Here is a 60,948-nt window from a genome sequence, read left to right as displayed (position 1 = left end):
TAGAACTGGGCATGGCAGCGATGTTTGCCCCTTCAATTTCGCTGGGAGCAGATGCAACCTTCTTCAAAATCTAGAGCTTGTTCACTAATGGAAGGGTGCAGAACGCTTCATTTTCAACCAAAATGCAGAGAAAGTTAACATCAGCATTTTAGCCCAACAGCTTTTCTCACATCCCATTGTAGATTATATTCTTAAAACACTCGGGAAAGAAAAGGAAATAAAAAAACAATTTGGGATAATTTAACCAACAATATTTCACACGTTACATTGTATCTTCACAAATTCTGGATAATTACTGTGGATAGCAACAAATGGCTGACCGACTTACCATATATTCCACACATTTTAATGTGTTGCATTCTGCGACAGATTCTTCTCTACAACGAAGAGGCATAGTGGCAGCGACCCGGGTTTTGATTCCTGGCTTGGCTCACTGTCTGTGTGGAGTTTGTACGTTCTCCGTGTGTTCCCCCCGGGGGCTCCCGTTTCCCCCCTCAGTCCGAAAGATGTGTATGTTAGTCGTGTATTGGCCATGCTAAATTCCCCTTCAGTGTACCCGAACAGGCGTTGGAGTGTGTGAACTAGAGGGATTTTCACAGTAACTTCATTGCAGTGTTAATGTAAGCCGACTTGCGTCACTAATAAATAAATATAAGCTTAAGAAACTAGTTGGTTTCGATAGAAAATGGTAAACTACCAATGGCAGGGGAAAGGGCTGAACCTCAAAACCAAACTAATGTTCTTTCAGTACATCAAGATAGCCCTTCAAAGGAAATTTCAATTAATCAATCTAAAGCCATATAATTTATGAAGGAGATTTATTGCAATATATTATCCTTTAAAATACATCGTAAAAGAGCACAGAGAACAGAGACTGTTATATAGAATCAGAGAACAAGCTTCTGAAAGTTTAAATTAGCAGAACATTCCCGTTAATCAGTCCTTTTTAATCTCAAAAAGCATTTGCTTTGTAAAAGTTTGCAAATTCAAACTGTAGGATGTTAAATGCATTAAAAAAATGAAGACCTAAAACTTTTAAGTATGAAATTGTTTTTGTATCGGAAAACATACCTTCTAATAACCTCTCCTTATAAAAGTAGTTTGAATACATTAATCGTTCAGTATGTACAAAGGACAGAGAAATTATTTGTACTGCAAAATAACAGAGCTGATGTAGGCTATGTTCAGTACATCAAACTTTGTTGACCATTAATCAGATCATGCTACACAATTTTTTCAGTGATACAGATGAGGAATGCTGTGCAGGTAGTGATCCATGGCAAGAATCAACAGAAGCTTGAAGCACCGCTATGCGAATGAATCCTACCCCCCCCCCCCCCCCTCCCATCCCGCCTAATCCTCTATATTCTTTTATATTCAACCAACAACTTTGGATTGGATATAGGCAGCAGTGACCTCTGTTGTTTCTCAGCTGAAGAACAAAAGGAACGTAACGTACGGAGCTAAAACTGCCACAGTGCTGCATTACCTTGCGATAACTGAGGTTCGGCAAGTTTTTCCCGTATGCATCCGGCACAATTGAAAGCATTTGTAGCTGTGTTTTACCAAACTTTAAAACAAAAATGGTTGGGAGCTTTTTAACCGTGTTTCTCTTTAATATCCCCCCCACCCCCTTCTAGCAATAAAAACTAGGTAAGAGTTTTACACATTTCAAGAACAGTGAATGCCACCTGTGGAAATCAAAGTACAGAATAAAAGGGTGATTTATTTATGCCAGATGTGACAAAAAGATACTGCCCCTACGTGGATGGGTGAGGAGAGAAATTTGTCTCCTAGCCAAATTCAGAAGACTTATTGAATGGTAATATTTAATTCTTGTAGAATGCATTGTAGTTCTTTCACTGAATGAGATTATAAAGCAAAACCCTTTACAAATTCCTAATGTCCTCCGCAAGATTGTGATTCTTATAAATTTTTAGCAAAACGTAAAACACCCATTTTAATGTTTAAACAAAAATGTCTTCAATATGCCAGACTGTACGGACACTATTTGTTCTGCAGAATATGGAATCAGAGTCTCATTAATGCTAGACCAACATGTTATCAAGGGCCTCTTTAACAAAACATTTGAGTGTGTAAATAAAAATTAGCTTAATTCACATCTAGCAGGTTATTTGTTTTATTAAACGGCTCTGCTTATTCCTTGCAATTAATGTCAAAAAAGAGAAAAGAAATAATTGAGCCTTCTCGTACAATGGAGGATTAGAATGTAGGCACTTCAGCAGGAACTAGAGTTCAGTGTTACTTCAGTGTTCCAATTTAAATTCTGCAATGGTGTCCAACATTTCAGTTTTTAAAAAATTACACACTTTACATCTCATTTCCACAGGAAGAAAATGCAAGGAATGACATGAATCTGCTACGTACCAAACCTGGAACCAGGTCTGCGCAGAACTGGCACCAGGGAGCAAACCCTACAAATCTCTATAAGGCAGCATGTAACTACAAGAGCGACATATTGTAAATTGTTCTGAAATTCACTCAACTTGAGTATGCCTCAAAAGGTACTTACCGGCTTCTAATATATAGCTGAAGCTCAATGAAAAAGAGTAACCGTGGTGTATAAATTAGCTGCCAGCTCATCTCAGAAAACATTATAACACCATTGTTTCATGAGAGAAGACACAAACTGGAAAGAAACTACAAAAAATGCTTCAACAAACCACCCACAAGAGCCAAAATAAATTCTGCAGCAGAACTTTGTAAACTCCTGTTGCAGCTCTAGTCATTGAGATTTCCTGCTGTTCTTTGGTCTTTTTTTAAATATAAACCTGTTCCCTTTTATCCTTTTCAGCAATTAAATGGCTTTTGAACAAGCACACAAAAATATGTACAGAACATTCATTTTAGCTTCTGAAGAACTGTATTAAATAGCTGTACACCTCAAAGCATTTAAATCAAATCAGGGAAAATAAACTAAAACAAAGTGAAACATTTTGACAGGGAACAGACACTCTGACCCCAGCGTTAAAAAAAATGTTGACAATAAAGGCAATGCCAATGAACTCAGTGTTAAACGGTTGTCCAAATATGCAAGATTCGTATTTAGTAGATGTACCATATTCAGTGAAAAGTAGTTAATAAAGGTTGCCTAGTGTTTTCAGTGTATAATAGACTTATCAAGAAGTTTCAGACTGAAGTTCTGCATGATCATTATAGCCACTATGTCCAGGACAGCACACTGGCTTTAAAAGGTGTCCTAAAAGTGGCTTAATGTTGGTGGATAGCGTAGCATAACAATATCATGCAATTGTGTCTCTTACTCCAACAGACTAATATCTTCACATTCATCTTGCACGGGGTTTTCAGCTGACTCACTCAGCACATCGCCACCTCCAAAATGCTCACTCTCAGTCCCAAAGTACATCTCATCCGCTCTGTACGGAGTTCCACCTTCCTCCTCTATCCCATGATAAAATTCTTCAATATCACTCTCTTCTTCTCCGTCACCAACACTTCTGCTGCTGCAGGACTCATTGTCGCTAACACTATTGCCAGAAGAGGAGGCATCATCTTCCTCAGAATCGGAGTAAACTTCGGCACCGTGGAAAATGTAGCGATTGGGCGCCAGGAACAGATACTGGGAATCTGAAAAAGGCGCAATTTACATACTTTAAAGCCATTGTAGTAAGTTAGAAACATACAATAGTCAGTCAATCCCCTCCCCAATACCTCTACCTATAATGAAAAATCTGCAGTTTAGAACTGAGTGTGTGGGCTCCACAAGCATAACTGGGTTCTGTAGTTGAGTGGGCAGTAGACTACCATCTTTGGAATTCCCTACCCATAGGACAGCATGGTGACACAGTGGTTAACACTGCTGCTGCACAGTGTCAGGGACCCGGGTTCAATTCCAGCCATGGGTCACTGTCTGTGTGGAGTTTGTACATTCTCCCCGTATCTGCGTGGGTTTCCTCCCATACTCCAAAGATGTGCAGGTTAGGTGGATTGGCCATGGTAAATTGACCCTAGTGTCAGGGGGATTAGCAGGGTAAATAAGTGGGGTTATGGGGATAGGGGCTGGGTGGAATTGTTGTCGGTGCAGACTCGATGGGCCAAATGGCCTCCTTCTGCATTGTTGGGATTCTACGCTCTTTATTACTTATTATTCATTACATTGACCAAACTGCAAGAATTCATACCTGTTTCCTGTACTCAGAAAATTTCTAGAACATCAAACTTTCAGACAAAATGTAAAATTCTATCATATTGTGGTCACTCGTCTTGAAAGGTTCTTTTACAACCAGATTTTAAATTAGCTCTTTTATATTGATACGGGTTCATTAATAGCCTGCAAAAGAACCTGGAGGGAGGAGTGACCACAATGTGATAGATCTGAAGACAAAGGTGTTAAAGTTGAATAAAGGAAATTATGAAGTTATGAGGGACAAATTGGCTGGTGTGGATTGGGAAAACACATTAAATGGTATGGCTGTGTATGGGCATCAAAGAACTATTCCATAGCGTACAGCACCTATACAGCCCTTCAGGGTGCAGAAACAGAAAAAAGCCAGTCAACCGTGGCAGACAAAACAAGTTGAGGGTTGTATAAGATTAAAAGAAAAGGCTTATAAAGCTGCCAGTAATAGTCAAACTTGTGGATTGGGAGGTTTTTAGAATAGAACAAAGGAAGGCGAAGAAACCGATAAAGAAAGGGAGAACAGAATATTAATGCTACCGAGCAAAAAAACAGACTGTAAAAGCATTTACTGGTATGTAAAAAGGAATCATTTGGCTCAGATAAATGTCCATTACAGGCAGAATTGGAAGAATTCGTAATGGGGAATAGAGAAATGGCAGAGAAACTAAAATATGTCCATTTTCAGTCATGAAGATTCAGGAAATCTCACATGATGTAGAGATTCAAGGGACTAAGGAAAATGCAGAGTTGAAGAAATTTATATGAGGTTGTATTGGAGAAATGGGACTGGAAGTTGGGACCTGATATTATGCACCCCAGAGGAGGCTGAAAGACATTGCAATACAGATAGTGGATGCATTGATCATCTTCCAAAATTCTATAGATTCTGGGATGGTTCCTGAAAATTGGAAGCAAATGGCGCCCCACTATTTAAGAAGGGAGGGAGAGAGAAAACAGGGAACTACAGACCTGCTAGCTGTACATCAGTGGTAGGAAACATGCTGGAATCTATTATAAAGGATGTGATTAATAGACATTTGGAGAATCAGTGGACAATTGGGCATTGTCAGCAGGATTAACCAATGGAAAATCATGATTGACGAACTTGGGAGATTTTTGAAGATGTTACTAACAAAATTGATAAAGGAGAGTCGATGGGTGCGGTATATTTAAAGAAAGCTTTTGATAAAGTCCCCCACAGGAGGTTAATTAGCAAGATAAAAGCACATGGGATAGGAGGCTACATACTGTCACGGATTAAGGATTGCCTAACAGGCAGACAGCAGAGAGTAGCATTGGCAGGCTGTGACTAGTCAGGAACTGCAAGGATCACTACTTGGGCCCCAGCTGTTCACAATATATACCAAGGATTTGGGTGTGGGAACCAAATGTTATATTTCCAAGTTCGCGAATGATACAAAGCTAGGCAGGAATGTGTGTTGTGAGGAAGATATAAAGCAGCTAGAGGAGGATTTGCACAAACAGTGAATGGGCAAGAACATGGCAGATGGTATGTAATGTGTACAAATGTGAGGGAATCCACTTTGGCAGAAGGAACAGATATACTGAGTATTTCCTAAATGATGAGAAATTAGAAAGTGTAGATGTACAAAGGGATCTGGGTGTTCTTGTCCATAAGTCACTGAAGGCTAACATGCAGGAGCAGCAAGCCATTAGGGAGGCTAATGGAATGTTAGCCTTTATCGCAAGAGGATTTGAGTACAGGAGTAGTGGAGTCTTGCATCAATTGTATAGGAGCTTGGTTAGACCTTTCCTGGAGTACTGTGTGCAGTTCTGGTCCCCTTACTTCAGAAAGGATATTATTGCCATAGAGACAAGTGCAACAAAGGTACACCAGGCTTGTTCCGGGCATGGCGGGACTGTCTTATGAAGAGAGATTGGGCAAACTGGGCCTGTATTCGCTAGAATGAGAAGTGATCTCATTGAAACCTACAAAATACTCAAAGGAGTAGACAGGGTAGATGCAGGTAAGATGTTTCCCTCGGTTGGGGAATCTTGAACCAGGCGGCACAATTTCAAAACATGGGTGATGTCACTAGGCCCGAGAAGAGGAGAAATTTCTTTCCACGGAGCTTTGTGAATCTTTGGAATTCCCAATCCCAGGAGGCTGTGGAAGGTCAGTCATTGGGATGTTTAAAACAGAGATGGATAGATTTCTGATTAACACCAATGTTAAAGGGTTATGGGGACAGAGTGTGTAAAAGACATTGAAGTGTCCGCTCAGCCACGATTGTATTGAATGGCGGAGCAGGCTCGCAGGCTGAATGGCCTACTCCTGTCCTAGGTTCCTATTTTACACAAAAACATTTCAACTCATTGTTAAAATAACCTTCATCTTTGAATCCGAGTGTCCCTTTGGAAAGATTCCCCTTCGTTTCCAAATGTTTATTTTGAGGCTCAGTGATTTAATAGACGGAGTGGAAATAAACAATTTGCTATACAGCTTCAGCTGTGGCTCAGTGGATTGGACTCATCTTCTGAGTCACAAATTTGTACATTGAAGACCAACAGCACAGACTCGAGCAGACTAACAATTCGCTGCTGTAATGAGGGAACGCTGCATTAAATCCAGCCGGCCCACCTTGCTGCAAGCCAGCGAGGCAAGCCGCAACACCTTGAGTATGGCAGAGAGGGAGTCCGTGCAGTGGAGCAAGTCTGCACTGGCTCGTTCAAAGAGGAGATGGGTCGGTCCCTCGCCACTGCTCTTTCCCTATAATTCTACAATTTTTGCTGCTTCAAGCACTTAGCAAATTACATTTACACAGTTGGGCAGTGTCACTGTCCACTTGTAAACTGGAAACAACATTTTTAAAAAAATTCATCGGCTGAAAGGCTAGATATTGAAGAATGGTACGGTTCCATCATGATGCGAGCTCAATCTTCAGCATAGTTACATGGAACACAAGGTTGGTCAATGAAAACACAACTCAAGTGCACAAAGGCTGGCACTTGACGGGTTAGTTAGAGCTGGAAACTTAAATTAAGCCGAGTGAATAGAAGGCAGCGAGCCCACACTGAGGAAAACCAGCGAGTCCACAACTCATTCTCAACTCTCAGACACTGAAACAGTCCGTGCCCATATATAGCAAGACCTGGACAACATTCAGGCCGGGGTTGGTAAGGGGCAAGTAACATCCACACCACACAAGTGCCAGGCAGTGATCAACTCCAACAGGAGAGAATCTAACCATCTCCCCATGACATTCAACAGCATTACCATCGGTGAGACTTCACTGTCACCGGGTCTAAATCCAGGAACTTCTTCCCTAACTACACTGTGGGTATATATATAATCTCTACATTGCAGAAGGGGGCCACTTGGCCCATCGAGTCTGCACCAACTCTCCAAAAGAGTATCTTACCCAGGGCCCTATTCCCGCAACCTCACATCTTTACCCCACTAATCTCCCTAACCTACACATCTTGGGACACTAAGGAGCAACTTTCCATGGCCAATCCACCTTACCTGCACATCTTTGGAGTGTGAGAGGAAACCAGAGCACCCAGAGGAAACTCACGCAGTCACCCCAGGGCTGAACTGAACCCGGGTCTCTGGCGCTGTAAGGTAACAATACTAAGCACTGTGCCACCATTGCCGCCCATTTGTACCTACACCACAGACTTCAGTGGTTCAATAAGGTGACTCACCACCCAATGGGCAATAAGTACTGGCCTTGCCAGCGATGCCCAAAGAACCAAATCCAAGAAAAAGAAACAAGCTCTGGCTAAGGCCACAGGCAACACAAACAGCCAACGAACCCAGAGCCCTGCATCAATAGACTGTGGTTTTAGCTGCTTCAGCACTCATTCTGATAAGGTCTAAATTCTGTCAAGCTACAGCTACTATCTCTGACATTCGTGAAGTGTGAGGTGTCACTATGGGAAAATCCATGTTCCACATGTGTGGATCCCTCAATAGTTTTGTTTAGAGACACAACAATGGAAAAGCTTTTCCATGAGTGCCAGATATCCACTTACCATAAACTCTGCAGCAAAAGGACCCACGCAGCTTTACAAAAAACCTAATTCGAGTCAATGGCCGCAGGCCTTCTCTCTATTAGCAGCAAGTTATTTTTTTAACTCCTAAGTCAAGGCAGTTTGCAATCATCACTTATTGTTCATCCCATCTGGCAGTTCCTGTTTTGCTGCGAGAGTTCTTTCACCAGCTTCGTGGTGGCAGGTTAGGAATGAGGGCATATAACCGGGCCACACACACACCAGCCAACAGTGTTAGTAAGATTGGCACCAGCTAGCTTAAGAGTGGGACAGGAGGGGATAACAAACGATGATTTCCACTCCTAATTGTTAGCTAGCTAGTGCTGGAGGTGAGGCAGGACTGGACTTGGTTGTCATGACCCCAGTTCAAATAGCCTATCAAGTTAATGTATAAATGGACATGGGCATTATGAGAAACTTGGACAAGAAATCAGAGAGTAATCGCAAGCAAGGAGCAACACAGGGGCAAACAACTGCATACTATGCACTGGTTCACTGATCTCCACTGGTGGGTTGCCGGTCAGCCCAACCGAGGACATGAGCCATTGTTGGCTGTGAGATGGAATACATTAACACTCAAAATCTATAGAGGAGCTGGTTAAACTGGGGCTGTTTTCCTTAGAGCAGAGAAGGATGGAAGGGGGAGGAGGAGCAGGAGGAAACGGGACCGGACTGACTTGCACACAGTTATGATCAATTATGAGGGACGTAGATAGGGTAGATAATAGACATTTCCCCTTAGCAGAGGGATTTATAACTAGGGGGCATAAATTTAAGGAAAAACCTTTTCACCCAGAGGGTGCTGGGAATCCTAAAAGGGTGATAGAGGTGGGAACCCTCACAACATTTAAGACGCATTTAGATGAGCATTTGAAACATCACAGCATACAAGGCTACGGACCAAGTGCTGGATGGGGAGTGCAGACACGATGGGCCAAAGGGCCTCTCTCTGTGCTGTACAACTCTATGACTCTATAACATGGTAAATCATCTTCCAGCATGACTTACCAACCAATCGTTTGCTGATTTGTTCTTTTGGACATTTACTGCTCCAGCCTTTTTTCAGGGTTTCTTTAGCATGTTTTATATCATTTGGAACATGATGCTCAGTGTTTGGACAATTATCCTCAATAGGTTGGGTGACATGTAAATCACTGGTACAATTTCCGGAACTTTCCGCCAAAGAGGTCTTGCTGTCCAGTTCCTTCTCGTATAAAATTCTTTCCATCTCAGATTCCTCTGGATTTTCTTTCGCACAACTTGTAGTGGATTCTGCAACGGGTTCGTAACTTTTAACTGCAGACCCTTTTCTGCTCATCAACTTGTGAGACTCCATTTCTTGCTCACATGAACTGGAATCTTCTGTTAAAACAGGAGGAGTAGGAGGGAGATCAAATGATGGGCATTTCAATTCTTTTTGCAATCGTGGAGGTTTTTCTGTGATTTCTGTCAGTTTTACCGGATTGCTACAAAGCTCTTCAAACTCTCCGCCCAAACGATGAAACAGCTCATTGATGACAACATCACAATCGCCCAGCAGCTCCACATCAAAGTTCAGGTGGTTCAAGGGCTCCCTGTTAATCAGCACCTGAGGCACATGATGTGGTATAGAGCCTGCATAAAAATCAAAGGAGTTAGGATTGTATTACAAGCAAAGTGGACAACGACAGCAGTTGCTGCTAACTCTCTGACGAGCAAACTGATATTTCAAGGTGTGAAATTGGGTTCTGATGAAGGGTCCACACCTGAAGTTTCAATTTCCCTCTGCTTTCCACAAATGCTGACTGACTTGCCAGATGTTTCCAGAGTTGGTTATAGGCCACCAAACAGTGACAGTAATATAGGACACAGTGTAAATCATGAAATTAGAGGTGCATACAACAAGGGTAACACATTAATCATGAGGAACCTCAATCTGCATATATGCTGGGTACACCTAATTGACACAGACTGTGGAGGACAAACTCCTGGAATGTATATGAGATAGTTTCCTAGAATGTTGAAGAACCAATTTGGGAATGGACTTTTTCCAGATCTAGTATTGTGCAATGAGAAAGGGCTAATTAATAACTACTGTAAAGGAGCCTCTAGGGAAGAGGGACCATAATTTTACATTACGATTCAAGGTAATGCAACTCAATCCGACACAGTCCCAAATTTAAACCAAGGAGATTACATGGTTTACAGCAAATTTACATTCCTTGAGACACAATATCCTAGCAGGAAACATGATCCAACCGTGGCTTAACAAGTTAAAGATTGTATTAGATTAAAGGAAGAGGCTCATCGAGTTGCCCAAATAGTAGTATGCCAGAGGGTTGGGAGCATTTTAGAATTCAGCAAAGGAAAACCAAAAAACGGATAAAGAGAAAATAGAACAAACAGCAAGAAACATAGTGTGTAAAATGGAAAATATTAGCAAAGACAAATGTGGGCCCACTGAGGCAGGGAGAAGGGAATTTATAATGGGGAATGAGGAAATGACAGAAAAAGTCAACAAATACTGTGTGTTTGACTTCACGGAGGGAGATACAAAAAGCCTCCCAGGAATACTAGACAACCAAGGGACCAGCAAGATTGAGGAACTAAAGGAATGAACAAGAGTAAAGCTTAATGGGGCTGAAAATTAATAAATTCCCTGGTCAGATGATCTCCATCCTAGAGTGTTCAAAGTGGTGCGTGTCAATGTGGTAAATGTGTTGATTATCTTACAAAATCCTCTAAATTCTGGGATAGTTCCTGCAGATTGGAAGGTGGCAAATGTAACCCCACTGTTGTAGAAAGGAGGGAGTGAGAAAACAGAGAACTAGAGGAGACCTGTTAGCCCGATATCAACAGTAGGAAATCAACAGTAGGAAAAATACCAGAATCTATTTTCAAGAAAGTGATAAGTGGGCACATGGAAAATAATGGTAGGATTGAGCATAATCAACATGGTTTTATGAAAAGAAAATCATGTTTAACAAACCTGTTAAGTTTTTTTGATGATGTAGTAGAATAGATAAAGGGCTACAAGTGGATGCAGGCAGCCAAATCCATACATGCAGAAGGAGGCCATTTGGCCCACTGCGTCCACACCGACTCTCTGAAAGAATATCCCAGCCCACCACCTTAACCCTGTAACTCTGTGCATTTCCCATGGCTAATCCACCTAACCTACATAGCTTTGAAGTGTGAGAGGAAACTGGAGCACCCGGAGGAAACCCACCCAGACACGGCAAGAATGTACAAACTCCACTGTGACGTTAGTGTACCTTTAGGGGACATGGTGGCACAGTAGTTAGCACTGCTGCCTCACAGCACCAGGGACCCGGGTTCGATTCCCAGCTTGGGTCACTGTCGGTGTGGAGTTTGCATATCCTCCGTGTCTGCGTGGGTTTCCTCCGGGTTCCCTCCCACAATCCAAAGATGTGCTGGTTAGGTGCATTGGCTATGCTATAAGAATATACTCAGTGTACCCGAACAGGTGCCGGAGTGTGGCGACCAGGGGATTTTCACAGTAACTTCATTGCAGTGTGAATGTAAGCCTACTTGTGGCTAAGAAAGGTTTTTTTAAAATCAGGGTTTCTGCAGCTCTCACAGCTTTGGTGTTTTCGTAGCTTACAGCCCGAGCTGATCTCAGTGCTGCCGGGTTAATTACCAGATGTATTTTTATTGCTCCTTAAGTGGCTTGGACGGGAGTTGTTTGTTTTTACTTTGGGATTTTTTTTTAAGAAGTTGGCAGGTCAGGTGACAGATGTTCTTTCATTTTCAGTTCTGAGCTACAGTTTAGTTTTTAGAAGGGACAGCAAGCTAAAAAGAAGTGTTTTCCCTCTCACACCCCGTTGTTTTGGAAATTCTGCTGGTGAACCGAAAGGTCTCACCTTCCTGCAGTAAAAATTCTGCGGTTGGTGGTTTGACCAGAGTCTCCCCCTGGGGTTCTGAGAAGCTGTTTTGACTTCAACTTGTTCTGAGTGAATCCAGAGGACTACAGACTTCAACCAAAGGGCTCAATTTCCAGTATCACTCGAGCGTAAGCTTTTGCTGTGTTGTACTTGTTTAAAGGGTTTTGTCTATGGAAGGTTTTGGTTGGAACATCTTAGATATATCCATACGTTATAGCGGTTGTTTTGTTTCTTGTTTGCAATTGATAAAGGTTCTGGCTAATTTTCTTACTATACATGTTAATTATATTCTTAAATAACCTTTGTTTGATAAAATCTCCCTAGTGGGTCACTTGAATCATACCTGAAGTGAAACATATCATGCTTATCCGAGCCCAATTCAAGATGCAAAAAATGATGATCCAGGCTGGCTCCATAAGACACGGTGGAGTTTCTGACCTGAACCATAACTCCACACAGTCACCCAAGGCTAGAATTGAACCCGGGTCCCTGATGCTGTGACACAGCAATTGTAAGCACCGAGTCGCCCTGCACAGCCTATTCCTTTCCTATTTCCGAACCCCAGCTTGAAGTACAAGCTTAACTAAGAACCAAAAGCTAAACTTTCTACAGGAAACAGTGGAGAGTTCCAAGTTGGAAATATAGAGGGTTAGTTCCATGTCAAATCTACACAGCCCATTATTTACTTGTTACACTGTTAGAACTGTTTTGAATATAGACCCTCAAACATTTCAAATAAACACAGAAAATAATAGAAACACTCAGCAGGTCAGGCGGTATCTGTGGAAAAAGGAATGTGGAATTAATGTTTCAGCTCAATGACCTTTGGCTTTCAGGATGTCAAGCTGTGCTTCCCTTTTCCATTTCTATCAAACCCTGTCCCTGTGATAGACTCTGAGCAGTGCAGCCAGTGTGGGCATTATTAAAGGGTTGGATTTCTTACTTGGTATGAGCGCCACTGGCCGCACTTTTAAGGAAGATCCAATCACGATTAGGAGATCAACTTCATCTTTGTCATATTTCATACTCCTGTGAAATTGCTCTGGTAGGTTTTCTCCGAAGAACACGATATCTGGCTTCATAATGGCAAGAGGAACATCAGGAGGACACCTCGGGCACTGGGGAACCACCTGATCAGGAACAGGATACACAAATTAATTCCATGCTACGAGCTATTCTGTTCATCTAGACACACGTTTCTCAACAAGCATATATTGGTCTACCATTGGTCCTGATGCAAAAGATTCAGACAATCCAGTAATACAGCATACTAGTGCCAGGGAGAGTAGGATGTGGCTTATCATGCGGACAGTGGCAGAATTCGATGATCAGCCATGATCAAGATGAATGGCGGGTCAGGCTCGAAGAGCCGAATGGTCTACTCCTGCTTCTAGTTTTTATGTTTCTGTCAGGTCTCCAAACAATTCCTCAGGTAGAGGAAAAACTGCATTGACTTATCAACCAAAACACAGGCATGCATGCCTCCCATTGGCTAACACAGTGGCTTGAAAACAGGCAATCAGCCCAGAGAAACTTGGTGCCAATGCACCACTTCCTCATCAGCAGAGCAAAAAAAAGGCAGGCCTTTACATAACCAAGAGTAGTCTGCTCATTTCCATAATTTCACTTCAAAGACCAAATCTAACAAATCTTCAACAAGAACAATCTCAGCTTCCTTCTTACCTGATTGAAAACATCTTTCCTAATTGCTTCACAATCAACTTTATACTTGCACATCAGACAAGAAGCCATCGCAAATGAGCCTGGAGAGGAATTTCAGAAAACAAAGCAACAGTTTGTCTACAATTCAACAGCAAAACATTTTTACACAAGTATTTTAGTAGCTAGAATAGTGCATGGACCTTCAGCCTGGTAATTAGAGCAAATCCAAAGGTAAAAACAGATCCAAGGTAATGGCTGCCCAACATGATATTAGGGCGAGGGCGGGGGTGACCTGCAGCCCGGGGGCAACATGCGGCCCATCTGGGTTCTAAGTGCGGCACACTTCGTTCATAGTTGTCCATGCGGAGGGTTGCCCCATTCTGCTGATTTATGTCCGTGCAGTTTTTTTCCTACTGGTAAAACTGAAGTGATATACGCACAAAGCAAGGGCAAGTGAAGTGAGGTGCGTGCTGGCTGCTCTCAACATTGACTGCGAGAGCCGTGCACTCCCTCTCTGTAAATATTTATTTTATTTTTACCATTTGAAGTTGACAGTTCTAGTATACGATTAGGCATTTTCTATAACTCATTAAACATTCAGCGTATTTAATCTTATTCCTGGGGTCATGGTTAGCGAACAAGCTCGATTTCAATCTTGTGGCCCACTGAGATGAAGGAGGGTTACTCATGCAGCCCATTACTGTGTAACAAAAAGGAGTCCAACATTTTATATATAGAATTTACATTATTACTGTCGCAATATACAACAAAATTACAGGTTTGGATTTTTAAAAATCACAAATATCAATTGTCTCATAGTTTAGTCTTGGTCTCTGGCTCCCCTCCAGTGAGCTAAACGCCATTGTGTTTATCTTGGTCGATGCCAGATAAGGCCAGTGTTTCCTGTCCCATTCCCCAAAATCAAACAAAGAACATGGTCCCACACATGATCCTATCATCTGCCAGGCCAAGTGAGAAGTGGCAGAATGTAGATGGCATGATGCCAACGTGATATGGAATGCGAGGCTTCAAATTCTAGCCACACAAGGAGCTGTGCAACCTTGTACTTGAAATGCAAGGTCACAGAGACCGCGTGTTTAACAGGAGCTTGACACGGTCGCCAATTTATTTTTCAGATTGATTTCGGAGCTGCTTTTACCATTGCATTTGGCTCTCGAGGCAAATACAAACTAAAATGCTTTCTGCTCTTGGAAGTGTGCAGAGGCTGGGGTGGGAGAGGCAGGGGATAGTGGTGGAAGACTCATTCAGTAATTTTAGTACCTAGTTAAGAGATTATCCTCAACTAACCATGACACTCGACAATCCTGCGAATGCCAGCAACCTGTTCCAGGGTATCTATGTTCTGGGTGTAATTCCGCAGCAGCCTCTCTTGCTTATCCAGCAAGGCTATAAATTTATGACAAAGAGATGGCTGGAACTGACCAGGATAAATCTCCTGTGTAATAAAAACACATGAAAACATACAGAATTAATCTCAACTTTAAGAAGTTCTGATATTAATCTCTATGTGAACTTACAAATATCTGCACAGTTTCATCAGCAGTAAATTGTTCATCTTTACAGGCTTCTGAAAAGTCGGATTCTATTCGGAAGCAATTAGTTTCCTCCTCTAATTTATTTTTCACACATCATTTTTGCAGTAAATTTCCCTTCCATTTAATAAGGACACTGCTTTGGTGCAAAATTACTTTTAAAAGCCACTAAAACAGCAATGAAACTACCACAAGATCATGGTGAGCCTTTCGGTTCCAGCTCAACATACGGTAGCCCATGGAATGAGGTGTAACAGTAACGGGGCTGGATCACACCATTCTTCAACAAATCAAACAGTCAAAGTAGCTAACGTGAGACAGCTTGTATTTCAATAGCAGTTATTATATACAAAGCGTTGGTGCAGAATGCTTCATAGAGTGGTGGAGCAATTAAGAGGAAAGTGAAAGAGGGTCAACAGATGGCTAAAGGATGTCAGAAATGCAGGACTTTTGAGGGTTTTAAAAGGAACAGAGGTAAGAGTCAAGGCACAGATGTCAATGGAATTCCGAAGCTGAGGAGAAAATAGTATCTCCGATTGCTGAAAGAAGACAGCAGGGTCAGTATTGGAAATCCGCAGCAGATAAAACTGGAAGTGATGACAGAATTCGGGATAGGCACCTGAGTCAACCAGGGTGAGAGTGGGTGAAGGCAGAAAGAGCCAATTTTTCTTTGACTCGGAAACATATACACAAGATAGTGCAAAGCAGCATTCATTGCAGCATGAGGGGCTGGAAAATGATAGCATCAGTGACCAGCAGCGAAATGCAAATACTATACACGGCCATACCAAACGGGAGAAATTATTAGACACTAAGTGGGTCGAAACATTACTTTTTCTTTATTTACCCTCTATTACTGTTAAGACTGTGGACATTTGTATCTGATCACCATGTGACCTCAGGCGTTTAGCATTCATTGCAGTTTGTGCATGTAATATGGGATGAAGCCCATATGAACAACAGAACTTGACCTTGCTGGATTATGTACATGCAAAGCCAAGCAAAGGACTATGGAAAGGGGAGACAGAGGTTGGAAAAACATTTTAAGGGGTGCAATTTAATTGAAAAGACTTGAAATTTCTCATCCTGGTTCAACTCTGGGAGACTGGAATCCAGTGAAAGTGGGGATGTGGATCTTAATGCAAAGAGAAACTTGGGCCATAATAGCATTGAGGATAACAGTGTTGGTTAGGATTTGGACGGAGAAGGGAATGAGTTGGAAGAGGCAGGCATTGTTATGCAAGGTGAAACACATCAGGCATGGGTGCAGATCACCTGGAGAGGAGAGAGAAAGCTAATGTTCAAGCTTTAGTGTTATACAATGCCCCACATCTGTGAGCCAACATGTACTAACAGCCAAGATGGAGACGGATTCAAACCGGATCTGTAGGGTTTGGTTCTGGTTATGCCAGCATAAAGCTGGAGAGAGTTTTAGGTCTCCTGTGTCTTGATGCCAATTGGCAGTTAAAAATGGTGGCAAAATCTGCAGGGTTGATCGAGGAGGTGGTGAGGAAGAGCTGGGTGCTGTCAACATACATGAAGCTGACCCCATGATCCTGGATAACACCATTAAAAGCAACGAGCAGAGGTGACCATGTAGAATCGGCAGGTGGTACCATCTGAGGAGGTACAAAGCCAATGTGAAACTAGCAAAAGCAGTGTCTTGGAGATAACTGGAGGAGACTTGCATGATGAAAATGGAGCGGTCAATAGCAGCAATACTAATAAAAAAGTCAAGGAACAATAAACCACATAGAGGCACAAGCATCATTCTGTTTATGTTCATGAATGATCTATGGGATAACATGTATAAATGGTAGTTGGGTCAGTGTCTCTGTGTATATTGTTCTCAGTCTGTCTTGCTCTCTGCTCCAACATTATTACTGTGGCCTCTCTTTCTGTCTATCTGACCCTTCCTCTCACCCTTTAGGTTGGTGGCAATATTTCTGCAGCAGGTGTTTTAAAAAAAAATAATTTCTGAAGTGATGTTTACCTTTGCAAATTTAAAAAATGGTCTGGGGTCTTTTCTAAAGTATTCAATGTCAAACATGGCGTGAGGGTCTGGAAGGTCTGGAAAGTCTACGGCCAATCTAGCATAAATTCCATCTCTTGATCTGAAGTCCGGTATTCCACACGATACAGAAACCTAAAAAAGAGCATCAAACCCAAAAGTATATCAGCTCAAAGACAAGGTGAAAGATGTTCATTTTATTTTGCTTCACAGTCACTGCAACTTCAGAGATTCATTAATTCAACCCATTTATTATATACACTGCAAAAGAGGTTTAATTAGATACTTCAAACCTTGAGAATTTGTAAATCCAAGCTTTTATAAATGAAACAATAAGCTCTAATTCTAATATGGGCTATTCTAATAGCCCATATTTTAGGTATTGGAAATGTATTACATCAGGTTCACCACTACAATATAATGTTTAAACTGAACATTACAAAAAGGAACACAAACAATGCTGAGCTAAACTGGGGAACAATGCACTGGCATTTAAAAGGCATTTAACAGCTAAAGACAGTTCAAAACTACAAACCTACTAAAAGGCAAAGTTTTGCTTTGTCCCCATTCTGTTTTTCATTTCTTTCCACATCTGTTATCATTGATCTCACCAAGAAACGTTGGGACTGTATATATTTCTTCCTTGCTGCTCCTGTCATATCATTTAATGTCCCAGTTAAAAAGCACAACGCAGGGAAGTATTAAGAATTATGATGAGTGGGCGGGTAAGTGGAGCTGAGTCCATGAAAAGATCAGCCATGATCTTATTGAATGGCGGAGCAGGTTTGAGGGGCCAGATGGCCTACTCCTGCTCCTAGTTCTTACGTTCTCTGGAACATTTTTCAGAAAGGGTTCCATCCAAGCTTTAGGGAACCACAAGTATCAATCTGCAGCCATTATTTTTCCCATTGCAATAGAAGCTCTCCCGATTGTAGTGAGCTGAACGGATCAATCATTAGAAATTAAACTCAGACTGATCCAACATTGATTTCACACGAGCAGAGAAGGAAGACTTTCAGCTTTCCACCTGCATAGATTCAAATTCAGATTCCAGATAAACCACTACATCCACCCCATCAGCAAGTACAATACTTATCCAACGGCAGAAAGGTCAGAAACATTAACTTTATAAAAATGATTACAAGTCTTAAAAATGACAATGACCTGATCTGTGAGAAACAAGTTTGATTTGATAATAAACCAAGAGCGTGTACAACAGTTAAGAGGATGGTTAAATTGCAGTACCTCAATAATTAATCAACACTTACCCCAGCTCCAGTGAGGACCATGATTTTCTTGCTCTCTTTCAAGATCCTCACCACATCCTCCAGGGTGTTAATATCTTTGCGCTTCTTCCGTTTTGGTGGCTCTGACAAAATGTTGAGGACAATCTGCCACAATGTCATGTCGTCGAGGTCGGGTGGAGGACTGTTCCCTCGCAACAGATCCTTCAGGATAGACCGTGGGTCTGTACCCAGCATAAGATGTTGCTGGACAAAACTGTATGGACCTAGTTGGAAAGGGAAAAGTTAGGCATTTAAACAGAAAAGCATTTGAAAGATAGTTTGAAGATAGCAAAATCATTCTCAGTTTAGTTGCTGACTATAAATTCTTACAGCTGATCAGTAACCCAAACTCCTGCAGGAAGTATGTACTGTGGATGTTGTGTGAAAATGGGGATCATCTGTTAGGTTTCCATAGTCGAATAGCCTGTCACTTTCATTGTTAAAGCTTACATGTGAGTTGGTGATCTGAGCAAAATACTGAAAGCTTGTAGCATTGAAAATTGTGAATAGGAAAAATAGAAAAGCAAAACAAATGGAGAGCACACGGGACACTTTGGTGTTCAGAGGAACCTTGTGCCCCTGTATACACATTATAGAAAGTTAACATGCGGGTATAGCAAGCAATCAGGAAACTGGATGTTATTACAAAAGGATCATGGAGTCAGAGTGGGTAGAGCACAGAAAGAGGCTATTCAGTCTGTCATTGCCATGCTGGGGTTCTGCAAGGGGAACTCACGCATTCCCACTTCCCTGCCTTGTCCCCATTTTTTTCTTTCATAAAACATTCTATTACCTTAGAAAGCCATGATTGAATCTGCCCTCACCACCTTCTCAGGCAGTGCATTCCAGATCCTAACTACTTGCTGTGTTCCCATGTGTTGCCATTGCTTCCTTTGCCAATCACTTTAAATCGGTGTCCTCTGGTTCTCATCCCCTCTGCCAATTGGAACAATTTCTCTCTATCCACTGTCAGACCCCTCAGATTTTGAAAATCTCTATCAAATTTCCTCTCAACCTTCTTTTCTATAAGTATAACAGTGCCAACTTCTCCAATCTATGCACATAACTGAAGTTCCTCGTCATCGGAACGGTTTGTGATTTTTTTCTACACTCTCTCTAACAACTTCACATCCTTCCTGAAGTGCAGTGCCCAGAACTACAGTTGACGTTTTACACAGGTTTATCATAATTTCCTTGCCTTTATACTTTATGCCCTATTTTTAAAGCCCAGGATGCTCTAAGCTTTATTAAGCTTTCTCACCCAGCCCTATAACCTTTAATGATTTATTACATATACCCTCAGGCCCCTCTATCCTGCACCTATTTTAGAATTGTACCCTTTATTTATATTGTCTCTTTGAATCACTTCACACTTCTACATTGGAGTGTAGTGACAAAAGTCTTACTACAATTGTATGGTGCCTTGTGGGGATGGGGGGAATCCTGTGGCTTGTGGACATCCTATCAGGGGGTGGGAGATCCTTGGGATGGTGGTGGTGAGGGCTCCCCCTCCAGAAGTGAATAATCCACCAATGATGTATTAACCTGTACCTATCCGGGTACGTGGAGTCCAGTCACTTGAGCTAGCGTGTGAGGTTTTGTCGTCTTCATCACTTTCCCATGAACGTATCCCATTTGGAACAATTTCTTCAGCGTTTACTGCATGTCCCACAGGTAAGCTGGCTAAAATAAAAGAAAGTGCGGTTAATGGAAATCAATGTTTACGTGAGTGTGTAACTGGTCATTGCAATCTTAAGTAAAGGAAGGATTTTGTTAAATGATCAACAGGTTATCTGCTCGGGGTTTGGACTTGCCAAGCCAGACTCATTTCCAAACAGCAAAACATTGTGGGAACCATTCATCTGGTTCCTCACTATGATCTCTCGCCAAGGGATCTCCTACTGGAACCCCACGTTTGGGCAGGCGCATTCCTAATTTCGGAAATACATAATTTAACATGAATGCTCTGGAAATATTGGGCAGCAGGGGTGCAGCACTGTTAGTGCAGCTGAGAGGATGTTACAATCAGACAGGTAGCTTCTCATAGTGCAACAGGAACACTCGAGACCCTGAGCTTACTTGTACAAAAGCATTGAAGATAAACTACAACAAATATAACATGTCCAGCACAGGCATGATAGCCTGACTGGTCATGTTGTGTGTTCAATGATTCTATGAGAAACATTTTATGCTCTAGTACGCAACACAGCAATTCCAAATTTGTCCTCAACTTCACCATAGCGCATCACCTGTTGAGAACATAAAACTCAGCGGGAGGCTCAATTGTAACTCGCTTGATCCAGTAAATTCACACAATTGACAGCAGGAAGGGGTGAGTGGTTGAAAAAGCACCAGCAATCTAACAAGATTCACACGGGATGGGAAAGTCTGATCCTTTCTAGTGTATAAACGTTTACTGTAAATGAAAATTATTCTTCAGATAGCTTTAGTGGCTGAAATACATAACTGATCCACAGTGATAAAGTTTAACACTAAAAATATCAGCCTGCATTACAATGATTGAATAATCTGATCAGCTACAAACTGTTCTTATGTATTAATATTTATTTGAATATTTCAGAAACTCTGCTACTCAACTAAACCACTAAAAAGAAAATAAGAGCTGTAGGTGGCACAGGTCATGATGTGGAGATGCCGGCGTTGGACTGGAGTAAACACAGTAAGAGTTTTAACAACAGCAGGTTAAAGTCCAACAGGTTTATTTGGTAGCAAATGCCATTAGCTTTCGGAGCAATAAACCTGTTGGACTTTAACCTGCTGTTGTTAAAACTCTTACGGTGGCACAGGTGGCACTGCTGCCTCACAGCGCCATGGGCCCAGTTCAAATCCAGCCTTGGGTCACTGTCCGTGTGGAGTTTGCACACTCTCCCTGTGTCTGCGTGGCTTTCCTCCGGGTGCTCTGGTTTCCTCCCACACTCCAAAGATGTGCGGGTTTAGGTGGATTGGCCATGCTAAATTGCCTCTTTGTGTCGGGGTACTAGCAGGGTAAATATGTGGATTGTTGTCAGTGCATTTATAAAGTAGCTTTCATAATCTGAGGATGTCCCAAACTGTACTTTTTGAAATGATCCCTCACCCAGCTTTCGTTAACTAGCTGCAAAGCCCAGCCACCCACACCCCCCCTCACCTCTCGTAACCCTCCCCCTAACCACTACCCCCAGTGTCTCACCACCCTATCCTCCAACTTAGCACCACCCCTCCCACCTCATAACACCATCCCCCCATTCCACCCTTACCCCCATCCATCCTCCTTCATCACACCTCATCCTCCCTCAGCCAACTCCTTCCCCCCACCCTCATCACCCTCCCAAACCCCCTCAACCCATCCCCTCTCCCTCATCCTTTCACCCCCTCACTCCATCCCCTCTCCTCACCCCCATCACTCCACTCTCCCCCCCGGTACCTGCTCCTGCTGCCGCTCCGCTCTCGGGGCCGCTGTCCTGGCGCTCGGCTCCGGCCGCTCTCCTCCTCCGCGCCTCCTCTGGCGGCTCCTCGGGGTGGCTCTGGGTGTCGGGGCTGCCGGCTGCCGCCTCCAGCCGGGCTCTCTTGCAGAGCCGCTCCTCTGCCCCAGCCCCGGCTTCGGCCTCCCCAGCGTCCGCCATCTTGCAGCACCGGAAACCGCGCGGAGCACGTGAGCCCGCCCGGGTCAGGGGTCACAGCCCCGGCCGCACATGCGCACCGACATTGCCAGGGAATTGGGGGAATTGGGGGCATTGGGGGAATGGGGCATTGGAATTGGGGCATTGGGGAATGGGGGGCAGCATGGGAATGGGGCAGGAATTGGGGAATGGGGCACCGGGGGAATTGGGGCATTGGGGGAATGCGGCATTGGGGGAATGGGGGGAATGGGGCATTGAAATTGGGGGCATGGGGGGGCAGTGGGGGAATGGGGCATTGGGAATTGGGGGAATGGGGCATTGGGGTATTTGGGGTGGGGGCAGAGCTGTCTGTTTCTACAAGGATATTCACATTAAAATATGAGAGAATCAGTGAAATTTACAGAGCAGGCTATTCAGCCCATCTTGTCAACGCAACTAAACTCCACTTCCCAGCACTTGACTTGTACTTTATGATACTTCATAACATGCTTGTTCTGCACATTCTTTTTAAATATTGTGAGGGGTTGTAGTTTATTAATTTCTTCTTGCTTTTTAATAACTAATAAACTCACTCTTTATTTAACTCAAGAAAGCCTGGGTAAATTGGCTCCTTTTAAAACATAGAAACCTTTGGACTGGGAAAAGGGATCCACAAGGGAAGGGGTCTGTTTTAAATTAATCTTGTGACCAACCGGGGGGTTTGGATAAAGGAGTGGAGCCAGTTCATCCCTCCTAACCGGCAGGATAACAATACGGGGGTATCCCATCCGCAATCAGCACAAATTTGGGAACCTCAGCGTCAAGTAACAAATGTCAGCAGCTTTTCATTCTGCATTTATTTATTTGCTATCAAAAGGAAAAGGGAGCTGTATTTATATGGCGTGTTTCACATTCCTCAGGATAGCCCAAATTTACAGGCAAATTGAAGATGTAGTCACTGCTGTAATTTAGGTATAAATTACACGGGTGGCACAGTGGTTCATACTGCTGTCTCACAGCGCCAGGGACCCGGGTTCAATTCCAGCCTTGGGTCACTGTGTGGAGTTTGCTCATTCTCCCCATGTCTGCGTGGGTTTCCTCCGGGTGCTCCGGTTTCCTCCCACAGTCCAAAGATGTGCAGGTTTGGTGGATTGGCCATGCTAAATTGCCCCTTAATGAGAGGGGATTAGAGGAGCAAATATGTGGGGTTATGGGGCTTGGGCCTGGGTGGGATTGTGGTCGGTGCAGACTTGATGGGCTGAATGGCCTCCTGCACTGTAGGGATTCTATGATTAATATTAGGATTCCAATTTGCATAAATTCACAAAGCCCCGGGCTGCTTTAAATGGTGGGTGTTGATTAAGGGCCAAGCTCTGAGTGGGTCACTAGCTTGCTCAGTTTTAACTCCAGGGGGGCGATTCTCCCATCCCGCTGTGCTGCTCGAGTAGGCCCAGGAGACATCAGCGGCGGACGTTCCACTGGATTCCTGCCGGGTTGCCGGTCCCCCGCGCTGCTCACAGCCTAGGCTGTTCAGTGCGAATGGAATCACGCTGTAAATCAGACGATTTACATGCATTACCATACCTTAGCATGTGATGAGTGGGTTCGTGACTGAATTCTCCCTTCCTGCTAGTGTCTGGCCCCTCTCCAGCCTGACATCACGCTGGGGGAGTTCTTTGAGTGCTGGAAATGCTGTCCCCTGGCCCAAGGATGTTCTGTTGTTCTCTCTGTGGGGCGGGGTGAAAGACTTTACTGAGTATTGTGGTTTTGGGGGGGGGGGTGGGGTGGGGGGGGCGGAGTGCACCATGCGCTCCAAGCAGGGGTGCTCCTGTTAACACAGACACCCATTCTGCATGTACTCTGCTGTGAATGGGAACCCATCTTGCGATAATCAGGAGTCTGTCCCTGACCTGCAACACATGTCTGGAAGGGAATGCTGTAGTTGCACTCATGGCAATGGCTCAAGGGTGCGCAATGGCCATGCCCACACACCAACCTGCATACTCCCCCTGCCAGCCATGGCCATGATGCCAATGGCAGGCAACCTAGTCAGGTGACGCATGGCACTCCCAATTATGTTGTGTTGCCAGCATCCACAAGTGGGAACACTGGTCCCAGTGAGGGAGTGGAGGGGTTGCTGGGATAGTAAAAAGTAGTAAAAAGCAAAGACATGTATCTCTCTCTCTCTCTGTAACCCCCACCGTGCAGATAGAGTTTAGACTGATAGGTCTGGAATTGGCCATCATGGTGGCAGCTGCTGAGGAAGAGGAGGAGGCGGCTCAGGAGGTGGAGGGAGTCGCATGGCCACTGCAAAAGCAGCAAGTGGCAGGCCAGTACATCAACTTTGATGTTGGCCTGGCGCAACAGGAGGCCCAGACTGCAGGCTTCACCAACATAACTGGCATGCCCCATGTGCAGGAGGTTGTGGGTGGAACACACGTAGCCCTGTAGTCCCCACTTGAGGGATGACCACTTATAAAAAGGAAGGGTTTCCACTCGCTAAACGTGCAGATGGTCTGTAATCACAGACTGATCATTCTGCAGATCTGTGCACGGTGCCCAGGGAGTGTCCATGATAGCTATGTCCTGAGGTGTTTGGGCATCTCTGGGCTATTTGAAGACCAGCACAGGTTGTCAGGATGGCTTGTGGGGGACAAGGGCTACCCGCTGAGGTCATGGCTGACGACGCCAGTGCGGAGGCCTTGAGACTGAGGTGAAGACCTGCCACAATGAGGCTGCCACCCGGCCCATTGTGGAGCGATGTGAAGGCCTGTTTAAAATGTGGTTCTGGTGCCTGGACTGCTCTGGGGGTGCTCGACAATATGGCCCCGTGTGGGCCTCCTGCATCGTCATTGTGTGCTGCATGCTTCACAACATAGCATAGCAGCGGGGACACCATCTGGAGAAGGAGGAGAAGAGGAGGATTGCCAAGTGCAGGATGTGGAGGAGGTTCCATATGAGGAGCCCGTGGCAGGCATCCCCTGGGGGGTTGAGACCTGGAGGGCTCCGGCTGATTTGCAGATGACACTGATGTTTCTGTGCCACCCTGTTCATCCATCTGGCTCTGAGATGCCCTGGTGTGAGGAAGCGGGGATTCGGAAGACATCCGGAGTCTCCTGGGTGGAAGGCCCCGGCAGGGGCTCCAACTCCTTCCTCCTCCCTTGAGGTGCCCATAGGTCCCAGGGACACTCCATGGATGCCAGGGTAGCTGGACTGAGCTCCACAACCCTTGGCATCACCTGACTCTGCCAGTCCTGGAGTGATGTGGAGATGCCAGCGTTGGACTGGGGTAAACACAGTGAGAAGTCTCACAACACCAGGTTAAAGTCCAACAGGTTTATTTGGTAGCACAAGCCACAAGCTTTCGGAGCGCTGCTCCTTCATCAGGTGAGTGGGAGTTGTGTTCACAAACAGGGCATATAAAGAGACAAACTCAATTTACAAAATAATGGTTGGAATGCGAGTCTTTACAGGTAATCAAGTCTTAAAGATAGAGACAATGTGAGTGGAGAGAGGGTTAAGCACAGGTTAAAGAGATGTGTATTGTCTCCAGACAGGACAGTTAGTGAGATTTTGCAAGCCCAGTCAAGTCGTGGGGGTTACAGATAGTGTGACATGAACCCAAGATCCCGGTTGAGGCTGTCCTCATGTGTGCGGAACTTGGCTATCAGTCTCTACTCAGCGACTCTGCGTTGTGTGTTGTGAAGGCCGCCTTGGAGAACGCTTACCCGAAGATCAGAGGCTGAATGCCCGTGAGCGCTGAAGTGTTCCCCAACAGGAAGAGAACACTCTTGCCTGGTGATTGTAGAGTGGTGTTCATTTCTCTGTTGTCGTAGCGTCTGCATGGTCTCCCCAATGTACCAAGCCCATGGATAACCTCACGATGCTCCACTTCTCCAGCTTCCACCCTAAACACGTTAAAGAAGCCATCCCCTACGGACAAGCCCTCCGTATAGGTTGATACCGGAGATGAGGGGTTTGGATTATTAGGAGAGGCTGAGGAGATTGGGTTTGTACTCGTTGGAGTTTAGAAGGATGAGGGGGGATCTTATGGAGACTTATAAGATAATGCGGGGGCTGGATAGGGTGGAGGCGGAGAGATTCTTTCCACTTAGTAAGGAAGTTAAAACTAGAGGACACAGCCTCAAAATAAAGGGGGGTCGGTTTAAGACAGAGTTGAGGAGGAACTTCTTCTCCCAGAGGGTGGTGAATCTCTGGAATTCTCTGCCCACTGAGGTGGTGGAGGCTACCTCGCTGAATATGTTTAAAGCGCGGATGGATGGATTCCTGATCGGTAAGGGAATTAAGGGTTATGGGGATCAGGCGGGTAAGTGGTACTGATCCACGTCAGATCAGCCATGATCTTATTGAATGGCGGGGCAGGCTCGAGGGGCTAGATGGCCTACTCCTCCTATTTCTTATGTTCTTATGTATACACAGGATCTGCTCAGATGAGGAGGATCGCAACAGACACCTCCAGATGCTGAAAGATGCCCTCATAAGAGCAGGATATGGCGCTCGACTCATCGATCGACAGTTCCGACGCGCCACAGCGAAAAACCGCACCGACCTCCTCAGAAGACAAACACGGGACATGGCGGACAGAGTACCCTTCGTCGTCCAGTACTCCCCCGGAGCGGAGGAGCTACGACATCTTCTCTGGAGCCTTCAACATGTCATTGATGAAGACAAACATCTCGCCAAGACCATCCCCACACCCCCACTTCTTGCCTTCAAACAACCGCACAACCTCAAACAGACCATTGTACCCAGCAAACTACCCAGCCTTCAGGAGAACAGTGACCACGACACCACACAACCCTGCCACAACAACCTCTGCAAGACGTGCCGGATCATCAACATGGATGCCATCATCTCACGTGAGAACACCATCACCAGGTACACAGTACATACTCTTGCAACTCAGCCAACGTTGTCTACCTGATACCCTGCAGGATAGGATGTCCCGAGGCATGGTACATTGGGGAGACCATGCAGATGCTACGACAACGGATGAATGTACACCGCTCGACAATCACCAGGCAAGAGTGTTCTCTTCCTGTTGGGGAACACTTCAGCGCTCACGGGCATTCGGCCTCTGATCTTCGGGTAAGCGTTCTCCAAGGCGGCCTTCACAACACACGACAACGCAGAGTCGCTGAGCAGAGATTGATAGCTAAGTTCCGCACATGAGGACGGCCTCAACCGGGATCTTGGGTTCATGTCACACTATCTGTAACCCCTACGACTTGCCTGGGCTTGCAAAATCTCACTAACTGTCTTGTCTGGAGACAATACACATCTCTTTAACCTGTGCTTAACCCTCTCTCCACTCACATTGTCTGTACCTTTAAGACTTGATTACCTGTAAAGACTCGCATTCCAACCATTATTTTGTAAATTGAGTTTGTGTCTTTATATGCCCTATTTGTGAACAGAACTCCCACTCACCTGACGAAGGATCGGGGCTCTGAAAGCTCGTGGCTTTTGCTGCCAAATAAACCTGTTGGACTTTAACCTGGTGTTGTGAGACTTCTTACAATTCTGGAGTGCCCAGATGCGTCTGCCCCATGGTCTGTGATCCCTCAGTGCTGACTCTCTGATACTGGGCCAAGCTCTGGAGCCCCTCAGCATTAGCCCTGTGAGACTGGGCTAAGTTGTCAAGGCTCACAGACATGGCTTGCCGTGTCTCCAGAATCCCTGTGAGCGCTCACAGCCAGGGCCTGCTCTGTCTCTAACATGCCCTCGACACCCGTGGCCATGGCCTGACGTGCCTCCGGAATGCCAGCGACACCCTCAGCCATGGCCCGCTGTGTCTCCGCCATGGCCCGCTGTGTCTCCGCCATGGCCCGCTGTGTCTCCGCCATGGCCCGCTGTGTCTCCGCCATGGCCCGCTGTGTCTCCGCCATGGCCCGCTGTGTCTCCGCCATGGCCCGCTGTGTCTCCAGGATGGCTGCACCCTGTCACCCATGAAGACAAATCCCTGACCCAGAATGGCGGTCGCCATTCTTGCAGTACTGGCCTGGTTCGCACGCTGTGCCAGCACCACCTCCTGCGACAGCATTCTGTTTGAATCCTCTAAACAGCCCACCCACAACTCCCCGGGTTTGCTGATGCATCTCCACCAGCTTCGGGATGAACGAACCCTGAGGCCTGGAGTATCAGGATCCACCCCGTAAGAAAGGACACACGTTAGGGGAAGGAGGGAAAACAGTCCGCACAGCATGGCACTTACTCAAAGACTTAGGAATAGGGTTCAGGCGATGCTCACTTACATGCTGGATGCCGCCCTGGCTGTCGGTGACCATTCTCTGTTCTGCTTCCTCTGCCAGCTTCAGGGCACGCTGCTCAAACCCGTGAGCAGGTGCAGCTCGAGTAGTGGTAGCAGTGCTAACCACGGTGCCACCGTGCCACCCATACAATGGGTTTTAACATGGGGCCTCATTAGCTGAATAGCTTGATCTGAAACCACCCTGTCTCATGTCTGAAATTGTGCAGCTTTTGGATTTTATCTTCAGTTGTGGTTTAACCTCCAAAGAGAAATGGAGTCCAGGCTAACAAACAGCCTGCCTTTGACCTCCATTGCTCTCAAAGTTCAGAAAGAATCCTGTACTTCCTGTACAGAGTGCCTAATTCCCAGGATACAAGAATACTTTGCTGCATCCTCAACGGACTTAACCTGCGACTGGGTTCCTGGGACCAAGACCAGAAAATCGGCCTGACAATCCACCCAAAAGAATCATCATTGGACATTGACTTACTGATCTCTGGACTTCATAAGACCATAAGACATAGGAACAGAATTAGGCCACTCAGCCCATCGAGTCTGCTTCGCCATTCAATCACGGCTGATATTTTTCTCATCCCCATTCTCCTGCCTTTTCCCCATAACCCCTGATCCCCTTATTAATCATGAACCTATCTATCTCTGTCTTAAAGACACTCAATGACCTGGCCTCCACAGCCTTCTGCGGCAAAGAGTTCCACAGGTTCACCACTCTCTGGCTGAAGAAATTCCTCCTCATCTCTGTTTTAAAGGATCGTCCCTTTAGCCTGAGGTTGTGCCCTCTGGTTCTAGTTTTTCCTACTTGTGGAAACATCCTCTCCACATCCACTCTATCCAGGCCTCGCAGTATCCTGTAAGTTTCAATAAGATCCCCCCCCATCCTTCTAAACTCCAACGAGTACAGACCCAGAGTCCTCAACTGTTCCTCACATGACAAGCTCTTCATTCCAGGGATCATTTTTCTGAATCTCCTCTGGACCCTTTCCAAAGCCAGCACATCCTCCCTGAGATACGGGGCCCAAAACTGCTTACAATACTCCAAATGGGGTCTGACCAGAGCCATATATAGCCTTAGAAGTACATCCCTGCTCTTGTATTCTAGCCCTCTCGACATGAATGCTAACATTGCATTTGCCTTCCTAACTGCCAACTGAACCTGTACCTTAATCTTAAGCGAATCTTGAACAAGGACTCCCAAGTCCCTTTGTGTTTCTGATTTCCTAAGCATTTCCCCATTTAGAAAATAGTCTATGCCTCCATTCCTCCTTCCATAACCTCACACTTTTCCACATTGTATTCCATCTGCCACTTCTTTGCCCACTCTCTTATCCTGTCCAAGTCCTTCTGCAGCCCCCCTGCTTCATCAATACTACCTGTCCCTCTACATATCTTTGTATCATCTGCAAACTTCACAATAATGCCTTCAGTTCCTTCTTCCAAATCGTTAATGTATATTGTGAAAAGTTGTTGTCCCAGCACCGACCCCTGAGGCACACCATTAGTCACCGGCTGCCATCCTGAGAAAGACCCCTTTATCCCCACTCTCTGCCTTCTACCAGTCAGCCAATCCTCTATCCATGCCAGGATCTTACCCCATTTAACAGTCTCCTATGCAGCACCTTGTCAAAGGCCTTCTGGAAATCTAAATAAATCACGTTCACTGATTCTCCTTTATCTAACGTCCTTGTTACCTCCTCAAAAGAACTCTAATAGATTTGTCAAATCTATGCTGACTCAGTCCTATTTTATCAGGCACTTCCAAGTACTCTGCGATCTCATCTTTAATCATGGACTCTAAAATCTTGCCAATGACTGAAGTCAGGCTAACCGGCCTATAATTTCCCATCTACTGCCTCCCTCCCTTCTTAAACAGCGGAGTTACATTAGCTACTTTCCAGTCCTCTGGACCCTCCCTGCCTCCAGTGATTCCTGAAAGATCGCCACCAATGCCTCCACAATTTCCTCAGCTATCTCTTTTAGAACCCTGGGGTGTAGTCCATCCGGTCCAGGTGATTTATCCACTTTCACTCGCATGAAACAAACATTCTTATTTTTATCGTGGTCTTGCCCTGACTCCGCCATTCTTTCCCTTTTGCCTCTTTTATTGTATGAATTAAAAAAGACACATGTTGTGAAACCCCATCTCCACATTTTGCATGTGTGTAAAATAAACTCAAACCATCACTCAACCAGCCTCCCATCCACTGATTTTGTCTACACTTCCCACCGCCTCGGCAAAGCAGCCAGCATAATCAAGGACCTCACGCATCCCGGACATTCTCTCTTCCACCTTCTTCCATTGGGAAAAAGATGCAAAAGTCTGAGGAGGCGTACCAACCAACTCAAGAACAGCTTCTTCCCTGCTGCCATCAGACCTTTGAATGGACCTACCTTGCATTAAGTTGATCTTCCTCTACACCCTAACTATGACTGGCTACATTCTGCACTCTCTCCTTTCCTTCCCTATGTATGGTATGCTTTGTCTGTATAGTGCGCAAGAAACAATACTTTTCACTGTATACTAATACAAGTGACAATAATAAATCAAATTAAATCCAATAAACCAATTCTCTTATTTTACATTATCCTGAGTCTGCTGTGAAATCATTAATAAAGGATTTTGATTACTCCAAACTGAAGGTTTGGGGAAAATACACTTAAAAAAACCTTTCTGTTTATGGATGGATAGTGAGAAGAGAAATCAGGGCTGTTTAAATTTATCTCCCTCCTGACGGTAACATGTCCAATTCTGGGAATCACACTTTTGGAAGACTTCAGAAAGGGTGCAGAAAGATTTATGAGAATTATTCCAAGGATGAGAAACTTCACTTCTGTGGCTGGATTGTTGAAGCTGGGATAGTTAACCTTAAAGAAGAAAAGATTGAGAGGAGTTTTGGTGGATGTATTCAAAATCATGAAGGGGTCTGGATGGAGTAGATAGGGAGAATCTGTCCCCATTGGAGGAAAGGTCAAGAACCAGAACACTAGGTTTAAGGTGATTGATAAAAGAACCAATGGTGACAGGAGGAAAAACATTTTATGCAGCGAGCGGTTAGGATCTGGCATGCACTGTTTGAGAGTGTGGTGGAGACAGATTCACACAGTGAGTGGTTAGGATCTGGAATGTACTTTCTGAGAGTGTGGTGGAGACAGATTCACACAGTGTGTGGTTAGGATCTGGAATGCACTGTTTGAGAGTGTGGTGGTGGCAGATTCACACAGCGAGTGGTTAGGATCTGGCATGCACTGTTTGAGAGTGTGGTGGAGACAGATTCACACAGCGAGTGGTTAGGATCTGGAATGTATTGTCTGAGAGTGTGGTGGAGACAGATTCACACAGCGAGTGGTTAGGATCTGGAATGCACTGTTTGAGAGTGTGGTGGAGACAGATTCACACAGTGAGTGGTTAGGACCTGGAATGTACTGTCTGAGAGTGTGGTGGAGACAGATGTAATTGAGACTTTCAAAAGGGAATTGGATAAACACCTGGAGATAGCGATTTGCAGGAGTGTGGGGAAAGGGTGGGAAGAGGGATTTGCTAAATTGCTCTTAGAACTGAAAAGGGGCCAATGGGCTGAGTTGTGTTATAACCAATTTATGATTCTATAAACAGAGAATAAACACTCATCAACAGACATAACATATAAATAATGATGCATGCGCCAAAGTCAAATAGGAAAACTGATGTATATACAGCTAGAGATAAATACATTAAAAACCATCAACACAAACCCTGAACTTATTAAAATAGCATACAAAGGAATTTCAAACAAATGCTCTAATTTTTAAAAGCAAACCCAACCATGCTGTTATTTCTGGTTCCTGTACTGTATATACCCTCATATGGAGACTGGGATATCATACCCCTCCATATGGTCTCGCTGTTCACTATCTCTGTAACCCCCTGGAGCCCCACAATCCCTCTGAAATTTCTGAGTTCCTCCAATTCTTGCCTTTTGCACACTCCCGATTTCAAACACCTCGAAGACACTGCTTAACAACTTATTTCTTTGAGTAAGTTCTTGATCACCTGTCCCGATGGCTCCGGACCTAGCTCAGTGTCAAATTCTGTCTGATCCGGCTCGAGTGCTTCTGGGACATTTCATGACCTTAAAGGTGCTAAACACTGACAAGTGTGTTGTTTTGGAATTTAACCCCTCCTTGCTCGAGTCGCCGCATTTGAAACTTGCCTTAGTTTTTAATTAAAGCTGAATGTGTCAGATGGAGCTGTTGAACAACATTGCTGGCCTGTGTTAACAGGCAGAGTGAGGGAGGGAGGCTGCCCACTTGTGGCTCTTCAGAAGGTCTCAGTAGACTGGCTTGTGTGTGTGTCTCAGTGTGAGTCACTGACAGACAGCGGCACGCAGAGTGGGCGATATATCCGCTCGGCTGTTTATAAGGAGCCAGTCCAGCAGACTGGGAGAGACGGGAGAGACGAGAGGGGAACATTCCTTCTCTCCACATGGATGCGATACTGAATCACACAGCCGAGGATTCCGAGGATTATTACCGGCTGCTGGGCTGCGACGAACTGTCCACGGTGAGCAAGATCCGCGGTGACAGGTGCTCTCTGCACTGGCTTCCAGCATTTAACTGGGTCAAAGCTTAGCAATGTATCACACTGCTGACAAGTTAGTATGTTAGTGTCGACCAGATTTCATATTAACCGTATAATTAACTGATCAATTGTAGTATTTGAATATTAACTAATTAGTAAATTTACACTGGCCAGTTTGAATATTAACACTGACCACTTTTTGATTTGATTTATTATTGTCACATGTATTAGTATACAGTGAAAAGTATTGTTTCTTGCTCGCTCTACAGACAAAGCATACCGTTCATAGAGAAGGAGGGTGCAGAATGTAGTGTTACAGTCATAAATCAAGTTAGTACTTTGGCACTGCGCGGTGGGTATTTTAGCGCTGACCTGTTTGAATTGGAGTAGTGATCAGTCGTTTCCAAGCTCCAGATGTCAGTCGCATCTGTGGTTGAGGTGGCAGCACACTGTACTTTGCAGCCCCAGTTTGTGGGTTCAAGTCTGACTGTATAGCCTGAATGCCACAGTCTGGTGTGTCCCTGAGGATGGGCTGCAGCACAGTCGGTGTATTTTTCTACCTCCCTAGCTCAGTGGGAATGAATCCCAGAGACAATTTTGAAGATGAGAAGGGGTGTCGACCCTGGTGGCCAGTGTCAACATGTCCAGAATAATACTTTAGCCAGTTATTATCACATTGCAACCTGTGGGAGCTGGCTATATTGTATTGGCTGTCATAGATCTTACACTTTGATTGTATATTTTTGTCTGTCCTTTACTCTCCTGGGTTTGTTGAAGACATGGTAGAAATGCAAATCTTTCTTTTTGCTTTGATCAATGTTTACCCAATGCTGATGAGCTTTAGTTTGGATGCTGAGAACTTGTTGCATGTTTCTGAGTGTATCACACTGGAGTGATTAGGGGGTGGGTGCATTAGGAGTGATTAGGAATGTTGGTTTGTCATAAAATCCCTACAGTGCAGAAGGAGGCCATTCAGCCCATCGACCCTGCACCAACAACAATCCCACCCAGGCCCTATCCCCTTAATCCCATGTATTTATCCTGGCAGTCCACCCTGATACTAAGGGGCAATTTAGCATGGCCAATCAACCTAACCCGCACACCTTTGGAGTGTGGGAGGAAACCGGAGCGCCCGGAGGAAACCCACGGGAAGAACGTGTAGACTCTACACAGAGTGATCCGAGACTGGAATTGAAGCTGGGTCCCCGGTGCTGTGAGGCAGCAGTGCTAACCACCGTGCTACCCTACATGAAGTAATTATTCAGTGATATACGTAGTCCATGTGATAAACATCTTAACTACTGTCCTTCCAAAACTCAATTTCTTCCCCAAACTCCTTGAACACATTCTTGCTTCTCAAATTCGTGCTCATCTTTCAGGCAATTTCATTTCTGGACCTCTCCAATTAGTTTTCTTCCCCCGTCACAGATCAGGAATGATCCTTATCAAGGTTGCAAATGGCCTTCCTTGTGACTGTGACCATGATACTCTAGCCCACTTTCTCCTTCTCAATCTGCTTGAAACCTCTGACACTGTTAACCTCACCTTCTTCCGACAACACCTCTCCACCATTGTCCAGATGGGACTGCTCACACCTGGCTCCATTCCTCTCTGTCCAGCTAAACAAGCTATTCTCCATCAATTGCTTCTCTTTCCACCTTCACAATGTTTCCCAAAGAATTTATCTTTGACCCACTTCTATTTCTTATCTACATGTTGATCCTATGAAACATCATCTAAGAGAGCAGAGGAGGGGGGACCTGATCGAGGTGTACAAAATTATCAGTGACATAGAACATAGAACATAGAACATAGAACATTACAGCGCAGAACAGGCCCTTCGGCCCACGATGTTGCACCGACCAGTTAAAAAAAAACTGTGACCCTCCAACCTAAACCAATTTCTTTTCGTCCATGAACCTATCTACGGATCTCTTAAACGCCCCCAAACTAGGCGCATTTACTACTGATGCTGGCAGGGCATTCCAATCCCTCACCACCCTCTGGGTAAAGAACCTACCCCTGACATCGGTTCTATAACTACCCCCCCTCAATTTAAAGCCATGCCCCCTCGTGCTGGATTTCTCCATCAGAGGAAAAAGGCTATCACTATCCACCCTATCTAAACCTCTAATCATCTTATATGTTTCAATAAGATCCCCTCTTAGCCGCCGCCTTTCCAGCGAAAACAATCCCAAATCCCTCAGCCTCTCCTCATAGGATCTCCCCTCCATACCAGGCAACATCCTGGTAAACCTCCTCTGCACCCTCTCCAAAGCCTCCACATCCTTCCTGTAATGTGGGGACCAGAACTGCACACAGTACTCCAAGTGCGGCCGCATAGATAGGTTGGATGTCAAGAAACATAGATAGGTTGGATGTCAAGAAACTATTTTTCCCTTAGTAGAGGGGTCAATAACCAGGAAATGTAGATTTAAGATAAGGGGCAGGAGATTGAGGGGATTTAAGAAAAACTTCTTCACCCATAGGGTGATGGGGATCTGGAACTCACTGCCTGAAAAGGTGGTAGAGACAGGAACCTCCACAACATTTAATAAGCATTTAAATGAGCACTTGAAACACCACAGCATGCAAGGCTGTGGACCAAGTGCTGGAAAATATGATTAGAATAGATAGGTGCTTGATGGTTGGAGTGGACATGATGGGTTGAAGGGGTTCTTTCTGTGCTGTGAAACTCTAACTCTAACTGACAGATATGTAGTTCTAGTCACTCACCCTCTCTTCTGCCTCCATGTTGTCATACTCTTTGTCCAACCCAATCCTGGGTAAGTCAACATTTCCACAAATGAAACATTGGGAAAACCAAAGGAATTTAATTGCCTTTGGCTTCTGCCACTTGCTCTGCTCCCAAGCCACTGATTCCATCCCCCTCATGGCCACTGTCAGAGGCTGTTGGTAACCTCAGCATTCTAACTGACCCTGGCATGAGCTTCTAACCCACCAGCTCTCCATTACAAAGAACAGTTACTTCCATTTACACAATATTACCGGGCATCGCTCCAGCCACAAAAACCTCACCAGTTTATTTGTTACCTCAAAATCCCAGATTCTCCCTCCTGTTCCAATAGTCTCCCGATGACTCCCGATCTGAACTCAATGTCATTGGAAGTCCAGAAACAGGCGTCACAGTCTGAGGACTCGGGGTAAACCATTTGGGACAGAGATGAGGAGACATTTCTTCACCCAAAGAGTGGTGAGCCTGTGGAATTCATTACCACAGGAAGTAGTTGATGCCAAAACGTTGAATGTATTCAAGAGGCGGCTGGATATAGCACTTGGGGTGAATGGGATCAAAGGTTATGGGGAGAAAGCAGGATTAGACTATTGAGTTGGACAATCAGTCATGATCGTGATGAATGGTGGAGCAGGCTCGAAGGGCCGAATAGCTCCTCCTGCTCCTATCTTCTATGTTTCTAAAACTCCCAAACCATTGGATGAGATCAAAGCTCTTCAGTCCTGTCATATCCAGTTATTGAATGATGGTGGACAATGAAGCAAATAATGGGAGCTAATGACACCACCAAGATCCCCATCCTCAAAGACCCAGAAGGCCAGCACATCTGTACAAACGGTACGACTGCAAACTTTGCAACCACCTTTAGCCAGAAGTGCCAAGCTCATGAGCAATCTTGAACGTAGATGCCAGTCTTCAGCCAACTCAGATCATCAGAAGTGATATTAAGGAAAAAAGAGCTGAATTGCAGGGGTGAGATGAGTTACTACCCTTGACATCAATGCAACAGTGTGCGATCACGGAGTCCTCATAAATGGGACTCAGGGGAAAAACCTCTGCTGATTGGAGTCATATCTGGCACAAAAGATGGTTGTGGTTGTTGGACGTCAATCATCTCAGTCCCAGGATATCACTGCAGGATTTCCTCAGGTTAATGTCCAAGGCCCGACCATCTTCATCTGCTTCATCAATGACCATCCCCCCCATCATAAGGTCAGAAGCAAGAAGTTGACTACACAATGTTCAGTTCTATTTGTAACTTGTCAGACACTGAAGTAGTTTGTGATCAGACACTGGACAACATTCAGACTTAGGCTGACAGGATCGGAACCCCGTCCACCAGCCAAGACATTCACTCCCTTCACCACTGACACACAGTGGCAACAATGTGTACCATTGACAGGATGCACTGCCGCAACTCATCAAGGTTTCTTCAACAGCAAACCCTTAACCCCTACCACCTAGAAGGACAAGGGCAGCAAACACATGGGAACCACCACCACCTGCAAGCTCCCCTCCAAGCTATACACCATTCTGACTTGGAAATACATCACTGAACCTTCAATATCACTGGGTCAAAATCCTGGAACTCCCTCCCTAACAGCACTGTGGGTGTACCTACACCACATGGACCATAACTGTTTAAGAAGGCAGCTCACCACCATCCTCTCAATTGGGGATGGGCAATAAATGGAAACTTTTGCAGGGAAGCCTATATTGGGAGATTTTTTAAAAATGGAATGTTACAGGAGTTGGCATAAATGGGTCTTTTTCTAATTGGCAGTCAGTGACTAGTGGGGTTCCGCAGGGATCTATGCTAGGACCCCAACTGTTCACGTCATATATTAATGATTTGGAAGAGCGAACTGAATGTATATCTGCAAATTTAGAGATAATACAAAGTTGGGTGGGAGGGTGGGCTGTGAGGAGGATGCAGAGATGCTTCAGCGTGATTTGGACAGGCTGAGCGTGTGGGAATCTGCATGGTAGATGCAGTATAATGTGGATAAATATAAGGGTATCCACTTTGGTAGCAATAATAGGAAGACAAGATTATTACTTGAATGGGTGTAAATTGAGAGAGGTGGATACTCAATGAGACCTTGGAGTCCTCGTGCATCAGTCGCTGAAAGTAAGCGAGCAGGTACAGCAGGCAGTAAAGAAGGCAAATGGTATGTTGGCCTTCATAGCGGGAGAATTTGAGAATAGGGATAGGGATGTTTTACTGCAATTGTATTAGGCATTGGTGAGGCCACATCTGGAGTATAGTGTGTAGTTTTGGTGTCCTTACCTGAGGAAGGATGTCCTTGCTATACAGGGAGTACAGCGAAGGTTTACCAGGCTGATTCTTGGGATGGCAGGTCTGTCATATGAGGAGAGACCAAGTCGGTTAGGATTATATTCATTGGAGTTCAGAAGAGTGAGAGGGGATCTCATAGAAATTTATAAAATTCTAACAGGGTTAGACAGGGTAGATTCAGAAAAAATGTTCCCAATGGTGGTGGAATCCAGAACTAGGGGGGTCATAGTTTGAGGATAAGGGGTAAACCTTTTAGAACTGAGGTGAGGAGAAATTTCTTCACCCAGGGTGTGGTGAATGTGTGGAATTCACTACCACAGAATGTAGTTGAGGCAAAAACATTGTCTGATTTCAAGAAGAAATTAGATATAACTCTAGGGGCTAAAGGATATGGGGTGGGGGGGGGGGGGGTGGTGGGTGGAAGTGGGGGATCAGGATATTGAATTTGATGATCGAAATGAATGGTGGAGCAGGCTTGAAGGGTCGCATGGCCTACTCCTGCTTCTAGTTTCTATGTTCCTATGGGCCTGGGACATATAGACAAGGATGAGGTGAAGTTGGGCAGTAATCAATTGGTCCAGCAGGGGCAGTGCCTCCAGATTGTGGCTGAGTGTATGAAAAGGTGTGTTTTTACTGGATCAGGGACCCTGTGCATTTACAGCCACTCTAACCCCAGCTGTGCTGTTATCTGAAGTTTATAGACTGTGTCTGATTTGTCACCATTTTTCAAACCACTGATCCCAATGATCTCCGAGAGCAGAAGACACACGCAAGTTCAAATATTTAGAAGTCATTCCTCCTCTGTATCATTTTACTGAATCATTGCATTTAGTTGAAAGGTCAGTGTTATTATATCGTAAATCAAAAATCTTGTTCAGAGAACTGATGCCGTGTTTAATCAGCAGTTACCAGGAATTACTGCTGTTATGTGTGGAAAGCCTCAGGTCAGTCGTTACCATGGTGAATGAATTACATCAATACAAGCTACAGGGCACTAACTTCCTGAATGCAAAATTAACTAACCAAAAAGAAGTAATAGATACACAAAAGGAAAGACCAATCCATAGTTGACAGACAGGTTTGCTCATTATCTTCCGGATGACATTGGTGACATGAGGTTTTCTCCTTATACTCCAAGTTGTTTAATGATTGAACCTTTATTTTTCCAGACTGAGCAGATTGTTGCAGAGTTTAAAGCCAAGGCCCTAAGTTGCCATCCCGACAAACATCCGCACAATCCGAAAGCAGGTAGGTGTGTATTCAGAGTCAAATCTATCTTGTGAACAGCTTGTGCCTTGGCAACGCTGCGGCAAAGTGGTTCACTTCGCTGGCAATTTGCAATTTTTGATGTCACGCTTTGTTTCAGAATTGAGCCATGCAACACTGAGCTGAGAAGCAGCCAACTGTCCTGCTCACACTCCCTCAAACCGACCGTTCCTCACAGTGCCAGCCGGTACATTCATGTCCCTGTGTAGGATGGGCACACTTCAGTACACCCCTAACTCTTCAGTTAACAATCTGCTGTCAATTCCACTCACTGCACCACACAATTTCCCATCTCTGCTCCAGTGACATCCCCCCCACTGCTGTCGAGAGCTGGGAACAATTGAGGTTCGGTTCCCGGGGCAGGGATAGATGCCAGGAAATGGGGGCGGGGGGAGAATTGGGGAGTGGGGTGAGTTGGGGAGTGGGGAATGGGGAGAGAGGAAGATAGAGAGGGAGCATGGGGAGCCAAGGAGAAATGGAGTTTCAGAGATGAGGGAGAATGAGATTGAGAACAGGCGTTTGGATGGAGGCTGCAGGATGGATTAGATTAGCAAAGCAACATTTTCTGCAGGACCAGGAGAAGCAAGATCAATGTGGAGAATGGGAAATCCCACTCTCTCTGTGTTGATTTCGTCTTAACCACAACCCCCCCCCGCCCCCCACTGCCGCCTGCCCCCGCTCAGTTTCCCCTCCTCACTTTTAGTTCACCTTCTTCTCCACCCTCCATTTCACTACTTTCGTCCATCAGTTTCTACTGCTTACCCTCGATTCCCCTCTCTTCCTCAGCCTCGATTCCCTCCTCCTCGATTCCCCCTTCCTCCTCACCCTCGATTCCCTCCTCCTCGATTCCCCCTTCCTCCTCACCCTCGATCCTCCATTTCCTCAGCCTTGGTTTCCTTTTGACGGTTCAGTACTGACTGTGTTCACAGGCACCATGCTGCATGTTTACATGTTTATATGGCACACGGAATGACAAAAGACAAACTTGGGGGAAGTTTTGGACCAGTAAATATGTAGCCCCAGTCCACTGGAGCTCAGGATTCATTGCAGAATCCCTCCAATGAGCTGCTGTGAGCTATAACAGTACAGCACAGGAACAGGCTCTTCAGCCCTCCAAGCCTGCACCGACCATGATGCCTGCCGAAACTAAAACCATCTGCACTTAGAGAATGTATCCTTCCATCCCCATAGCAAGATTTAGCGTAAAAGTGTAAGAAAGAGACATTAATTGATTCTTGTGCCAAAGACTAAAAGTTTAAAAGGAGAAGCTCTTCAGAACTTGCCTGGGAAGATATGATAGGTTGTTTTGAGATGTATTAATGAAAACTAATCCACGTCATTGCTACTTGCGTCATGGAGTCTAAGTGTTGTGTTTATTCTGGAATTTTCCCAGACTGCATTATTATTAAGATTGGACACAATAGTTCTACTTTTTCATAAACACATTTCTTTGTCTCCGTCTCAAACAGCTTAAATAGGGTGGAAAAAGAATGTAGCAAAATAGCACCTGGTCAGCACGAAACACTTCAGGGACGGATGACACAGTGGTACATTTGTTAAACAAATATCTATGCAGCTAAGTGATGAAACTTTCTGTTGCTGTGGGTAACGCACGTACTTCCATGTCTCACTGGTTTTGATGAGACTCTGGAACCTGGATGATTTGCCCATTGTGAGTGGGAGATAAAATAAAGAAACTGTCTTATTGTTTCAAGGTACTGTCCGGCTAAATTCACCGGCTTTTAGTGAATACACCAGCAATATTAGTCACACTGCAGACCGCTTATTAAACAACATGTTCAGCTAGCTTTGCCAAATATTCTGCTATGTAAGTTTTGGTAACATTACTTCTCAATTAGTGGCAGGAAAATTCTACCCTGATAGAATGGTGCTGCTGAATGTATTTTGGGACAGTCGCCAGGTTCACTGACCTGTCTTGATGGCAGCACACTTACCTCAGAGTCAAGAGATTGTGGCTTGAAGCTCCATCCTAGGCTTTGAGCAGGTTGGAACTTTGTTGGGGTATTGAGAGAGGATTCTGTCCTTCAGCAAACAAGTTCAACTGAGATAAAAACAGAAAGCAGTGGAGAATCTCTGGAGAGTGGAGCAGGATTAAAGTTTTGAGTCCGTTTGTCTCATCTTTAGAGCTGATCAGATTGCATTTGAAATGGTAACTCTGTTTCCCCCTCCACACATATTGCAGACCTGCTGAGTTTATGCAGCATTTTCTGTTTTTATTTCAGATTTGCAGCATCCACAGTAGTTTGCTTTCACTTAATTTAATTTCACTTTGGCTGCCGGTTCAAGTGGGTGTGAAAAATCTGTGAGACTGTTGTAGAGAGGAGATCTCCCAGAATCCTTGCCTATATTGACCCTTGTTACAATGTAACCAATGGCAACATGCTGTGGTGGTCAGCTGACCCGGTAGATATAGGAACAGATGGGGATTGGGTGGAAGCACTAGTGGCCCATGTGGTTGTGTAATGAAGGAGCTTTATTGAACCTTCACTTTGTGAAGTTGGGTTTTGATTATTATTGTTTAAGTTCATTTATTGGCGTCACAAGTAGGCTTACATTAACACTGCAATGAAGTTATTGTGAAAATCCCCGAGTTGTCACACTCTGGCACCTGTGCGGGTACACTGAGGGAGAATTTAGCATAACCAATTCACCTAACCAGCATGTCTTTTGGACTGTGGGAGGAAACCGGAGCACCTGGAGGAAACCCTTGCAGACACGAGGAGAACGTGCAGACTCCACACAGACCGTAGCCCGAGACCGGAATTGAACCCGGGTCCCTGGCACTGTGAGGCAGCAGTGCTAACCACTGTGCTACTGTGTCGCCCTTGCTTGCTTGCTACTGGAGGATTCTTACTGCCAGTTGAACAACCCTCAACACCATTGAATGGTCATTTATTATGTCTTGAACACTCAAATCTCCTCCTCCGTAACAACAGTGAATACTCTTCAAAAGCACTACATTGGTGATGAAGCTTTTTGGCTTGTCTTCAGGACATGGAAGGTGCTATATAAATACAACTCCTTCTTAATGCTAATACAGTGTGTGCCAAGCTGCTGTTCCGCTCTGTGTATCTGATAATTACTGGGTGAGTAGGGGAACGAAAATGAAGACTTAGAAAATCGTAGTACAATAAATCAACATGGTTTCATGAAAGGGAAATTGTGTTTGATAAATTTATTCAAGTTCTTTGAGAATGTATTCAGTACGGTAGATGAAGAGGAACTAGTAGATGAAGATGAGGAACTAGCGTATTTGGATTTCCAAAAGATATTTGATAAGATGCTATATAAAAGGTTACAAGACAGGATTAGAGTTCATGGTGTCAGGGGTAACATATTAGCATGGATAAAGGATTGGTCAGCTAACAGGAAACAGATTTGGGATAAATGTGTCTTTTTTGACTTGGTAAACTGTAGCTAATTGAGTGCCAGAGGGATCAATGCTGGGTCCTCCATGACTTTAGAGAGAATTGAGAGGTTGGAGATGGGGCAGTAGGTTGCAGAGGTGGAGCAGTTGAGGGTTGGTTTGTGTGGAATGGGGTGATGATGCCAAAACTAATAGCTGAGGGAAGTAAATTGTTAACAAGATGGACAACAATGGGGAGCAGGAGGGGAGGTTGGGTGGTCAGACATACAGTAGGAATAGAGTGGAGCAGAGTGGGTCTCCTAGGCAGAGCGGGCATGAGGGGAGATAGGAGAGAAACTAGAGAATGCTGCCAGGTCAAGGCGAGGGTAGAGTTTGACCCAGTGGCCTAGGGGAAGAGTGTGAAGTGGCAGAGGCAGCTGATTGGATAGTCTTGATCTTAGTGACAAGTTGGTTCCTGAGTCCCTCATGCTCAGATTTGCGGGGTGAAGGTGGAGAAGACATGGGAGAGGGGCTTCAGAAGATGGGTTTTCAATACAAAAAAGATGCCAGAATTATCTTTGCATTCCAGGATGATCCTGGAACAGCGAATGGTTTTAACAAATGGGAACCGGACCCATTAGATTTTATGTGATCCAACCAGACCAGGGCCGGAATTCTCTGACCTCGCCCGAGGCTGGGATTTTCCAGCTGCAATGAATGGAGATTTGGTTGAGTGCCAAACACTCCGTTCTCGCTGGCAGCAGTGGCAGAGTGAACAACTTTGGAGAATTCTGGCCCAGGTGTCCAGTATATCCTTTCAATTCTCTCCCTTGTTCTTAAGGGAGTGGAGGTGAGGGTGATATCAGGAAATTGGCCAGTCAGAATGTGCTGAGATTTTGATACCTTGTGTAATCAATCAGTTTAACAGATAATGTAAAAAACAACTCACAATTTTATCAACATAGGAATAATTAGGAGATTTTTTTTTATTCGTTCATGGGACATGGGTGTCGCTGGCCGCCAGCATTTATTGCCAATCCCTAGTTACTCTTGAAACTGAGTGGTTTCCTAGATCATTTCAGAGGGCAGGTGAGAGTCAACCACATTGCTGTGGTTCTGGAGTCACATGTAGGCCTGACTGGGTAAGGATGGCAGATTTCCTTCCTTAAAGGACATTAGCGAACCAGATGGGTTTTACCAACACTTGACAATGATTTCATGGTCGTCAGTAGACTCTTAATTCCAGATTTCTTTACTATTGAATTCAAATTCCACCATCTACCGTGGTGGGATTCGAACCTGGGTCCCCAGAACATTTAGCTGAGCTTCTGGATTAATACCCTAGTGAGGCCATCGCCTCCCCATAGAATAGAATGAGGGCCTGCGGTTGCTCTCGTATTCCCCCCTAACACACTGAGGTGCTATTGTTCCACTGTGACTGAACAGTTGTGGTGATTGGTTTGATAACACTGCACTGACCAAGCAGCATAGCAGGTAGGAAATTTGATCAGGAGACAAAAAAATTGGAATTGCAGCCGACGTTTAGCCGGTTACAATCTTCCCGGGCCATTTTTTCTGATGTAATCTGGGCGCTGGCTGATTTAAATATTTATGACCTTATTTCAATATCATTAGTGAGCCCGGGATGCAATTTGCGGGCTGCCCTAGCTCTCTGACCTTGCTAGTGGAGGTCCTCACCGGCAAGGATCACAGATGATCCCCACCAATAGGGACCTGACGTGATGGCCTCACCGGTGGGACTGGAGGCCATTGAGGACCCCTGGGTAGTCAGGGGCAGGGGAGGCAGTGTCAGCCTGGGTCCCTGGCACTGCCCAACAGGCACCCTGGCATTGCCAACTGGGTACCTGGCAGTGCTGAGGGGGTGGGGCCTCATGAGGGCAGGGCCAGACAGGGGTGGAAGGGGAGAACTCTGCATGGGGGTGGGGGCTAGTGCTGGGGCTGGCGATTGGGGGTCGAGGCTGCCGATCGGAAAGCCAGACATCAGGGATTGGGTGGGGGGGGGAGGGGTAGTGGTCTGTGGGGAGGATGGGGACAATGTCCGTGGGGAGGGGGTGGGGCATTTGCATATCCCCTATTTACTGTGTAGACTTGTACACAGTATATGGGAGATGAGGACGCATGCCTGGCAGTCTATAGCTGGCTTCCCTGGTGAGCTTAGGCTCTGAACCCTCCCCCCACCCCTCCCCCATCACCACTCCCCAACAGTGTGAAACTCCCAACTGCCAAAACAATTGACAGAGAGTGGGGAAAATTGTGCGGGGTAGCTCGCTGAAAAGACCGGAGTGAAACTCTCTGCTATTCAGACTTTTGTAAGAATGTTTTGGGGAAAATTCCACCCATTATCTTTACATTCACGAAGTTAAGAGAAATATTAGGAACATGTGTTTATTCCTTGACCTCTGGTAACCCAAGGGTTAAATGGTTTTTGAGCAGTATTCCGGTTGTTGATGAGGTATTTTTTTCACTTTATTCGGGTTGGTTTAATATAGGGCAAGTTAATTAAACCCAATTCATTGTTCCTGGAGCAAGTTTTCCCTTGTCAGTCTTGGCACATATTGAGATCAGTGTAAGAGTAATTGTTTCGTACTGTCGTGTTTGTTTGACATGTGCATCTGAAGTTTCTGTTAAAATATTAGTTTAGCACTAAACCACACTATGAACAAAATTTATGAATGCATTTTTAAATTTAAAACAACATTAGATTTGTCAAACATTAAAAGGAAAACACTGGGAATCTGCTAGGAAATCATCAACAATTGTTGCTCAAAATGATATTATGCCTGTTCAGATTCTTGCTTTGAGTGCGCAGAAGCTTTTAAACTGCTGTGTTTGGTCTAAGGGGCAATTGCATGAGATTTCATTCTGGGCTGGTTGCAAACAGCATGGGCTAGATTGCCATTGGAGGATCTCCGTCTCCAAGCTTGTGTCTAGAGAGTCCCTGGACCAATGTCGAAGGTCTGTTCTTACTCCATTTGCCCATTGCAAATGAAATACAGAAGTAGCCTGAGCACCTGACCAGCATTTCTCAATCACGAAGAATAGGAGAGTGATACTGTTGGACATATATTTTCAATTAGGAAACCAATAGCTACCAGAGCAGGTCAGAGGCTAGGAACTGTGCAGTAAGTCACCTCCTGACTTCCCAAAGACTGTCCACCATCTACAAGGCACAAGTCAGGAATGTGGTGGAATATTATCCACTTACTTGAATGAGTGCAACTCCAACAACACTCAAGAAGCTCGACACCATCCAGGACAAAACAGCCCATTTACAAGATGCACTGCAGGAATTCACCAAGGTTCCTTAGGCAGCATCTTCCAATCTCCAGGTGGTGATGTTCCCAGGTATCTGCTGCCCTTGCCCTTCTAGATGGTAGTGGTCGTGAGTTTGGAAGGTGGCCCCTCAGGAGCCTTGGTGACTTCTGATTAGCTCTAGAATGTGCTGCTCGAGGGAACTGTGTATGACACATTTTGCACTAGGAATAAGTCTCCCAGCGAGGCTCTACTGAGTGGCTTGATGTCATCTTATTGAATGGCACGATGGGCCAAGTGGCCTACTCCTGCTCCTATTTCTTATTGATCTTATAAGAACATAAGAACATAAGAAATAGGAGCAGGAGTAGGCCATCTAGCCCCTCAAGCCTGCTCCACCATTCAATAAGATGATGGCTGATCTGATAGTGGGTTCAGTTCCACTTACCCGCCCGCTCCCCATAACCCTTAATTCCCTTAATGGTTAAAAATCTATCTATCTGTGACTTAAACACATTTAACGAGGTAGCCTCTACTGCTTCATTGGGCAGAGAATTCCAAAGATTCACTACCCTCTGGAAGAAGAAGTTCCTCCTCAACTCTGTTCTAAATTGACTCCCCCGTATTTTGAGGCTATGCCCTCTAGTTCTTGTTTCCATTGTAAGTGGAAATAACCTCGCTGCTTCTACCCTGTCTAGCCCCTTCATTATCTTATCTGTCTCTATAAGATCTCCCCTCAACCTTCTAAACTCCAATGATTACAGGCCCAGTCGACTCAATCTCTCCTCATAAGCTAACCCCCTCATCTCTGGAATCAACCTGGTGAACCTTCTCTGTACCCCCTCCAAAGCTAATATATCCTTTCTTAAATAAGGGGACCAAAATTGTACACAGTACTCTAGGTGCGGCCTCACCAGTACCCTGTACAGTTGCAGCATGACCTCCCTGCTTTTATACTCCATCCCCTTCGCAATAAAGGCCAACATTCCATTTGCCTTCTTGATCACCTGCTGCACCTGCAAACTGAGCTTTTGTGATTCATGCACAAGGACCCACAGGTCCCTCTGCACGGTAGCATGTTGTAATTTTTCACCATTTAAATAATAGTCCATTTTACTATTATTCCTTCCAAAGTGGATAACCCCACACTAACCAATGTTATACTCCATCTGCCAGATCCTTGCCCACTCACTTAGCCTATCCAAATCTCTCTGCAGACTCTCTGTGTCCTCCACGCAATTTGCTTTCCCACTCATCTTTGTGTCATCCGCAAACCTTGTTACCCTACACTCGGTCTCCTCCTCCAGATCATCTATGTATATGGTAAATAGTTGAGGCCCCAGCATCGATCCCTGTGGCACGCCACTAGTCAATGATTGCCAACCGGAAAAGCACCCATTTATTCCGACTCTCTGCTTTCTGTTAGATAACCAATCCTCAATCCACGCTAACACTTTACCCCCAACTCCGTGTACCTTTATCTTATGCAGCAACCTTTTGTGAGGCACCTTATCGAATGCCTTCTGGAAATCTAAATACACCACATCCACCGGTTCCCCTCTGTCAACTGCACTCGTTATATCCTCAAAAAATTCCAGTAAATTAGTCAAACATGACTTTCTCTTCATGAATCCATGCTGCGTCTGCTTGATTGAACCATTCTTATGACGGTTGGTGTGCTTCATTCCCTTTTCCCTGAGTCACTGTCACAAACATAGCTGATTGGTTCTCTTCCCCAAGCCATGCGTCACACTTTGAAGTGGTAATTGTACAATCCACGCTCCCTGAGATTTCCTGCGGTAGGTTACCTGTCACACCGATTGTGCAACCATGCTCGCTCCAGAATGATGTTTGCAAAGTTGTTTGTTGACTGGAAGCAATGATGAAATGGTTTGTTTTAAGATACATGGAAATTTCAGTCACTCAATAACCCTTAATAAAATTAATCATCATCCTTGTATTTGAGGACAGCTTTCTACCATTCATAGAACTTGACATTTGCCATTAACAACAAAGGACTGTGAGAATCTACGTACTCCTGATAAGAGCTGGAATTCTACGGAGGAGGATTAGCCTATCTACGTCCTTTAAATCAAATATTTGTCTGTCTGTTAGGCAACAGTGTTAATTTTGAAACTGAGTGAAGGGAGAGGAATATCAGTGCCAGGGACCCGGGTTCAATTCTGGCCTCGGGTCTCTGCCTGTGTGGAGTTTGCACGTTCTCCCCGTGTCTGCATGGGTTTCCTCTGGGTGCTCCAGTTTCTTCCTGCACTTCAAAGATGCGCAGATTGGCCCTGCTAACTTGCCCTTCAGTGTCCCAAAATGTGTAGGCTACGGAAATTGATGGGGTAAATGTGTGGAGGGGGGGATTTACAGGGATGGGGGGGCAGTTACAGGGATAGGGTGGGGGGGCTGACCCTGGGTAAATAGCTCTGTCAGAGAGTCGGTGCAGACTCAAAGGGCCAAATGGCCTCCTTCTGCAGTGTAGCTATCAATGATCCTATCACATATACGGAATAGAGTCAGTCAGATGAAAGCTAAGAGGTGTTGATTTCTTAAGCTTACCCAAAGATATATGGGCAATATATTTAAAGTCTTACATCTGCTTAAGCATTTGCTAAAATTCCTGTATCCAGATTTGTAATGGGAATTCTCCATGTACACATGTCGGGGGCGATTCTCCCAACCCGCTAGCGGGCTGGAAGACATAAGTGGAGGCCGCTTAGCGGGCTTTCCCGCTGGGTACCATGGCCTCCACACGTCTCCAGGCCCCAGATTTCTGGCGGTGTCAGCTCCGCGCTGGAAATTGATCTTCACACCCCGTGTACAATCTCTCCTGAATGCTGAAATGTTGAAATGTATCCAGGAAAAGATAGGGAATAAGAAAAAAATAAACACCTTATTAAAGGCTTCTCCATGGCCGGGAAGACCTTGCACCAACTCTGCTGAGTTGCAATGATTGTAACAGAAAATGAACGTTGTTCCAACAAACCTGGGCCAATGCCCAGGAGCAGAAAGATTTTACCTCCATAGAATAGAATCCCTACAGTGCAGAAGGATGCCATTGGCCCATCGGGTCTGCTTCGACTCACTGACAGAATATCTCACCCAGTCCCAACCCTCGCCCTATCCTATAGCTAATCCATCTAATCTGCACATCTTGGGACACTAAGAGGCAATTTAGCATGGCCAAGCCACCTAACCTGCACATCTTTGAAATGTGGGAGGAGCACCTGGAGGAAACCCATGCAGACACAGGGAGAACGTGCAAACTCCACACAGACAGTGACGCAAGGTTGGAATTGAACCCGGGTCCCCGACGCTGTGAGGCAGCAGTGTTAACCACTGTGTCAAGATGTCATCCCATTTTCTTATAAAGTTAGAATCAGGTTCTCAGAATTTTTTTTAGCTTTGATTTGTAACAGATATATAACGCACAGTGTGCCAAGATAGAGTCAGAAAAATGCCCCCATTGCATCTGCAGCAGTCAAAGACAAACCACCTAACTATTCTAATCCCATTTTCCAGTGCTTGACCCATTTGGTTTGCATTGGTATCACCAACGGCCATCTAAATACTACTTAAACAGACAGCAAGTTCCAGACTCCCACCATCCTTAGTGTGAAAATGTTTTTCCTCACATCCCCTCTCAACCTCCTGCCCCTTACCTTAAATCTATGCTCCCTTGTCATTGATCCCTCCACCAAGGGGAAAAGTTTTTACTACTCTATCTATGCCCCTCATAATTTTATACATCCCCCTCAGTCTCCTCTGCTCCAAGGAGAACAACCCCAGTCTGTCCAATCTGTCTTCATAACTAAAACTCTCCAGCCCAGGCAACATCCTGGTAAATCTCCTCTGCACCCTTTCCAATGCTATCACATCCCTCCTATAATGTGGATTCCAGACTGCACACAGTACTCTAGCTGTGGCCTAACCAACATTTTATATAATTCCAGCATAACCTCCCTGTTCTTAAATTCTATGCCTCAGCTAATATAGGCAAGTATACCATATCTATTTTATCTACCTGTCCTACTATCTTAAGGGACCAGTGGACATACACACCAAGATCCCGGTGATCCTTGGTGCTTCCCAGGGTCCTGCCATTTGTCTTTTTTGTCCTGCCTAAGTGCATCACCTCCCACTTATCTGGATTTAATTCTATTTGCCACTGATCAGCCTATCTGACCAGCCTGTCTGTATCGTCCTGCTTTCAAAGGCTATCCTCCTGACTATTTACCACAATACCAAGTTTCATATCATCTGCAAACTTACTGATGAATCCCCCTACATTCAAGCTTAAATCATCTTTATAGACTACAAACAGCAAGGACCCCAACTTTGATCCCTGCAGACCCCACTGGACACAGTTGTTCCAATCAGAAAAACACACCTCGACCATCACCCTCTGCTTCCTGCCACTCAGCCAATTCCAGATCCAATTTGCCAAATTTCCTTGGATCCTTTGGCTATACCTTTGCTATCAGTTTCCCATGTGGGACCTCACCGAAAGCCTTGCTGAAGTCTAAGCAGACTATGTCAAATGCATTTCCCTCATCTACACACCTGGTCACCTCTTTGAAAAAGTCAATCAAGTTGGTCAGACATGATCTCCCGTTAGAAACCATGCTGACTGTCCTTGATTAACCCCTGCCTCTCCAAATGCAGATTAATTCCGTTTCTCAGAATTGCTTCCAAATGTTTCCCTGCTCATCCCTTGTGCTAGTCAAGTCCTAACACAGGGTCAAAGGTCAAGGAAAGTTCAATTTTTCTCTGCCACCAAAGGGTGATCCACACTTTGAATGGTGTTCCAGACAGCTGGAATGGCAAAAGCCAAAAGTTTACACTCAAATCAAGAGACTAATGCTGGATAGACAGGTCATGTGATGACTGATGGCGGGTTAAGCTTGGGTGCCCTGAGCCCTTCACCATCTTCTTAGACGGTCCCTTGGGATTGAAGGTTTCCACGCTGGTGTGAGATAGCTGATAATGTGTTGTCTGCAAACTCTGCGGGGCAGGTGGCGCTTGGCGGGTTGGGTAGATGTTTGGAGGTTTGTGTGCTTCCTCTGATACCCCAGTACAGGGCAAAGGACTTATTTGTTTTGTCAGTCAGCAAGGAATGTGTGCTGTGTAGATTTGTGTTGTACACTCTGCCAGCTTTATTGAGGGAGCCTTTGATTTTTCTCTCTAGTTGAGCAATTTCAGAAGCTGCAGCAAGCTAAGGAGACCTTAACCAATGAAGAGCACCGTTCCCGCTATGACCACTGGCGTCGCAGTGGGATTGCAATTCCGTTTCAACAGTGGGAGGCTCTGGGCAACAATGTCAAAATGGTGAGTAGTTTCCAGGGCTAAGCACTAATCTGTTGACCTTTTGGCCTAGAAATTGTATTGCATTGTACTCATCTTACAGGTTCATGTGGACAGCTAAGGAGCCGATAGGCTGTGTATGGCTGTGCTCAATCCATGCTGGAAGTATTTTTAAAATTCATTTGTGGGACATGGGTGTCACTGGCTGGGCCAGCATTTATTGCCCATCCCTAGTTGCCCTTGCTCAGAGGGCATTTGAGAGTCATTGCTGTGGCGCTGGAGTCACATGTAGGCCAGACCAGGTAAGGACGGCAGATTTCCTTCCCTAAAGGATATTAGTGAACCAGATGGGCTTTTCCAACAATCGACAATGGTTTCATGGTCATCAGTAGATTCTTAATTCAAGATTTTTTTATTGAATTCAAATTCCAGCATCTGCCACGGCGGCATTCGAACCCGGGACTCCAGAACATTAGTTGAGTTTCTGGATTAATAGTCTAGCGATAATACCACTAGGCCATCGTCTCCCCATAAGTGGAGGTGGCACAGTGGTTAGCACTGCTGCCTCACAGCGCCAGGGACCCGAGTTCGATTCCTGGCTTGGGTCACTGTCTGTGCGGAGTTCTCCCTGTGTCTGCGTGGGTTTCCTCCGGGTGCTCCGGTTTCCTCCCACAGTCCAAAGATGTGCAGGTTAGGTTGATTGGCCATGCTAAATTGACCGTAGTGTCAGGGGCATTAGCAGGGTAAATATGTGGGGCTAGGGGAATAGGGTCTGGGTGGGATTGTGGTTGGTGCAGACTCAATGGGCCAAATGGCCTCCTTCTGCACTGTAGGGATTCTATATAAAGAAAAGTATACAGCTCGCTACATTAATGAAGGCTTGTCCTTAGGCGACCAATAACTAGACTGTTAACTTTTGCACTGAATAACTGATGAGAATTTCTCTTAACAGTCTTTTCCTTTATTCTTTTCTGGGATGCTGGCAAGGTCAACATTTGTTCTCCATGTGTCTGTGTTGGTTTCCTCCGGGTGCTCTGGTTTCCTCTGACACTCCAAATATGTGTAGGTTATGTGGATTGGCCATGCTAAATTGCCCCTTAGTGGCTCAAGATATGTAGGGTTTATGGGTACAGTGTGAGCAGTGGTGGTGGGGTGTGGGGGAGGCGGGGGGAAGAGAGATTGGGTAAGATGCTCTTTCAGAGAGTTGGTGCGGATGCAATGGGCCAAATGGCCTCTTTCAGCACTGTAGGGTTTCTATAGTTCTATGGAATATGATCGCAGAACAGATCAACCTTTGCACCCAGATCTGTCAGTGGGATTTGTGTGCAACTCCACACCAGATGCACCAATTCACCAGTCTAAGTGCCACACTTGAAATATTGGGCTGGAATGTTGACGGAGCTGTGCCAAATATCAGAGTTAAGTCCCGCTAATCTTAAAAGGGACAAACTCTACATAGTTGCAGTGGTGACTATGAAACTATTGCCAATTGTACATATTCTCCCCTCTTTAAAAGCGAAACATGATGAAAAAGTTGTGGAGATGCAGGAAATGGCAACTAAACAGTAGCAGGAGATGTAAAAGTGAAGCGACCAGTTGGTGTAAATATTACTCTACATAGCATTAATTGCAGTGTTAATGTAAGCCTACTTGTGACACTAATAAATAAAGTTTTCAAAGTTCATGTCAGGAAAGAAGAATGTAAAAGATGTGAATGGAACGAAAGGGCTGAAGAATTACAACTTTGCCAATACTTATGTCTCCTAGTCCATGCACTGGGCAGTGAGAAGTAAGAAAGAGCCAATGCTGGAGGCACCCACTCTACAGTCAGGTGGTGCTCCAAAGACAAGGGAACAAAGGCCGCCAACAGAGGAGGAATGGAATGAAGTGTCTACTAGTGACATGGAACAGGCGGATTTAGATGAAGCTGGAATCAAAGAGAAAATAATTGCTAACGATGACCAGAATATTTTGGAAAGTCCCACATCTCCACGTGAGTATGGAAAACTGATTTTTAAAAAAAAATTGTTCAGTGCGATATGGGTGTTACTGACAAAGCCAGCACTTACTGTCCATCCTTTGAACTGAGTGAGTTGCTTGGTCATTTCAGGCGGCAGTTAAGAATTAACCACATGGCTATGGGTCTGGAGTCACGTGTAAGCCAATAGATCAGCTAAGGACGGTGATTCCTGGCTTCGGTCACTGTCTGTGTGGAGTTTGCACGTTCTCCCTGTGCCTGCGTGGGTTTCCTCTGGGTGCTCTGGTTTCTTCCCACAGTCTGAATGGCGTGTTGGTTAGGTACATTGGCCATGCTAAATTCTCCCTCAGTGTACCCGAACAGACGCCGGAGTGTGGCGACTAGGGGATTTTCACAGTAACTTCATGGCAGTGTTAATTAAGCCTACTTGTGACACTAATAAATCAACTTAAACTTAAAGATTTCCTTCCCTAAAAGGCATTAGTTTAGATGGGTTTGTATAATTAGCAATAGTTTCATGGTCACCATTGCTGAGACTTGCTTTCAATTCTAGATTTATTGATTTAATTTAAATTCCAGCAGTTGCCATGGTGAGATTTGAACCTGATCATTAGCCCAGGCCTCTGCATTACTAGGCCAGTGACATCATCTCCCCTCTTTAAAAGCGAAATAAGATGAAAAAGTTGTGGAGATGCAGGAAATGGCAACTAAACAGTAGCAGGACATGTAAAAGTGAAGAGAGCAGTTGGTGTAAATATTACAAACATTCAGCATATTAAGGTTTTAAGTTTTTTATTTATTAGTGTCACAAGTAGGCTTACATTAACACTGCAATGAAGTTACTGTGAAAATCCCCTAGTTGCCACACTCCGGCGCCTGTTCGGGTACACTGAGGGAGAATTTAGCATGGCCAATGCACCTAACCAGCACGTCTTTTGGACAGTGGGAGGAAACTGGAGCACCCGGAGGAAGCCCACGTAGACATGGGGAAAACGCGCAGACTCTGCACAGACAGTGATCCAAGTGGGAATCGAACCCGGGTCCCTGATGCATGAACACATTACAACATTGAGGCATTGGGCTGCTATATAGAGCAAAGAACAAAGAAAATTACAGCACTGGAACAGGCCCTTCGGCCCTCCAAGCCTGCACCCACCATACTGCTCGTCTGAACTAAAACCCCCCTACCATTCCGGGGACCATATCCCTCTATTTCCATACTATTCATGTATTTGTCCCCTTAAAACTCACTACCATATCCACTTCCACTACCACCTCCAGCAGCGAGTTCCAGGCACCCACCACCCTCTGTAAAAAAAAAAAGATCTGCCTCATACATCTCCTTTAAACCGTGCCCCTTGCACCTTAAACCTATGCCCCCTAGTAATTGACTCTTCCACCCTGGGAAAAAGCTCCTGACTATCCACTCTGTCCATGCCCCTCATAATCTTGTAGACTTCTATCAGGTCGCCCCTCAAACTCTGTCGTTCCAATGAGAACAAACCAAGTTTCTCCAACTTCTCATAGCTAATGCCCTCCATACCAGACAACTTGCTGGTAAATCTTTTCTCTACCCTCTCCAAAGCCTCCACATCCTTCTGATAGTGTGGCGACCAGAATTGAACATTATATTCCAAGTGTGGCCTAACTAAGGTTCTATAAAGCTGCAACATGACTTGCCAATTTTTAAACTCAATGCCCTGGCCGATGAAGGCAAGCATGTCTTCATAACTGCTACAGAAATTCAGGAACTATGGAATCTGATGCAGGTTTAGATGTTGGGGAGTTACGTAAATTCTCAATCTTTATGTTTATATAGCAGGTCAACAGTTAACAGTATCAACTGAAGGAAATGTAATTTACTTCAATTTGCCAGAAACCAATGGAGCTTTTATAGTAGTCAGTAGAGAGAATTAAGTCACTAAGATAATTGCACGCTAAGGAAGGATTAACAAGCACATTAACAAGGTTAATAAATTTCCTGAATAGGCAGTCTGCTCAGAACATCGGTATTGAAAATGGTTATGGTTAATTGGCCTTACGTACCTGAGACTGGCATAAGTAGGCCTGTCTTGTATGTTAAGTGTGAGCTATTGCTCTAATCTGGGTGCAAGAATTAACTTGGAGCAAAGGAATCTTGTAGGGTAACAAAGTTTGCAGACGACACAAAGATAAGTGGAAAAGTGAATCGTGTGGAGGGCATAGAAGGTCTGCAGAAAGACTTGGACAGGCTGAGTGAGTGGGCGAGGATCTGGCAGATGGAGTATAACGTTGACAAATGCGAGGTTATTCACTTTGGAGGAAATAATAGCAAATTGGATTATTATCTAAATGGAAAAAAATTACAACATGCTACTGTGCAAAGGGACCTGGGGGTCCTTGTGCATGAGATGCAAAAACCCAGTCCGCAGGTGCGACAGGTGATCAAGAAGGCAAATGGGATGTTGGCCTATATCGCAAGGGGGATAGAATATAAAAGCAGAGATGTCTTGCTGCATCTGTACAGGGCATTGGTGAGGCCGTAGCTGGAATACTGTGTGCAGTATTGGTCCCCTTATTTGCGGAAGGATATATTGGCCTTGGAGGGAGTGCAGAGAAGGTTCACCAGGTTGATCCCAGAGATGAGGGGTGCTGATTATGAGGAGAGACTGAGCAGATTGGGTTTGTACTCGTTGGAATTTAGAAGGCTGAGGGGGGATCTTATAGAGACCTATAAGATAATGAAGGGGCTGGATAGGGTAGAGGTGAAGAGATTCTTTCCACTTCGAAAGGAAGCTAGAACTAGAGGGTATAGCCTCAAAATAAAGGGGGGTCAGTTTAGGACAGAGTTGAGGAGGAACTTCTTCTCTCAGAGGGTGGTGAATCTCTGGAATTCTCTGCCCACTGAAGTGGTGGAGGCTACCTTGTTGAATATGTTTAAATCACGGATAGATGGATTCCTGATCGATCAAGGGAATTAGGGGTTATAGGGATCAGGCGGGTAAGTGGAACTGATCCACTTCAGATCAGCCATGATCTTATTGAATGGCGGGGTAGGCTCGAGGGGCTAGATGGCCCTACTCCTGCTCCTATTTCTTATGTTCTTATGTCCTTATGTATTCAGTGAGTTTTTATTTTGTCCTCACTGTGGCCAGATTTAATGAACTTGAGAAGATGAGCATATCTATAAGGTGTTAAAGTTTTGCATATAACCTCTTGTGGGCATCTCAGATAGTCCCTGTAACAGTTCACTCACTTGCATTTTGCAGACACCTCAATTATTACATCCTCTGACCACAAGCAGTGCCACAGGCGGGCCATCTTCTGACTTGTTTGAATTCTGATTTTTCTGCAGGAATTTCCAATGTGAACAATTGTCATTACCATTTTCGCTGGACAGCAGACTCTCCTTCAGAACTGCTACGGAAATTCAGGAACTATGAAATCTGACGCAGGTTCAGATGTTGGGGAGTTACGTAGATTCTCAATCTTTGTGTTTATCATGTCTTTCTCCCAGATAAATGCTTTCCCTGTCACTTGATACTCTATGGGGTCGTCTTATTGTGATATTTTGTGTACTTCCATCGACTTGTCTTGGTAAAAGCCACTTCCATCATGGGACCTCTGAATAGAGATAACAAGTGTTGTTACGATTTCTTCTTGTATATGTTAAATATTAATTGTAAGACCCTCTAACTGACCTAAATGTTTTGGCCTTTACTCTGTGTAGTAATGGCAGAATAACTTCGATATTGTTCTGCTAGGTGTGGTATACCTTTATTAAAGCACTAACCAATCATTCATACTCATGATAATACCAGCAGCCAGAGTCCACCTCAGTGGCCAATCTGCTGACAAACCTTCTGTGCTTGACCTCTGAGCAACTGACAGGTCACCCTAACTATGGCAGCAATGATATCTTTGTTGTTTCTTTATGCTGTCTTTGTGCCTGACCTTTTGCCATAGAAGGTAATATCTGGTTTTAGCTAAATGAATTGGTTTTCAATTATATCATTGTCCAATTTCCACTCCTTCTCCAGATGTCTCCTGTTAAGGTCCCTTTCAGGAATCAAGGTTGGTGCTTGAATAAACACCCATTTAGTTTCACTAATTTTCTCTTGTACTGTTATCAATCCCAAAGTGCTGGCAGAGGAAGGCAGATTTATTAGTTTTAACAAGCAAGAAGGGGCCACAGTCCGAAGGAAACATTTCTACACGATGTTTAGTCTGTTTTTTAGAACCTGCTGACTCTAGCAAGGTCCTGCCTTGGCCAAGTTACCCACCATGCATTTCTCCACACCCATACTACACCATCCTTAAGATGTCTTTGAACATTAGCTTCTTCTTTCACCTCTGTGATGGGATTTTCATAGTAACTTCATTGCAGTGTTAATACCTATTTGTGACACTAATAAATACATTTTAAACATGTCGCCACCAGGAGAGAAATTCCACACACGTCCTCACTGCAACCAGATTACATTTGATGTGTCAATGACCACCCTTCCAACATAAGGTCAGAAGTGGGAATATTTACTGATGATTGCACAATGCTCAATGATATTTTCAACTCCTCAGATACTGAAGCAGTCTATGTCCGTATGCAACAAGACTTGGTTAACGTTCAGGCTTGGGCTAATAAGAAGTAAGTAATATTCACACCACACAAGTGCAAGGAAATGACCATCTCAACATGAGATAATCCAAATGCAGAAACATTTGGACAATATCTAGGCTTGGGTTCACAAGTGGCAAGTAACATTTGTGCTACATAAGTGTGAGGCAATGACCATCTCTAAAAAGAGAGAATCTGAGCATCACCCTTTGATATTCAATGGTATCAACCTTGCTGCATCCCCCACTGTCAACATCCTGGAGATTACCATTGACCAGAAACTGAACTAGACTAGCCATACAAATACAATGGCTACAAGAGCAGATCAGAGGCTGGGAACCCTGTGACGAGTAACTCACCTCCTGATTTCCCAAAGCCAGTCCACCAACTATAAGGGACAAGTCAAGAGTGTGATGGAATACGCCCCACTTCCCTGGATGGGTGCAGCTCCAACAGCACTCAAGAAACTCAACACCATCCAGGACAAAGCAGCCCGCTTGATTGGCACCCCTTCTATAAACATTCACTCCCTCCACCATCGATGGACAGTGGCAGCCATGTGTACCATCTACACGATGCACTGCAGGAACTCACCAAAGGTTCCTTAGGCAGCACCTTCCAAATCCACGACCAGTACCATCTGGTATGTACTTAGCAGGTATGTAGGATCACCACCACCTGGAAGTTCCCCTCCAAGTCCCACGCATTAAAAAATATATTGTTCCTTCAATGTCACTGGATCAAAATCCTGGAACTCCCTCCCTAACAGCAGTGTGGGTGTACCTACAACCACACGGACTGCAGTGATTCAAGAAGGCAGCTCACTGCCATCTTTTCAAGAACAATTAGGGATGGACAATAAATGTTGGCCCAGTCAGTGACACACCCATCCTAAGAAAGAATAAAAAAAACAAGAAATAAAGATATAGTTACATGGTTCAAAAATGATTGATACATTAGAAAGGTAAATAATACTTTGGCTTACAGAATTCACCTTAAGTGTATAGTTTTGCCTGAGTGCATTATTACATTTCCAGACTAACCATTTAATTCACTAACTCCTCCTGCTCTTGCTGGAACATTGTGGCCATTAAAGAACAAAAGAACAAAGAGAATTACAGCACAGGAACAGGCCCTTCGGCCCTCCAAGCCTGCACCGTCCATGCTGCCCGACTGAACTAAAACCCCCTACTCTTCCGGGGACCACATCCCTCTATTCCCATCCTCTTCATGTATTTGTCGAGACGCCCCTTAAAACTCACTACCGTACCTGCTTCCACTATCTCCCCTGGCAGCGGGTTCCAGGCACCCACCACCCTCTGTTTAAAAAACTGCCTCGTACATCTCCTTTAAACCTTGCCACTCGCATCTTAAACCTATGCCCCCTAGTAATTGACTCTTCCACCCTGGGTAAAAGCTTCTGACTATCCACTCTGTCCATGCCCCTCATAACCTTGTAGACTTCTATTAGGTCTCCCTTCAACCTCCGTCGCTCCAGTGAGAACAAACCAAGTTTCTCCAACCTCTCCTCATAGCTAATGCCCTCCATACCAGGCAACATCCTGGTAAATCTTTTCTGTACCCTCTCCAAAGCCTCCACATCTTTCTGGTAGTGTGGCGATCAGAATTGAACACGATATTCCAAGTGCAGTCTAACTAAGGTTCTATAAAGCTGCATTAGTCTCATCTTCCTTTTTCTAAGTCGGCAACACGATTCACACACTAAATACATTACAGCTACAAACTGTACCACTACCACAACATGCAAATTATCCTTCTCCAAGAACATATTGCAAAATTAGTCCCAATATCCCAGCAAGTTATTACCAGGATATCTTAAATTTAATGGTGGCACAGTGGTTAGCACTGCTGCCTCACAGCGCCAGGAACCCGGGTTCAATTCTGGCCCCGGGTGACTGTCTGTGTGGAGTTTGCATGTTCTCCCCGTGTCTGTGTGGGTTCCCTCCAGGTGCACTGGTTTCCTCCCATAGTCCAAAGATGTGTGGGTTAAGTGGATTGGTCATTCTAAATTGCCCCCGGCATCAGGGGATTAGCAGGGTAAATATGTGGGGTTACGGGGATAGGGCCTGGGTGGGATTGTGGTCGGTGCAGACTCGATGGGCTGAATGGTCTCCTTCTCCACTGTAGAGATTCTATGATTCAGCAAAATCTAACGATTAACGTGTCGGATTTGATAATATGCTTTCCAGGACTTGGCAACCTTCTCTCATACTTAGTCAAATGTTCAGCTAGTACCATAGGATCTCTACAGTGCAGAAGGAGGCCATTCGGTCCATCGAGTCTTCACCAACCACAATTCCAACCAGGCCCTATCCTAAAGCCTACGTATTTACACTGCTAATCCCTCTAACCCACGCATCCCGGGACACTAAGGGGCAATTTAACATGGCCAATCCACCTGACCTGCACATCTTTGAAGTGTGGGAGGAAACCGGAGCACCCGGAGGAAGCCCTGCAATCATGGGGAAAACGTGCAAACTCCACACAGACAGTGACCCAAGCCGGGAATCGAACCCGGATCTCTGGAGCTGTGCGGCAGCAGTGCTAACCACTGTGCCATTGTGCCACAGTAAGTGACGGTCAAACCCAAAGTTCCCCACATCATATCTCAAAGTCCCATTTAAATCACCCATAAGATTTTTGCTTTTCTAATCTGTCTGTACAGGACATACACAGTGACATTGTTTTCATATTTGGCCATTGCTTCTAGATGATTGTTACTGACTAAGAGGGCCCTTGCCCGGCTTGTATGGCCTTCTCTCCCACCCAGGAGCCATATATAATGCACACCTCACCCTAGGCTGTCTCAGCAGAGGCAGTTATATCCTCCTGGATATGTTTATCAACAGTCTGGTGTGATTTTCTTTTCCACCACCCATTACAGAGGAACAGTCATAATTTGGTCATCTTATAATTCGGAGTCCTGGTTAGTCTCCCTCTCGTCAAAATTTTGCATACCCATCTCCCAAGAGGCTAAATCGACTATTCACTGATGAAGTACGTGTATTAAATTCTGTGGCAGATCTCTCCCTTCGCTTGATTTAGTTCCAGTCCCCACAAACCTGTG

The 60,948-nt window shown here is 44.9% G+C and overlaps 2 protein-coding genes across 3 annotated transcripts; one reads left to right on the top strand and one right to left on the bottom strand.

Annotated features, from left to right (window-relative positions):
* Nucleotides 1-802: 802 nt before the first annotated feature.
* On the bottom strand, nt 803-22,326 carry sirt1 (sirtuin 1). 2 transcript variants are annotated; one of them, XM_078223647.1, is made up of 9 exons: nt 22,000-22,326; nt 20,121-20,258; nt 18,558-18,799; nt 17,272-17,424; nt 15,034-15,181; nt 13,747-13,826; nt 13,007-13,193; nt 9,188-9,793; nt 803-3,609 (listed from the first exon to the last, which is right to left on the bottom strand). In XM_078223647.1, exons 1-9 carry the CDS (start codon nt 22,196-22,198, stop codon nt 3,281-3,283), a joined length of 2,082 nt encoding a protein of 693 aa, XP_078079773.1. In that variant the 5' UTR covers nt 22,199-22,326; the 3' UTR covers nt 803-3,280. The 2 variants fall into 2 exon arrangements, with proteins under 2 accessions (XP_078079773.1, XP_078079774.1); XM_078223648.1 differs by having other exon boundaries at nt 20,127-20,258; nt 22,000-22,325.
* A 10,191-nt stretch (nt 22,327-32,517) lies between these two features.
* dnajc12 (DnaJ (Hsp40) homolog, subfamily C, member 12) lies at nt 32,518-58,753 on the top strand. Its single transcript, XM_078223645.1, has 5 exons — nt 32,518-33,000; nt 39,242-39,320; nt 51,173-51,312; nt 53,056-53,281; nt 56,601-58,753. Exons 1-5 carry the CDS (start codon nt 32,923-32,925, stop codon nt 56,693-56,695), a joined length of 618 nt encoding a protein of 205 aa, XP_078079771.1. The 5' UTR covers nt 32,518-32,922; the 3' UTR covers nt 56,696-58,753.
* The last annotated feature ends 2,195 nt before the right edge of the window (nt 58,754-60,948 follow it).

The sequence above is a fragment of the Mustelus asterias genome, chromosome 11 (assembly GCF_964213995.1).
Source record: "Mustelus asterias chromosome 11, sMusAst1.hap1.1, whole genome shotgun sequence".
Lineage (NCBI taxonomy): Eukaryota > Metazoa > Chordata > Chondrichthyes > Carcharhiniformes > Triakidae > Mustelus > Mustelus asterias.
The sequence above is the reverse complement of the archived record's forward strand: the minus strand, read 5'-3'. Positions and strand labels throughout refer to the sequence as shown.

Excerpts from the sequence above, each read along its gene's own strand:
- sirt1 (XM_078223647.1), bottom strand. The coding sequence starts at position 22,198 with ATGGCGGACGCTGGGGAGGCCGAAGCCGGGGCTGGGGCAGAGGAGCGG. Across the intron at positions 20,259-21,999 it reads CGGAGCGGCAGCAGGAGCAG|CCAGCTTACCTGTGGGACAT; the intron begins GTACCGGGGGGG and ends CTTTTATTTTAG. Across the intron at positions 15,182-17,271 it reads CATTTTTTAAATTTGCAAAG|GAGATTTATCCTGGTCAGTT; the intron begins GTAAACATCACT and ends TTTATTACACAG.
- dnajc12 (XM_078223645.1), top strand. The coding sequence starts at position 32,923 with ATGGATGCGATACTGAATCACACAGCCGAGGATTCCGAGGATTATTAC. Across the intron at positions 39,321-51,172 it reads TCCGCACAATCCGAAAGCAG|TTGAGCAATTTCAGAAGCTG; the intron begins GTAGGTGTGTAT and ends TTTTCTCTCTAG. Across the intron at positions 53,282-56,600 it reads GGAAAGTCCCACATCTCCAC|GAATTTCCAATGTGAACAAT; the intron begins GTGAGTATGGAA and ends ATTTTTCTGCAG.